The sequence below is a fragment of the Populus alba genome, chromosome 3 (assembly GCF_005239225.2).
Source record: "Populus alba chromosome 3, ASM523922v2, whole genome shotgun sequence".
NCBI lineage: Eukaryota > Viridiplantae > Streptophyta > Magnoliopsida > Malpighiales > Salicaceae > Populus > Populus alba.
In genome coordinates this window covers 4840896-4906737 of record NC_133286.1, presented here as the reverse complement: position 1 = coordinate 4906737, position 65842 = coordinate 4840896, and the positions used below count along the sequence as shown (strand labels likewise).

General features: G+C 32.5%; 5 protein-coding genes across 11 annotated transcripts; 2 read left to right on the top strand and 3 right to left on the bottom strand.

The window, feature by feature from the left end:
• Nucleotides 1-4668: 4668 nt before the first annotated feature.
• On the top strand, nucleotides 4669-10292 carry LOC118037870 (zinc finger BED domain-containing protein DAYSLEEPER). 4 transcript variants are annotated; one of them, XM_073408201.1, is made up of 4 exons: nucleotides 4669-4821; nucleotides 4961-5015; nucleotides 6434-6518; nucleotides 7356-10292. In XM_073408201.1, exons 3-4 carry the CDS (start codon nucleotides 6509-6511, stop codon nucleotides 10019-10021), a joined length of 2676 nt encoding a protein of 891 aa, XP_073264302.1. In that variant the 5' UTR covers nucleotides 4669-4821; nucleotides 4961-5015; nucleotides 6434-6508; the 3' UTR covers nucleotides 10022-10292. The 4 variants fall into 4 exon arrangements, with proteins under 4 accessions (XP_073264302.1, XP_034899909.1, XP_073264303.1 ...); XM_073408202.1 differs by having other exon boundaries at nucleotides 4671-4865; XM_035044018.2 differs by lacking the exon at nucleotides 6434-6518.
• A 22180-nt stretch (nucleotides 10293-32472) lies between these two features.
• Nucleotides 32473-35276, top strand: LOC118037869 (putative pentatricopeptide repeat-containing protein At3g15930). The gene has a single exon (XM_035044016.2). It carries the CDS (start codon nucleotides 32656-32658, stop codon nucleotides 34888-34890), a length of 2235 nt encoding a protein of 744 aa, XP_034899907.1. The 5' UTR covers nucleotides 32473-32655; the 3' UTR covers nucleotides 34891-35276.
• A 14295-nt stretch (nucleotides 35277-49571) lies between these two features.
• On the bottom strand, nucleotides 49572-52768 carry LOC118037868 (protein FAR1-RELATED SEQUENCE 6). Its single transcript, XM_035044015.2, has 2 exons — nucleotides 52502-52768; nucleotides 49572-51945 (listed from the first exon to the last, which is right to left on the bottom strand). The coding sequence occupies exon 2, from the start codon at nucleotides 51943-51945 to the stop codon at nucleotides 49972-49974; it is 1974 nt and encodes a 657-aa protein (XP_034899906.1). The 5' UTR covers nucleotides 52502-52768; the 3' UTR covers nucleotides 49572-49971.
• A 1757-nt stretch (nucleotides 52769-54525) lies between these two features.
• Nucleotides 54526-58837, bottom strand: LOC118037867 (protein FAR1-RELATED SEQUENCE 8). The gene is made up of 2 exons (XM_035044014.2): nucleotides 58613-58837; nucleotides 54526-56996 (listed from the first exon to the last, which is right to left on the bottom strand). The coding sequence occupies exons 1-2, from the start codon at nucleotides 58619-58621 to the stop codon at nucleotides 54807-54809; spliced, it is 2199 nt and encodes a 732-aa protein (XP_034899905.1). The 5' UTR covers nucleotides 58622-58837; the 3' UTR covers nucleotides 54526-54806.
• Nucleotides 58838-59498: 661 nt separating this feature from the next.
• On the bottom strand, nucleotides 59499-64522 carry LOC118037866 (formamidopyrimidine-DNA glycosylase). 4 transcript variants are annotated; one of them, XM_073408260.1, is made up of 10 exons: nucleotides 64008-64512; nucleotides 63633-63684; nucleotides 63447-63504; nucleotides 62985-63053; nucleotides 62750-62875; nucleotides 61763-61813; nucleotides 61025-61102; nucleotides 60662-60923; nucleotides 60327-60361; nucleotides 59499-60176 (listed from the first exon to the last, which is right to left on the bottom strand). In XM_073408260.1, the coding sequence occupies exons 1-10, from the start codon at nucleotides 64234-64236 to the stop codon at nucleotides 59751-59753; spliced, it is 1386 nt and encodes a 461-aa protein (XP_073264361.1). In that variant the 5' UTR covers nucleotides 64237-64512; the 3' UTR covers nucleotides 59499-59750. The 4 variants fall into 4 exon arrangements, with proteins under 4 accessions (XP_073264361.1, XP_034899902.1, XP_034899901.1 ...); XM_035044011.2 differs by having other exon boundaries at nucleotides 60824-60923; nucleotides 64008-64510; XM_035044010.2 differs by having other exon boundaries at nucleotides 60662-60764; nucleotides 64008-64507.
• Between the last annotated feature and the right edge of the window lie 1320 nt (nucleotides 64523-65842).

The following is a 65842-nucleotide window of genomic DNA, read 5'->3' as shown; positions in this document are numbered from 1 at the left end:
TCGCAAAGCTAAACGGGCTCTAACTAACACTCCCCGAACAATGAACCCCACGTCCTAAAGCTGGCTGGGCTGAGGATTGGATCCAAAAACCCAGCGAAAAACTGAACGAGTGGCAAAATCCCGTGAAAGAAATTAACGCTCAAAATTCCCATGCATTAATTTCCACTCCCCTCTTTATGGTGAACCCTTAATTAGCCTTTTCTCCACGCCCCAACCTGTCCTTTTGCCACTACAGTGCTGTTTGAGATTGTGACTGGAATGTTTTTTATTTGAAAGATTTTGATTTTAAAATTATTTTGATGTGTTGGTATTAAAAATAAAATTTTAAAAATGATAATAAAAAATATTATTTTAATATATTTCTAAATAAAAAATATTATATTTTTTATTATACTATCGTACATACAATAGATCTCTCACCTCTGTCATCAAATCCCTCTAATTAAGCCCAAACACAAACTACTTTCTCCGTAATATACTTGCTACAAAAAATGGCATCATTTTTCTTTCTACAGCCATTCCACTACTACTGGTATTCATTAAAAAAAACAAAGCAAAAGAATATAAAGCAATTATTGTTCATTCACACTTATGGATTATAATAATAATTTATAATGTATTTTTAAATTATTTTTTTAAATTATGTTGACATACATTCATTTCACTGTGTATTACATTTCTTTTCTTCTTCTTCTTCTTTTTTTTTAAAATTTTTTTTATTTATATTATCTTTCAATATTAATATTAAAGTGATTGAGAATTAGATTTTGTAATTTATTTATTTTTATTCTGTTTTTTTATATGATTAAAGTGGTTCACGAGTTTGGTAGGGTATTTTTTTTTATTTTTTCTTATCTATTTTATTTTTCAATATAAAATGATTGAGAATTAGCTTTTATAATTTATTTATTTTTATTATGTTAACATGATTAAAGTGATTCACGAGTTTGGTAAGGTGATTTTTTATTCTTTTTAATTGAACTTAATTTTATTATCATTTATTTTTTTTCCCTCTTGAATAGTTAAAAAGATAATTTTTTTAAAAAACTCATGTTATTAAACTTGCAGTCAACTTTCTCATTGCTTGAATGTTCCACTGATTTACTACAACGACCTTTATATTTATTTAAAATGACATGAAATATAGGCATCTTAAAGAAGATAGAAATGGACCTATCTCATATTAATAGTTTATTAAAAAGATTAATATATATTTGTTAAAAAAAAGCTTTTCGATTAAAATCTTTTCATTGGAATGTTGAGCAAAAATAATTCTAGAAATATTTCCAATAAAAATTCTTGATTTTTTTCTCAAATCTTAAATAAAATAAATATCAAACCAACACAAATCACATTGCTAAATAAACAAGTCAATGACTAACATAATTTTGACAATGTTAATAAATAAAAAAGATACCACAATTCTTAGTTTTAATATTTCAAAAGATATCACCATACAAATCATGCAATAAGAAGTTTGAACTTCAAAAATAAGCTTTCAACAATTGCGTTAATAAGTTTGTGGCAATTACATAAATATTGATTCTAATTTTTATGCATAACTTGAACACTTCAATAATATATTATCAACCTATCTTTTTTTTTTTTTCCAACCATTTAAAGAATAACTCTTTCCAATATCCAAAAGATATTCTAATAATATTAGAATGATTTACGAGCTATTGAACTACTTTAAAAAGATTTGATGCCTTCGATTCCAATTTTCTCATAGCTTCAATTATCTTGGTCGGCTTCCAAACTTGATGGTTTGTGTTGATAATAGCTTATGTAATATTATTCATTGCATAGGTCATCATTTTAAATTATAAGGATAATCACTTGTCATTGGTGCTTTTCATTTTGTATATTTCAAAGATTAAGTTACAAACAATGATGGAGTAAATGATAATGGACATTGTGTTCTTTGTATTGATGAAGCACTTTCACAATCATAGGGATAAAATTTCTTTAAATAAATCTCATTACTTGCTTGCATCTCATCAATACCATCAATATCCATCTCCCTTCTCTTTTCCCCTATCTTTAAACATATTTTATAGCACTTTTGACTTGAGCTCTAGTTGTTATATCTTTCTCATTTAATTATTATATCTAGCGCATTTAACTTTTTCAAGAATATCTAAGTGATGAAGAGGCTTTCCTCAAATAAACTTTAGCTAAGGATTGACTTTGTAACAATTAATAAATAAATAAAACAAACAAACAAATGATCAAAGCTTTGATAACCAAATAATCACAAGTTTGAAACTCTCTACCACCGTTATATTTAATAAAATTAAGCACAAGTTAGTATGAACATATGCATGCTTTAAGCTTAAATGACTTTCACTTGAGGGAGGTGTGTTAGAGATGACGTTTTGATAATGATGATGATGATGATGACAACTAAATCATAATATTCAGTTAAGTTATGTTATTAGAATTTTTTTTTTTTTTTTTTGTATTTTACCTTCTCTTGCTAAGAAAATACTTCTGTTTATTTCAAAATACTTCAATTAGTATACAGTTAACACCCTATTAAGAAAGAAGAAGGGTGATTTTACATAAAATTAATGCCCTAATGAAAAAAATAGATCCAATAATAAGCCAACTTTATTCAATTTTTTAACCTTAGAACAATTAAAAAATATGGTAAAATAACATAGCTAAAAAAATATTTAGAGAAATAATACAGTTTCACGATTCACTATCATCATCTATGACTTATATGTTGCATTCAACATCTATGACTCTCGAGTTGCAGATGATAATAGGAACTTGTTCAAAAAATATATGTAGGATAGTTTTTTCCGCTCTCTAATTCCTTAAGAAAAAAAACTAACTTCACAATTCACAACCCAACTTTAAAATTTAGAAACATAATTTATAATTCATCATCTAGCCAACATAATTAAAAGATCAACAAACATCACAATGTATCCGAACTAACAATTAACAATTAATAATTAAAAACAATGGTTCACATAACATTTTATTAAATTTAAACTAAATGCATAATTCTTATAACATTAAATCATATAATCTAACTACATTTAAAAATCATCCTGGATGAGCCTGGAGTGCTTTAGCATATTCCTCCTATTAATGCTCGCAAACCCAAACATTGAATTTACATTTTCATCATTATAGATGGGTATACCAACATACCGAGTTGGACTAACCTCATTTTGTGTCATCCTCCAAGTAATTTCAACTTTAATTTCAAATATATTCCAACTAAGTCAATCACATAACATTCTAGATAGTTTGTTAAGAGACATATCTAATATAGCATTTAAGAACTTAGTACTTTCTCCATTGTAAATGATATCATTGTTGTTATTGACAATAATACCAATATATAAGCATAGTTTTCTAATATTACTAAATATTTTGTCAAACAACATAACAAATCCCAAGCTATAATTTATATTATAGGAGGTTAATCAAAGTACATGATTTATCAACAAAACCTAACTGATAACCTAACCAAAGAAAACCCATGAATAATAAAACTATCAACCCAATTGATGAATTTTATAGCCAAATAACATATTTATACCTAATTCAACTAAATCCCTAATTTAACTTAAAAAACACGAACTCTAACCCTAATTCATAATCAACAACAACAATAACAACAACATAAAATCATCAATTTTCTTTTAAAATAACAAAATTAACAATTCAAATCAATGTATTTTATAGCTAAGTAGCCTAATTAAAAAAACCATGATTTTTTAAATCACTAATTTTAAACCTTAATATTTTCAAGATAAATAATTAACACAAATTATATCAAATTGATAAAGAGGAAGTGTGTAATATACCTCGAAGTGTTAAATGTAGATGATAATGATCTTTAGTGACTGTAACAACTGAATATTTAGTGAAAGACATGCGGGTGGAGAGAGAGAGAAATTACATTATAGTGGAGAGAGAAGGCGTGGTCTCATAATGAAAGTGAAATTGTTTTAAGGTAAAGGGGATAAGAGAGAAATGATTCTTGGTGATGGCGGGGACATGGGATGGGTATTGATTGTGTGGAGAAAAGAGAAATAAAAAGAGAAAAGAGAAAAAATATAGATTTGAGAATTTAAAATAGTTTGAAGTCACTATTGTTATTGCGTCTTAAAAGTCACTATTATTGAATACAATACATTTTTCGTATATGATAATAGCAACTTGTGAAATTATCTAGATATTTTTTTGCTATATTATTTTTTTATGTTTTTTTGTCCCTTTCTCTCTTTTATTTAGTTAAAATAATGGAATGAATTATGACTTATCCCTAAATTTTTAATGAAATATTTAGTAAATCCCTTTATTTTAAAAAATAAATATCAAGCTACTAATTTTCTTATTTGATTGTAACCTAGCTTTATTTTCGTTTTTCATTATAACTAAAATTGTTTCTATCATATCTTTTTTTTTTTGTAATTCAATTTTCTGATTTTACCTATTGAAGACAAAATCATAAGTGCTTTCAAAAACATTAATTTAGAAATTTTAAAAGAAATTAATAGGAAATTTTGATTGAGGTGCGAAGTTATGATTTTAAAGAAAAGGGACTAACATTAAAAATAATGAAAAATATAGGGACTAAACTGTTATCTACTCTGTAATAATAATAATAATAATAATAAGTAGAAGAGGCCCTCAGCAGACTCGGAATCTGTTTAGGCCATAGCCTACCCCCCTTGTGAAGAAGGTCCAATTTAGGGTTTTGTTTGGTTCTTCTATTTCTTCCTTTTCTTTTCTAATTTCAAAGCTCCAAACTTTCAAAAGAAAGCTCTAAACTTTTGCTTTGCAGCTCGTCAAGTAAGCCTCAAAGCCCATCATCATCATCATCTTCTTCTTCCTCCGTAATTTTTCTTTTTTGGATTTTTTATTTTTAAAATCAACTAATTTAAAAAAAAAATCAAGAAATTTAATTTTGTTTTTCTTCTTCTTCTTGCAGGGTGGTAGTTTCTTTTCCTGAATTGTCTCCCTTCAGTTCAGATCTGTCAGTCAAGGTAAGAAGAACTTGCTGTTGTTACTTCGTTTCTGCTTGTTTTCTTTGACCTGTATGGGTTTTGTTTGGTGGGTTTGTCGTAAAAAACTTTCTTACTGTTTGTTTCAGTGTGGTGGGTTAAGGTTGTTCTGCTTGTTGGGTTTGATTCATAGTCCTGCCTCTGCTGTTTCTTTCTTCTCACTTCATCAGTTCTTTTTCGGCTAGGGTCAGGGTTAGGGCTTTTTTGTGGTTGTAGAGTTATGATATAGCTCATTTGGTGTAATTCTTTTGAGTAAATTCCTAGGAGCTTTCACTCTATACTGGTTGATGGTTGTCCCATGTCAAACTGTGACAAATGCAATCCTCACCAATTTTTCGAACCATTGCCTGTGAACATGCCTATTTCAACGTTCCCGTATGTTTGGTGTTTCTTGCTGGCGTAGACATTTTAGTTTACCAGTCAGGCATCTATTATTTGAAAGTCTGTCATATGGGAGATTATCGAACTTTCTTTAATGCACTTGAACGCTCTTATTCTGCATGTTTATATTGGACTGGATGCTAAATAGTTAGTTCTAAGAGCTCCATGATAGGTGTTGTCAAGAGGCGCTGAGATGCTCGTGAGCACCTGGTCAATATATCTGTTAGTTTTCCCTGTTTTGACCTATTTGCCCACATTCTTTATATCCACCACCACAAATAATTTAAGGGTATAGTTGTATAGGAGATGATAATCATGAAATGCATATGAGGGCCTCGAGTGAAGGAGATGAAAGCATGGATGATAATGTGTTGGAAGATGATATTTAAGCTTAACTATTTTAATCTATTTGCTCTTCTAAGTTGTCTTATTTTGTTTTTAAGGGTGAATAGTATAACTTTTTGTAACTATGTTCAAATATTTTGAGTTTCAGTTTGATTTTCTAATCTTAATTTTTAACATATATATATATATATATTTGTGATTTATATATTATAATATTATACATATATTTTAATTGAATTTATAGCATAGCGCCTTGTTTTATTGAGGTGAGCACTTCGGCAAGCGCATGGCGCTTTGGATGTTTGACATCCTTGATGCCTTAGGATGCCTTTTGCTTTTGACAACACTTTCCATGATTAGTGTTTATAATTGAAGGTGATCAATTGATTCTGATTTGAACTTTTTACCATTATTGATGTTCCTTTTTGTTGCTCAAAGTTGTAAAAATCCATTGATTGTATGAGAGTTTACTTGGGGTATTGCAAGCTTATTTTCTGTGCCAACATCTTTTGTTTGATATCTTTCTGAAGTTTTGAGAGGAATCCTCTTTACTTTGCTTCTTCTTAACTTGTAAGGTGCCACCACTTCATTATGAGTGCAACATTTGTCCTCTTGCCTAAAGAAGCTACTATTACTTTCATTACTTGCTACCTTCTTTTTAACAATGTTCAAAGTAGTACACATCAGTGTTGTCAAAGGTGAAAGGCGCCAAGCCTGTAAAATGCTCGAGGCGCTAGGCGCACACCTTAATGAACCAAGGTGATATGCTATAAATAAAAAAATATATATGTATAATATTATATTATATTATATAAATCTAAAATATATATCTTTCCAATTAAGATAGATCATTATAAAATCAAAAGAAAATATAAAATGCAATAACATAGTCATATAAAGTTACATTTTTCACCTTTAAAACAAAATAAGATAATTTAAATAGTAAATAGACAAATAGATTAAAAAGCAAACTTAAATATCATCATCAACATCATCCATTAATTTCAAAAACATCTTCATCCTTGCGTTCCTGTACTGTGCTTGTGTTATTGTTCTTTGACTTCTGTTCAATGCAAAGTGTGTTTGGTGTTTCTCTTCAAGTGTCCTTCCTTGATTGCATGTCTCCCACTTTAATGATTTTTTTATTCTTTTTTACCCTAATCTTTGTTTTTTACAAAAATACCCCTAAGTTGTTTCTTGTGGTAAATTAAAAAAATGGACAAATAGGTCAAATTATAAATTAGTTAAAATAAAAAGAAAAACTCAACAAAAAAATTAGTATTTCAATCAGGCGCTTGCTTTAACGCCGGGTGCCCACTCATGAGGCGCCTGCCTAGGCGGCACTTCATTAAAATTCATCGCTAGAGGCTAATAAAAGTGTTGTGGCCTTGCCTCGCTTGGGCGAGCGTCTCAGTGCCTTTTGACAACATTGGTACACATTCCTTGCACACTATTTAAATGCTATTTTTTATTTTTTTATCGTTGAGTTTGAAATTTGTTATGATTATTCTGCACAAAAATGAAATTTATAGTTCTCCATCGTTGTCTTATTTGTTTTTTCACGCCATCTAATTCCTGCAATTTATGCTACTGCAGGATCAAGCCTTGTCATGGAAGTAGAAGACCCCATGAGTCCCACTATGGCGATTATCCCTGTGACGCCAACAAATAACAATGGGCCACCCACTTCTGAGGATCAGCCTAATAAACGGAGAAGAAAGAAGTCTATTGTCTGGGAACACTTCACAATTGAAACTGTTGGAGCTGGTTGTATGAGAGCATGCTGTAAACAGTGCAAGAAATCATTTGCATATATTACTGGTACAAAGCTTGCAGGAACCAGCCACCTCAAACGACATATTGCCCTGGGGATCTGCCCTGTAAGCCGTCAGAAAAATGAATCATCACCGTATCCACCAGGCTTGAAAACAGGCCCTCCTAAGAAACGTTTCCGAGCATCTCCTGGATTCTCCGCCATTCCCTTGGATCAGGACCGCTGCAACCATGAGATAGCTAAGATGATCATACAGCATGATTATCCACTCCACATAGTGGAACATCCTGCTTTCATTGATTTTGTCCGGACTCTTCAACCTCATTACAATATGGTGAATTTTAACACCATTCAAGGTGAATGTGTGGCTGTGTACCTGAGGGAGAAGCAAAGCCTTTTAAACCTTATCGGTGGAATTCCTGGACGAGTCAATCTCACATTGTATTTGGGGACTTCAAATCTAGATATCGGATATGCTTTCTTAACAGGTCACTTCGTTGATGGTGATTGGAATTTACAGCAACGGATCCTTAATGTTGTGACATTACCTTTCTATGATTCTGATTATGCCTTCAATGAAGCAATTGTGTCTTGCCTATCTGATTGGCAATTGGAGAGCAAGTTATTTACTCTTACCCTTGATCAATCCTTCTCAAATGAGACCATAATTGGAAATCTAAGAGGACTTCTTTCTGTCAAGAACCCATTTGTGCTCCATGGTCAATTACTGAAAGGGAATTGCTATGCTCGTGTATTAAGTCATCTTGCACAAGATGCACTCAGTGCTACAGGGGATATTGTCATGAGAATCCGTGAAAGTGTGAAGTATGTGAAAACTTCAGAAGCTCATGACGAGAAGTTCACTGAACTAAGGCAACAACTTCAAGTCCCTAGCACAAAAGACCTCATTATTGATGATCAAACTAAATGGAATACAACTTACCAAATGCTGGAGGCTGCCTGTGAATTGAAAGAAGTATTTGCTTGCTTAGATACTTCTGACCCTGTTTACAAGATAAACCCATCAATCGATGATTGGCAGAAGGCGGATATTCTCTGCACATACTTGAAGCTTTTATATGATGCAGCTAACATTTTGACAGGCCCATCATACCCTCCTGCCCATGTATTTTACCATGAAGTGTACAAAATCCAGTTGGAGCTGACAAGTGCAGCCATGAGCCATGACCCCTTTGTCAGAAACCTGACCAAACCCTTGAAAGAAAAGTTTGATCAATATTGGAAGGATTGCTTCCTTATTTTGGCAATTGCAGTAGTCATGGATCCAAGGTTTAAGATGAAGCTTCTTGAATTTAGCTTCCCGAAGGTCTTTGGTGAGGATGCTGGTATGTGGATCAAGAGTGTTGATGATGGTATTCATGAACTCTTGGTAGGCTATCTTACACCAAATTTTCATCTACCAGCAACAGATGTGGAAGAAGGGCATGTCAGCATTCCTCAATCAGACAATCTTCAAGAAATTGAAGTAGCACCTGCTCCGGAGGAACACTTTCAAAGACTACCTGCCCAAGAAGTACTTCATCAAGTGGTACACCCTGACAAAGCAACTCCTCAAGAAGTGTCTCTTCAAGATGGGCACCAACAAGAGGTATCCCTTCATGAGTCGCTCCTTCAAGAAGTGCCCTTACAGGTAGTGACCCCTCAAGAGATGCATGCTGAAGAAGTACCTTCCCAAGAAGTATCATCTCATGAGATATACACTGAAGTGCCCTCCCAGGAACCACTCTCCCATGAAATGCATCCTCAAGAAGCAACTCCTCATGAGTCGCATACTGAACAAGTGCCTTCTCAAGAGATGCAAAGTGAAGAAGTTCCCTCCCAAGAAGTACGCTCGCAAGAGATGAACAATGAAGAAATACACCCTCAAGACATTCACACTGAAGAAGTTCTCTCCCAAGAAGTATCTGCTCAAGAGATTTGCTCTGAAGAAGTTCCATCCCAAGAAGTATCCATTCAAGAGATGCAGACAGAAGAAGCGTTGCCTCAAGCGATGCAGACAGAAGATTTGATGCAGACAGAAGATTTGCCACCGCAAGAGATGCAACTCCAAGTAATCTGTCAAGGGATGCAGCCTCAAGAATTGCACACTCAAGATCTACCTATGCTTTCTATTGGAGATGGGCTTTCAGATTTTGATATATACATCTCTGAGATTACAAGTGGGCAACATTTCAAGTCAGAATTGGATCAGTATCTAGAGGAGTCGCTTCTGCCTCGTGTGCATGAGTTTGATGTGTTAGGTTGGTGGAAACTAAACAGACTGAAGTATCCAACACTTTCCAAGATGGCTGTTGATATTTTATCGATACCAGTGTCTACTGTTACTTCTGATTCTGTGTTTGACACTGAAAACAAAAGGATAGATAGCTACAGGAGTTCACTGCGTCCTGTGACACTTGAAGCCCTTGTATGCGCCAAGGATTGGCTCCAGCATGGATCATCATTGTTGTCATCACCATCACTGTAGGTTTCTAACGCACCTGTGAAGAAAGATTTTAGGTATCTTGTAGGAACCTGTTTTGCCCTTAAACAGTGTAGGTTTAGGCTTATGCTATTGCTCTTCTTTTTCTTTTTTTTCTCCTGCCATATAAGATGTTTGATTAGGATTTGTTCTGCTTCTTGGTTTTCAGTGATTACTTCGGATTAGTGCCTTTTGTCATTCATGTCGCATTGTGCTAAGCTTTGATAGCACATGCTAATATCAATATGCAGGCTTCAGTTTCCTTTCTTGTTGTCAATTCATCATGTATTTTAAAAATGAAAAAGAATCAAAATTAGCATTTTATTCTCTTCTTTATTGTGGCTTTAATTCGATGATATAAACCTGTCCCACTGAATTATGGTGTAAAGCCTGCAAATATCACCGGGTGGTTCCTTGAATAGCTGTTTGTCTGCAATATCTTCTAATGGCTCACGGAGATGATGCAAGGAGCGCTAGCTAGTTTTTTAATATTGGTATTTATTCAACATATTTTTGCAAGTTTTATTTTTGCTACTACTATGAGAAAATTGATCAACATATTGGAGTAGTCTCCATTAGGGTATTTGGTAAACAGAGATCAAGTTAACAGAATCAGTGAAGTCTCCAATGTATTATTTTATTAGGTAGTTTTTTTATTACTATTTTAAAATAGAAAAAACAAAAATAAAAGAGACATATTTCCTTGTAATTTCTATTTTTAAAAATACATTAAATTTATTATAAAACTGTTTTAAAGATAAATTTATTGTATATTTTTTATTCATGTTTCTCGAAGTTTATGTTTTTTTATTGTTTTTTTTTTTTTTTTTTTTTTCATGAGATACTAATTAAACACAAGTTAAATCTAATAGATATATTATAAAATGTTAAGAAAAACCATTATCCCAATAAAAAAACTTAAAATTAGAATTGAAAACCTAAAAAAGAAGTCTGCTATCAATTACACAAATTGGAGTTTGTCCATCTTTGACTCCTTGAATCATGCTTTCTAGTAGGTATTGGTTCGTACTCCTTCTTCCTTGATCAATTAATTATTATTATTATTATTATTTCTAGTAGTGCTCTTTTTTTTTTCATCCATATATTTTTTTAATTTTTCCCATACATGACCAAATTAATAACCAATTTAAGTAAGTTTATTAAGAGAGGCAGAATTGAAAGATAAAGGATAAAAATGAAAAAAAAAACAGATATAATAAATGGCAATTTTAAAATTCAAACAAAACATTTATTTTGATTCTCTTACTTCAAAATAAAATTTTTTTTGATCTCTCAATATTTAAAAAATTCAATTATGATTTAAAACTTTATTTTTTTTATTTCTTAGTTCCTAGTTTGAGAGATGAAAGAGAGAGATTAGCTGAATTTAGATTGTAAAGAAAATCTCAATTGACACATATTCCAACCATGAAAAACGATGATTTTTGTGTCAAGAATTCCATTCAGTAAGAATAGTTCCATCTATGTGTTTTTTGTCCTTCTTATCGTTGAAATGGTAGATTTGAGTTCAAAAAGGTTATTGTTATTAATTTTTTTATTTCGAGTTGATTTTGAATTTTGGGCTATTTTTTGGATAATTTGAGGCCATGAATGAGTTTGTCAAGGTGTGTAAGGTGTTTTCTAGGTGTTTTAGGTTAAAATTTGGTTGAAAATTAAGTTTCTCTTAGCGAAAAAACCACAACTTGAATTTTCGACAAAACTCCGGTCTCCCAAAACTAGGCTTCACTTACTCTTTTTTTTTTTTTTTTAAAATAAAGGTTGAATGACAAGAAAAAAAAATCAACCAAGATGCATGAGCCTGAGCCTCTTTTTTTGTTCTTTTATATTTTTCGTTTAATTTCATCCTTCAATGTTGGCTTGTTATTGAATTTTTTATTGGCTATTTTTTTTTTAAATTTAAATATGTTTTTTTATATAAAAAAATGTGTTGTTTTTTAATAGAACATTATTTACTTTTTAATTGGTTTACGAATAAGATTTCAACTTTTTTTTTTTCTCTAGATATTAATAGGCATTCTTTCTATGTAGCTTCACTTAATTTTTTTTCTTTAATTTTATTCAATTGTTTTTCTCTACATGTCTTTTTGTTGTTGTTATTATTATTATTATTATTATTATTATAACATTGGTTTTAAGAAATAGAGTTTTTAAATACAATAGAGTCTCTAACATGTGGTTCGAGATCAAATATCTACATTGACATCCATATCTATCTCTCAATATCGTTTTGTTTTTACTTAGTTCTCACATAAAATGATAATATTCTTTTTTCAAATATGTGGAACCTTGCATAATATTCTTCATTTTGATTTTATTCAATCGCTTTTGTGTGTACATCTATTTCTATTATAATTTGATTAAATACAATTTAATTCTAATAAAAAAAGTTATTAAACACAACCGAGTACATGACCTGTGTTGTCGTTATTGGTTTTTCTATCTCTTAATCTATATCTATCTCTTGATTTTTTTCCAGTTTAGTCTATTATCATTATTGGTTTTTCTTTTATTTTGGTACAAATAATTCTTGATTTATTTAATTAAATGCATGTAGAAGTTTTATAATTTATGATTAGGATTTTTATGTCAATAACACATTGGAAAAGCTTGTATATTTTTTTTTTTTGCTGAAAACAAATATTGGTCCTGTGATAAAGCGCAAGTCAAAAAGCTAGTTAAATATGATTCTAGTAATTTTGAATCAATTAATTATTAGTATTAATAAAAAAAACTAAAATAGCTTAGTGAATCCCTGTAGATTGTGTCTAAAATCACTGTGGATGCATTGTTTACGTTTTAAATTTGTTCTAGGCTTCCAGCAATAAGTTTTGGCTAGTTTTCTTTCACTGTTTTTTCATTTGTTTTGTTGGGTACGTGGCGGCCTCCCAACCATATATCTTCCTATCTTTTTTTGACACGTTACAACTTTCCCATTTTGTTTTCTTTTTTTGGCACAAATGCACCAAAGAACGCCTCACAAACAAACCAAATAACACATTCACAGTTCCAGATCCATTTCAATGGACTAAAAAAGCAGTTCTTATCGCTTGAAGGTCTGTGTTTGTGTGGTTTTCTCACGCAAAGTTGGAATTCCTAGATATCTATTCCCTGTTGGTTTGTTGGTGTGAGATTATAGTTTTTAAGCTGTTAGTTCTCGGCTGTGTGTGCTTCTATGGGTTTGGGTGTGGCTTTAAGGTTGTGTTGGCTGTTGGCTCTATCTAGGAGGAACATCGTCTTGGTTTCAAGGAAAACATTGTTATTTTGAGTTGATTCACTGTAGCTTCAAACAATGTTTCTCATGGGAAGTTTGTTCAATTTCACCAAATGTTTTGTTGAATTCTTTTATTATTTTTATGTGTTGTTTGTTGGTGTGTTTTCTTTTGCTTTAGAGAACAGAAACATGGCCACTAACCCAGAAAATCTAGCTGGATTTTAGGAGTTCTTTCTTCTGGATTGTATGTGTTCTCATTATGCTAAATTAAATGCAATGCCCACTGGGTTAAATTTGGTCGAGAGAGCATGTGAGTTCATTTGTGATTAGTAATTTGGTCAGATTTTGTTTATTGTTGCAGTGATTCAATAACTAGTTTTAGTTTTTTTTTTTTTTAAATTAATTTAATTTTTGGTTTGCTTTTTACGGAATGTCACTTAACGGTGAAGCTTTGTTTATTGTGCAACTTGGCATGGATTAAAAGGCTCTTTGTAGTTCTTTTTTATACATGACTAGTCTGCGTCCATTTCTTTGTGCTAGTGCATTTTCTTTTTCAGGAATTAAGGTGTTGACATGCATTAAGATGTCTCAGTTGAGGTAGTTGAGAGTAGGTTGGTTTCAGCATACTGATGAAAGGAGAAGAGGAGCACGGTTTTAAGCTGTTTCAGCTAACAAGCATTTAATGCATGTTGAGGTTGGCATGTTGCTGCCAATGTGTTGTACAGTTTTTTTCTTGAGCGGGAAATGTGGAATTAAAGTGAGGGGGCTGATTTGTTAGTTTAGTTGTTGGTGATGGGTTGTCTTGTTGGAATTTTTTTAGGAACTCTATTTAATGTCTTGGTTTAGCAATCACTTTTGTTTTTGTTTTTGTTTTTTTTTTATGACATCCAGTTGCTTGCTTTTTATCATGTTGGTAGGCATGTATTTACCTTTTTTCCTATAGAGATATATACTGCTTTACGCTCTGCTAGGACTGAGGTCAGTTTTTTGAGATCATTCTATGCTTTTTTTTCCTCGGCTTTAGTTTCAAATCAATTTGGGTTGCAAGTTTTCAACTTGGTAGAGAGAGGGTTGTTTAGACTTCTCAATGCTTATTTCCAACTTTTTCCTTTCATGTGAAAGCTAATTTTTTTTGCTTTTATTGAACGATCATTTGTAGCATTGTTTGTTGTCCTTTTTTTGTTGTTAGTATTGTAGTTAAAGTTCAAGTTGTTTTGTTCCCTATTAAAAAAATTGTTATTTGATATGAAGCATTTGAGGTTGATTGGTGCTTGAGATATGAGAAAAACAATTTGTTTGCGGCTTTTTTCATCTGGATTTTAGGTGCTCATTTGGCTGATAAGTGGATTTATGCATCTGAAAATGTTTGTTTTACAGGTTGCTTTATCTTTTATGGACCTTCTCAAAATCTGTAATCGTGTAGGCCATTGGTTTTGCTATCCACTTTTAAGGAATGTTTAACAAGGTATTTTCATGCCTTTTTTTTTTTATTAGACATTGTTCTGATTTTTAGTTGTTTCATTCTTTCTTTCAAGCTATTTTCTACTAAATCTGTTTAAATATCTTTGTTATTGTTGAAGAAGCTTAAGTTGAACTAATCAATGCTTATTCTTTGTTTGCATGACAGCTTGAGATTGGGGTGTTGTTTTACTTTGCTTTGTTGGAAAATATATACTTGCTGATATATGTGTTTTTTTTTTAAGGATGTTGCTTGAACTCATGCTTAGTGATATATGTTTTTTTTTTTTTTTTTAAAAAGCTAATTGAACTTATGTTAGAGGTTATTTAAAGAGATACATTTCGAAATGAAAGATGCTTAAGAATAAGAAATAACAGTATGTTGAAGATTTTTCCATTTGGGTGTTAATTGCTAGGTTAATTAATGAAATAATTCAGGCAATCAAGGTTATTATTTCTATGCTTGAAAACAAAGAATTAAATTATTTATTGGTTTGACATGGTCATTTAAGGTGCTACATGTTGAATGAAGAATTTTTGACAAGTTTATTTTTCCTTGGCCTTTGAATTAAATTATATATAATTAGCAATTGAATTATTACTTTAAATTTCAGTGCATATGATTTGTGCCTGAAATTATAGCGAACTTTTTTATTTTATTGTACAAGTTATTCTTTCATGTTATTTTATATTACACAAGCTTTCAGCACACACCTGCCACACATCCTTCTTTTTTTTTACATAATTTATTTTATTATCTTTACATTACAGGAGAACTAGCAATTTCTCTACTAATAACTTGGATTTGGATTTTTACAGCAAGAAAATGATTGTTGCCTCTATAATTTTGATATAATTTGCAAACAATAATGTCCTTTAAGTGCTCAATAATCTGACAACTTATTTGCACTTCTGATGTTGTTTATAACTTTGTCCATATTATCAAACATTTGATACTAGACTTGACTTCAATTTTCTTAATCATTACCTGGCAATCTCTTCTTTTCCACCGATATTATTTTCATTCTAGTAAAAAAATTGCATCTCCATACACGTAACTTAAAATCTCCCGCAGCAAAGCGTAGGCAGTCAATCTAGTAAAAACTAAAAGAGATGGTGTTTTACTATGCTTCATATCACAAAACACTATTCATTGCAATAGATTTTTTTTTTGGCCTTTAGTTTTTAAATCTATGTTTTAATTGTCATTAGAGATCGAGCTTCATGATTTGTTGTGGTTTGATTTTTATGTGGTTATCCTAGTCTCATGATCTATGTTCGTGAGTTTAACAGCTTAATCCGATTGACTTAGATTTTTTTTTCAATTTCATCCTTCAACATTAGTAATTAGACTTCATGATTTTTTTGTGTTTATTTTCTATTAGATTATCTTGATCTCTAAAATTGTTTAATGAAAAAAAATGCATATTTTTTCTTTTTAATTCAAAAAATCCAAAAAAAAAAAAAAATTAGAAATTCAAAATCTAAAAATAATTTTGGGACATAAAAAGATAAGCTTTTGAGTCGCAACAAACCAAAATTCCAATAGAATATCCAAATTTAAACATTATGCTAAGATAGGATGAATAAAGACTTAATAGAAAGAAAATTGAGGCTGAAATCCAAACTTGACCAAAATTAGAAGAATTAATTAAGTTTAAGGACTTATTTATAATAGGGGTTAATTGATTTATTTAAGGACTTAATTGAAAAAAAAAAGTTTGAAAGTCAATTTGGCAAAAATTAGAAGAATTAAGTATGTTTAAGGACTTAATTAAATATCTAGTGAGTTTTGTGGGTTCAATCAAGGACCCAATCGATGAAAAATCAAGTTTAGAGGCCTAATTCAGGTTAATTTGCTATAATTGAATGAAAAGGGACTCAATTAAAACTTTGAAGAGACAAATTGGTGCATTCAGGGGTTCAATTAAAAGAAATTTAAAGATTGGAGGTTCATTGAGGCTCAAATGATGAATTTAATAACCAAGGACCAAAGTGCAAATGGCGCGTGAGTTCATGAACTAAAATTAATCAAACAAGAGGTCAATTTGTAAGAAATTGAAAGTTTGATGATTGATAGTGGTCAAATTACATAATCTAGAATCCAAGGACTAATTTGTAAAAGACACTCAAATTAAATGATTTAAATCAAGGTTTACAGGGGTGCAATTGCAAAAATTAAGAAGTTTTAAAGGTCAATTGCAAAAATCAAGTTTTCAAGCACATATGCTGAAGTTGGAAAAAATGGACCAAAATGAAAATTTCAAAATTCCTAATTAAAAACCATAATTTCTAGGGTTTAAACAAACAAGATGTCACTCATTTTTATTGAAGAAACTGAATGACACGTCGTACCATCCTTGTTTATTATCTTTTTTAGTAGACACAAGCTGATTGAGATGTCACTTTTAGGTGAATGAATGTGGCATCCTCGACGACCTTGGAGGCTCTAATTGACTAAGAAATATCTCCTCTATAAGGATGAATTACTCCCATCAAATGTTTACATCCCATTAATTTCAATGATGTTGACAACATCTTATCCACAGTTATCCTCCCCTGCATTGACAGATGCAGGTTAATTGGGGACCGATCTTAAAAATGAATGGGGAGTTCTAGACCTTCAAATCAAATAAGGTTTATTTCTAATGGTAGATATACATCCCCTTTACATGATTCATGTATTCCTATGACATATTTATGTCCTATTTGTCATGATGATCTCACCAAAATAGCATATTTAGTCAACCATGATTGAAGAAAAAAATTTCATGTTTGAGCAAACTTCATGGCTGCCTTCTCTTGATAGGTTTGCCTTATGTTGTGCAAAGCCATGGTTTTGCAACCTCTTGGTTTTGGGGCTTACCTATAAAAGAAAGTGATTTTAAAGGTGATGCGAACTTCTTGATCATGTGGTTAAGCAATCTTTAACAAAGTAGATAACAACCCATAAATTTAAAAATTAGGTTTGATAGAATTTTGACCTAGATGTAATCATGTACCTAAGAACCAAATGTATTGAAAAAAGACTTGGACTTAGAGTTAACTTTGTACCTAAGAACCAAAGGTATTGAAAGAAGCTAGTTAATCTTTGATAAGTCAGTGTATAATTTTTGTCTATGCAAATAAAGGTTGTTTTGCCACATACAAAAAAAAAAAAAAAACTCACTTTTATTCTTTAACTTTTTGTTGAAATTTATAGCTAAAAAAACATAATATAGTCTCATCTAACTAACCTTAATAAACCCCTTTTGGGTTGCAAGCTAATGGTTCTAAACTAGCAATCAACTAACATAAGTTTAGTAATGAATAAACCCCTAAATAATGTCTAATAGGCTAGAACAAATCCAAATTAGAAATAATGATTCAAAATCAAATAAATAAATAAAAACAAAGTCTTCATGCTGAAATTCCTCCATGTAGCTTGAAACTCTAATTTACGCATATTCTTGGCAGATTTTTAATCTTGAATTCAAACACGTCGTTATCTTTTGTTTGGATGAATTATTTGGCGTACCATATATGGTTGGAAAGCTAGAGATATATAGTTTTCAGAAAAACTTCAAACATAGCAAAGTTCCACCTATAGCTCCAAAGATGTCCCAAACAGTACACAAAGGTCTAGTTTGACAAACATTACAAGATTTTTCTAGTAACTTTGACCATTTGAAATAATATGTTTTTGAACCCATTTGACTTGAAAAGTTACTGAAATATAGTTCCATGCGTCTAGTATCTCCTTGTAAAATTCAACTTGTTCCAATGTAAGGTTTGATAGATATGTTTGATCTTACAAAACTGGTCAACAAACATTTTAATGTCAAATAACTCGGTCCATATCATCCTCCCATTTGTTAAAAAGATTCGATCTTGAATCTATATCATAGAAAACATCTTCTAAGGTCAACCAATTAGTACCAAGCCAAAGAATAACATTATTATCAAAACTAAAAAGAACCTTGTTAGCAAAGAAGGTCCTTTTAATATACAAGCTTTTCTTTTCACCATTTTTTTCTTTTTAAATTCAATTGCTTCTCATATATTTGCTTAGGTGTCAAAGATACATGAGTTATAGGTCTTCCATTCATTTCAAAGAAATACTTATTTGTCACTCCATCATGAATAACTCTCCCATCATATTGCCATGGTCTATTAAGCAATAAGTGACCAGCTTGAATTGACACGACATCATATAATACCTCATCACAATATTTACTAATAGAAAAAAACAATCAAAACTTACTTATTCATTTTCACTTCACCACCATTATTCAACCACTGTAATTTATAAGGCATGAGATGTTGAGTAATATGCAAGTTCAACTTTCTCACCAATTTAGTATTAGCTACACTAGGGCAATTACACCCATCTATAAATAAGCTATACACCTTATTATGGTGTGTGTTTTTATATTATAGCTACATGAAGTCAAAATTGCCATCTCCTTCCAATTACCAATTTAGAGGGAGCATGCCACTGTTTAATCAGTTACGGGGAGACTAATTTATTAACCTCAAACTATATTCCTATCACATTGCTTAAAGTTTGGAGTTTTTTTTTATCAACTCGATGCCTCCCTGGCATTGCATAATGAAATTTGGTTTGCGTTCATTTGGCAACAAGTATAAAATGATATTGTTGTTGCCCACTTTTCATATTAAAAACCAAATTAAAATGGTTTCATATCAAGGATGAGCCACCGTATTAGTTTATTATGTTCATGAAAGCATATCTTTACTTATTTTTCACTTTGAAATTTACATGCCATGTGCAGCACCCTCTCTTTCTCTGTTTCAGCAGTTTGGTACCAGTTAGTTCTTGGTGATGATATTTCGGTCGTCATTTGCAAGGTATCTAGCTATGAACAAATGTCTAAACTTTTTGAAAAGGCTGCATATGCGATGGTTTATTTTTTGGGACAGTTGTGAAGAAGCATCGCTTCCTTCTGCAGCATTCCATCTCCAAACAGTCTATTTATGTTAACTACATGTATACTTAACTTTTCTGTTATGTTTTGAATTGATTACATACATGTATCTTGCCAAGATTTTCATGCGGGTAGAGTAGAAATTTCGATGTTAAAATGATGTTGGAAGGTGGAAACTCATTACTCTCTATTTGCAGGACATGACGATTTTTCCTCTCTCTCTTTTTTTTGTTAAGGTGAGTATCCATATCAGGTTGCACGCAACTCGATTAATCCTTATTTATTCCTGTCTTGGTCATACTTGTTGTGCTGTAGACTTGGACATGTCTAGACTTTCTGTTTTCTGTCTTGAATAAACTCTAAATAAATATTATTTTTCATTACCATAATAATAATTTAAGCTGCTTAAATTAATTTTATGGTATGTTTTGTAATCCTACTTTGATGATACCTGCCCCAAGCTCAAAGATCTTTATGTTCAATTAGATTTATTTGTTTGGATAGTATAACACAGAGCGGCCGGCTTAGCCAAAGACCAAGATTATCTAAATCCACTAGTTTAGTGAAAATAATGTCTTTTAACTTCTGTTGAACTGTTCGAGATCTGCTAATGATTAATTTAACTTTTCATTACGGGGACAATTGCTTAGAATCTTTATATTTCATCCCCAACTCTAGAAAAACATCTTGATTTCAATTTTCCTTTACCACCATGTATATTTAATCAATAATAATTCCTGAGAGATATTATTACTCCAGATACTTTACTCATTGATCTTATCCCCCTTCATTTGTTATTTATATGTAGACTCCGATGGAGGAAAGTATTTGACCAATGCTTGTCCAAGAAAATTTAAAGGCTTTAGATTGTCTCGTTGCGGGAGGGGGGCTACCTTTTAAGATGAGTGTTTGAGGTATATACTATATTCATTTTATATACTAGGCTCATATATATAAATGGATATATAAAATATTATTGCCGATACTTAACTAAGTTATTAAGGTTCTTATAGTAATAAGGAGTTCACAAGCAGTTTTTACTCTTTACCTGCTAATAGTGGTTGAAACTTCACCTCTCACCCAAAAGTTAGGTTTAAGTACTCTTTCTATTCATCATGATGCTTTTTGTTCTGAGTTGCTCAAACAATGTCTATGTTAGATTGATGTTCCTTTACATTTTATAATTTAATTCTTATATGAGATTTGCAACAATTTAAGCAAGTTTTTTGCTCGTTACTTTTATATTGCTTGAAAGCCAAATCATATACCTTTTAATGCTACCAGTTGTATGCTTAAAAAGTGTGTTTTTTTTTTTTTTTCCAATTATCCCATAATTAAAAGCAATGTGCGTTTTCAAAATTAGCTCGCTGCAATGCACGGGTAACCTATCTAGTATATAACTAAAACTCACATCCCATTATACCATGTCTCAAATATATACCAAAACCACAAAGTCACTCTTCCTACTATGATGTGATGTCGCATTATTAGAAAGAAACTAAAACAGGTAGGTTTTTCATTATAGCAAACGTGTAGCAAAAAATTTATTTTTTTACAATTTTTCTTAAGTTTTGGGTTAATTTGAAATTGAACTTCATAACTTATTTTGATTTACTTTATATGATGTCCTTATCATGATCTTATGATCCAGGTCATGAATTCGACATGTTAATCTAAATTGACACGAATCATCCAATATTTTGTCATTTTAATATATATATTTTTAAAAAGAATACCATCTTGAATTTGTTTTGAGTATAACTATGTTTTTACTTGTCAGCCGAATCACTTTGAAACCCATTAAGTTGATCGATTCAACCCCTCATTATTTAATTTTTTTTCTTAAAAAAATATTACCAACATTTGAATATTTTCTTTATACATTAAAAAAAATAATTTGAACAATATCATAATATGTACCAATGATCTTATAATTTACCTAAAAGTGGCTATTCCCTAGTATCATTATTGTACTTCCCAGGGAAAAAAAATGAAGAGCAAAATAACACTACGAGATTTCACAGTTTTATCGACAAACCGAATCCGTCGGTATAAGATTCGGGCTTTGTTGGTCAATTTTTTACCGACTAAATCACCGATGAAATGTGTCCATCAACATGTCTTTCATCGGTAATTCCCCATTCCATTGCTAAGATTATCAAAAAAAAAATTCACCAATGGCTTTACAGATATAAAATGCGAGCAAAAAAAAAAGTTTATCAAATTTTTAGAATAAATAATATAAAATTATATAAATTAATAGTAAAAAAACCAATTTTGCAAATAAAATTGTATTAAACATCAAAAATATAAAAATAAAGTTAAACAATATTCATCTAAATATTCATAACAAATTTAATGTCTTTCCAAAAAAAATAAAAATTTAAACTAGAATAATGGCGGAGTGGGAGGAGGAGGAGGAGGGGGTGGAGGCTGGTCGTTCCCGGGATGAAACGACCAAAAAGGAGGCGAACATGTATCATTACCCATCTTTGATCTAATGTCCATGATCATTTGGTGGAGGTGTTGATAATCTGCCGAGAGTTGAGTGTATTGTTGTTTTAAGACCATGAACTCTTCAAACTGGGTGCTCGATACTGATCGTGGTGCTGGAGAGCTCGTACACCTGATTTTTAAAAGGTCCATCGGACGATCTTACCTCCATTCACTAATCCGGATTGAAATCTGGATGGGTCGAAGGATCGTCCCCATATCTCTCCCTTAACTGACTATTATAGGTCTCTTGAAAATGAAAAAAGAGATTATCATATTCAATTCAAGAAAAATAATAACTTACAAAATAAAATAGTTGAATGAATATACTGTTGCACCCCTTTTTGGCGGTCTTCACTCCGCACATGCATCTCCATAAACATCTCCATTGGGGTCAACTAACGTCCAAGAGATGTAGCTTGTAAGAAAACAAATTAATTAACGATATATTTCATTTAAATTAATCTTACCATCTGTTTCGCATGTGCAGCAAACGGAACAAAGCTGCCGATGTGCGTTGTCACCGAACCATGAATTTGCCGGTTCCGATTGCCAGCACAGGACTATGAGCGTCATGTGAACTGCTCAAACATCATGTGATCAATATATTGCGGCCATATATCTCCCGGGATGTATGGTGGTTTGAAATCCCTCCAAACCACCACGTTGTTCCAGCCTTGGAGATTGTTATCTCTCGCATATTTTTTGGCTTTTTTTATGATTCATACAAAAAATCACGCAACCTACTTCCATAGTGAAAAATTAGATTTTAAAACATACTTTTTTAAAAAAACACAATATCGTATTGTTTTCGATGTTACCTAGTTGCCGCGTGATTTTCCCACACCCTCCTCACAATATTGTCAAGCGCGTTGTCCCACTTAAATTTGTGTTGTGTATAAATAATTTATTAAAAATAAGCTGGAAATTAGAAATTAACACTAACCTCAAATTTGCCAAACCATGCATCGGTATAAGGTCTTCATTCAGGATGTCTGGAAACCTGACTTCATTGAAATAATATAATCTTCATCGATGATTTAAACACCGATGATATTACTCGGGTGACGTCAATGTTTGTGAACCTGAAAATAAAATAAATTATGAAATATTGATTAGTTGTTCATAAATTATGTTATAATTAAAAAAAATAAAATCGAAAACAAACTTACATTGAAAGGTCATCCTTCCAATATGCCTCGTACTTGCAGGTGAATTGATTCCGTTATGAAGGCACACCGCCTCTGCAATGTGAAATCGCGCTGGAAGAGGCAGCATTGCAAGTCGGTGCAAGTGCCTCTTCTTGATCAGCACCTAAGGACATGTCATCCTTACTGCTAGAAGAACTAGCTGCGACCATATGTGAGCAACGAGCTGTTGATTTCGCTCTATGAATCTATATAATTTTATTCGAATAATTACATAATTAAATTTGATTATTAAAAAAATATTCGGTAGCACCTTCCCTATACTAGGGATTACCCAAAATTTTCAAACATACAAATATTGACAATAGCCACAACCAATTGACCCCATTCAAAAATCTTATATATAACCTAACATCTATAGAAATAACAATTAAAATTAATGAAAATAATTAAACACATATCATGCAATAATAGAGTAAAATTAAGATAAAATAATTAAATTTAATCCTACATATTCAATTACTAATTACAAGGTAAATTCCGCAAATTCAACAAAGTATTCAATAAATATCGAAATACAAACAATAAAATATATTGAACAAATTTTTTTTTAAAAAACTATAGACTTTAGGAATGAAAAATTCTTACATTAATAATGTGTGTAGTTCAAGACTTTATCTACATTATAAAAACACACCAAAACAAAAAACACAACAAAAACACAACAATAACTAAAACAAAGAAAAAATAAAATCATTAAGCATATTAAATGGAAATACATACCTTTTAATTTGCTAAAGATAGAACTAGAACTAGACATTACAAGCAACAAACAACACTTTTGAAGCAAATAAGAGAAAAAAAATAATGAAAATGAGAGCTATTAAACCAAGCAGATAAAAATGAATTGAAGGGGCAGTCACTGAGATTTATAGCATAGTTTTCCTAACGGACTCATCGACGGACATTTAAATAGTATGAATTTTAATTATTCCTTCTATGATGTTTTGAAAATCCGTCAGTAAATTTTGAATTTCACACCAAAATTTTTTAATTACCCTCCATATTTTTCGTAGTATGTCAGTAAGTCGGCAAGTGTACGTGCTCAAAGATGCATTAATACCCGTCCTTTGGAATTCACATTGTCTGTCGGTGATTGTTAACGGTCGACAAAGGCTGATGGACTCTATCTGTCTGTAGAGTTGTCGGTGATAGTGGTATTTCCAGTAAATATTTTTACAACTCTCTGTAAAATACCGACGAAATGTATCTATTTATAGAGTCATCGATGATTGTGGCATTTCCAGTAAATATATTTGCAACTCTCTGTGAAATGCCCTTGAACTATATCCGTCAGTATAGATGTTGGTGATAGTGGCATTTCCAATAAATATTTATGCAACTCTTTGTGAAATGCCGACAAGCATGTAATCGATCGGTATAGACGTCGGTGATCGTGAATTGTGCATGAAAGATTATGTTTGTATTGCCTATTTACTTTCCTGCAAACACTTATAAAATAAATATTTCGTGTTACAATCATACATATATTTTACTATTAGATTGTGTCGGACCTTCTCGCTTTCAAGGTAGATGAATTAAAATATCATCCATAATATATATTACATTATAAATAAAAAAATGCTTTACACTTTTAATGATTCTGATAGTTAGTCAGAATTTTCTTCTTCTTCATCGTCAATTGAATAGTCATCAACTTCATCGCAATCTTCAATATGGATATCATCATCATCATCTCTATCGATATTTGCATGTCTGCTAGAGCTCAAAACAACATTCAACTTCTCTGCGTCAACATTAACAAGACTATTATTGAAAACATAAAAATTTGAATTTTCTTCCAAGTCAATTAAAGAAGCAACTCATATGGTTCAACTAACTCACTAACTTGAAAGACTTCATCTTGCACACTTGTGTCTTTGTTCTCATCCTGAACAACCTCGACACGACCCCTAAGTTTCATTTTTAAAATGGATAACAAATCAACTCTTGATCGATCCTTTATAAAGGAAGGGGTGTATGTGTAATAAACTTATTGACATTGCTTTGCGAAAACAAATACATCATTTACGTTGTGAAGTCTAGCTTTTGAGCTGATTTCAACCAGACTATAGTGAGGATCTACTCGGATTCCTCTGTCAGCGATGTCATACCAATAGCATTTGAATAAAAACACTTTATTCTGCTTATTATGATATTGCAATTCGATGACCTCTTCTAATTTACCACAGTAGTCAACTTTAAACTCACTATAAGTTAATCCCTTAACATAAACACCGCTGTTGTATGTCTTTCTTCCATGCCTGTATTCTTCAGTATGAAACATATATCCATTGACAAAATACCCGTTGTAGCATTTAACTTTTCTTGCAGGGCTCAAGCTTAGTGAAGACAATGAAATAGCAACACTCTTTCCCATTTGATAAACCTTGTATATCATGTACAATAATGAACAGTAAACGAGAATTTTTTAATGACATACAGTAACTTTGCAAGAGATAATCAGTTTGTGATAGTACTTACATGTGTTCTAAACAACGTGGAAAATTTTTCATCTTGTAATTGAAAGATTTGGGATTCAGTTAGCCGTGAGTTATTGGACAGTAAATATTGTCGATGTTGCCATCAAGGTTGTTCCAAATTATATGAGTTAATGATATTACAATTTATAAATAGTACATATACTTACCGAATAAAATGTCTCAGCTCATCACAGTTAAATAGAACATAATTGTGTGTTTATTTTAACTCTATTTCAGACAAATATCTTCCCATTACGATATTTTTAGGTGTGGGTTGTCCAGGAATGGATAATATTGACAAGTTCCCATTGAAAGACACTTCACCACCATCATTATGTAGTGGAACATGATTGATTCTCATTCTTAAATGAGGTTCGAAATAGTACAAGATAAATATTGAGATCTCCTCAACAATATATGCCTCACATATCGAAGCCTCAACATGCGTCTTGTATTTAACCTTTTTCTTAAGATTGAACAAGTACTTGCATTGAATTAATCAAATATTTTCAATTAAGAAAAACAAAGAAAATACTTTTATATATGAATTACATTGCGACTGTAATATCTAACCGTTCGAATTGATACATCCATCTATACTGGACCGGTCCTCCAACTTTTGCCTCGAACGGTAAATATATAGGGAGATGCTCTATTGAGTAAAAAAATGATAGAGTGAATATCATCTCAAGTTTGTATAGTGTCTTAATTATATTTGTTTCAAGCCTTTTAATGTGATCAACATTTAACTTGATGGAGCATATATCTCTAAAGAAATAATTGATCTCATATCCCTTTTGGCAATAAATCACGATAACCTAATGGAATGAGTGTTTCCATAAACACGTGACAGTTATGAATCATTATTCCATATAATCTGCATTCCTCCATAATAACCAACCTTGATATGTTCGAGGCATGTCCATCGAGAAAACGCAGACTCTTAAGCCATTTGTAAACTAGTAGTTGTGCATTTTTCTCTAATACAAAGCTTGCCCTTGGCTTTGCGACCCGTGACCCATTACAAACCTTTTTATTAAGATTGAACAAGTACTTGCATTGAATTAATCAAATATTTTCAATTAAGAAAAACAAAGAAAATACTTTTATATATGAATTACATTTCAACTGTAATATCTAATCATTTTAATGGATACATCCATCTATACTGGACCGGTCCTTTAACTTTTATCTCGAACGGTAAATGTATGGGGAGATGCTCCATTGAGTAAAAAAAATGATGGAGGGAATATCATCTCAAGTTTGTATAGTGTCTCGATGATATTTGTTTCAAGCCTCTCAATGTGATCAACATTTAACTTGCTGGAGCATATATCTCTAAGGAAATAAATGATCTCATATCCCTTTTGGCAACAAATCACGATAACCTAAGGGAATGAGTGTTTGCATAAACATGTGGTAGTTAGACTCTTTATTCCATACAATCTGCATTCCTCTATATTAACCAACTTTGATATGTTTGAGGTATGTCCATCCGGAAAATGCAGACTCTTAAGCCATTTATAGACTAGTAGTTGTGCATTTTTCTCTAACACGAAGCTTGCCCTTGGTTTTGTGACTCGTAACCCATTATAAACCAACTCTATATTTTTATGGTTACAGAACAAAGTTATATCCAATCTAGCCTTGATGCTTTCCTTTGTCTTCCCCTTAACATCCATGATGATGTTGAAAATGTTCTAAAACACATTCTTTTCTATATGCATGATGTCAATGTTATGACGAAGAAGATTGGTCTTCTAATAAGGAAGCTCCTAAAAAATACTTTGCTTTATCCAATTGTGGGTCAAACCAAAAACAGGAAATTTCTGCTTACCTGATTGGAGACCAAACACATTGTCACCGTACTCTGACATAACATCATGCAATTCTTCACCAGAAAGACACGGGGGTGCAACATCCTTTTCAACTCTGCCAACAAAGAAATCCTTTTTGTTCTTTCTGTACCTATAAATTGGTGGCAAGAAACGATGGTGACAGTAAAAAAAAGAGGTTTTACCTCCATTTGTTAGCATGAATGCCTTTTCCATGCAATATGGATATGCTAGTTTTCCATGTGTGCTTCAACTAGAAACCATTCCATAAGCTGAAAAATTATTGATAGTTCACATCAAAGTCGCCCTCATAACAAAATTATGTTTCCTCAATATATATCATAAGTCACAGCTTTGGAGGACCACAACTGCGTCAACTCATCAATCAACAGTCGAAGACAAACATCTATATTCCAGCCTGAGCTGCTTCGATCGGGTATGATAGTAGATAAAAACATGAACTCCGGCCTTATACACATCTTTGGTGGCAAGTTATAAACCTTGAGTATGACCAACCAACAAGAATAAGGACCAACAAATGATCTGAATGGGTTGAATATATATGTACACAACCTAAGGCACATGTTTCTTGATTTAGCTGAAAAGTGAGGATGCATACTATTAAAGTGTTTCCATGCTTCGTCGTTAGAAGGATGCACCATCACCCCATCAACCGCATCATGTGATTGGTGTCATGTCATGCTTAGTAGTCCTTGGTGACATGAATAACCTCTGCAGTCTAGGTGTGATTGGGAAATATCTAAGTTTTTTATATGCCATGAGAGTCTTTCCCCTGCCAGTTTTGGGTTGGTAACGCGAATGCTGATACGACCAAAAGATTGATGTCTTATCCCAAGTGCAGGAGTGTCGAAGTAATAAATAACCCGGCGAGACCGGGGTCGAACCACAGGGAGGTTAACTATATAAATTATAAATAATGATGATGATGATGATGATGATGTAAAGAGGACTTTGAAATGTAAAATTAATGTGAAGATTAAACAAGGATAAAATAATTGTCAAGGTTAGAGGATCCACTAATAGTATTAGAAATAAGTATAGTATAAACTCTTTTTATTAATCAACTGGAAACCACACATAAAAGAGGTTCCAATCGCATGATTTATCCTTAATAGTTCATTATAAATTTTTAACATGATCATATTAATTATCTTATTTTAGTAACACCATACTTTTAAATATTGTCAGGAATTCATGATGCTAACTTATGTTAACAACAAATCAAGTTCTTTTTTCTTTTTTTTTAGTTTAACGTGGGTGTCCGGGCCAGCTTGCACGCACCTCGACTAATCCCACGGGCCCTGAAGTTAACGACCATGTAAGCCTCCAGTGGCCATCATATGAGCAACCTAGGGCTCGAACCTGAGACCACAGAGGGAGCAAACCTCTTGGTCCCAAGCTCTTACCACTAGGCCACCACCTAGATGGTTAACAAATGAAGTTCCTTTCATAGCACAAGTGGAGGTTATACTATACGGTTGGCTATGAAAGTACCAAGCATTTATTGTACCAAGTGTTATACAACATAAATTTAGATTAACCATTTAACAAGCAAGGTATTAAGAATTAGTAAAATAAAAAGATAAGACATGTTAATTACAAATTTTCTTGGATATAAACATTAAAGTCCATGTTGAGTTTATATTATACCTATTCTAACACCATTAATGAAACCTTTTCACATTGACATAATAAACTCAGCTAAACATAATGAAGAAAAGAAACATAAATAAACAACATAAGAACATAAGTATAGTAAATGAAATGAAAAACATAAACAAGAGATTAAGAAAAATATAACATGAAATAAAACTTAAACATTACAAAAATATAAACAAAAAAATAAAAAACATGATCTTTATTTGAACAACCAAGATGCCTAAATACATGGCAAATGCCTCCTTTTATAGGCCAAAATTTTAAACGATTGATTTGATGACTAATTGTTGAGTGGGTGGCCAACTCTTGACTTGGTGAAAATCCTTATCTTCTTGTCTGAACAAAACGTCATTGTTAACATTAGAATTGGAACCAACTGTACACATGAAAGTTCTAGAAAATTGTCTTATCTTTCCAGAAAAAAAAAAAATTGAGGCCCTTTGGACTTCTAGAACTCTATATATGGGCTGAACACTGAACAATGTCTGGGATGCAAGACAGATTCGAACTTCTCTGTTGTTGCTATAATTTAGACTTTGAAACGGCATTTTTAAATCTTGGACTCCGGATGAAAGTTGTAGGCCTATGTCTTATCTTTCCATCCATATAAAGCAGATCTAAATTCGACATCTACAGTTCCAGATATGACCCAATTACTGAACAATGTTCCAGTTTGGATTGAACCAATATCTCTTTTCTATATTTGGCCATCTCTTTGTCTTTTCAATTTCAGTATTTAAACTCATCAATCAATCCTTTTATTTATGTGATAGGCCTGCATTTAAGATGAACATTTACCATAAATTAAAGGTATCTTATATTATTAGATATGTTATTATAAAACATGCTTTAGTTAAGGAGTTATTGATACTTCAAGTGCAAAATGATGATATATAACCTTGATAAAAATGCACTTTTAAGTACTAATGCTTTAGTTAAGGCACATGTTAATTTTCTGGTATCCTAAATTAAAGGGTTTCATCATGGACTTTGCAACATAGTTCTCTTTCAGCCTATTTCTCTTTAGGTAAAATGCTTCTCGCCCATTCGATAATTTAGTCATAATCAACCTCACTCAACTCGTGATCTAACTTGATGGTGAACACCTGTGCTAAGATCGATAATTTACTATGGTTCGTGCAGCTATCCCATAATAGTTCGTCAGAATCTTTCAATAGATAAAAAAACCTTGTTGTATCTGCATTAGGTTGTTCTTCTACGAGTGGACATTGACTAACATTACCTTGATTCATTCTCATTGCATCCATAACCATATTCCTGTAAGGATTACTGGTTGTCATTTGTAACTCCATGCATGTTGCTAGCACTAGACGTTTACCCAACCACCCTTTCCCCCATGCTCTTATTATGAACAAATAGTTCTTCGTGTGCATACCAACACATGTGATCCTCCATGAACCATTTGTGTAGAAGATGCATCATTACAACATTTGGATGCATATACTTTTATTTTGACATTTTCTACATGGACACCTAATACTGTCTCTAGTAAAATTTCTAGGAATAAATATTGCAAAATTAATAAATTCCTGAACCCCATTGCAATAATCCATCCTCTACAATTCTTGGGATGAACCTCTATAAAATTATGATGACAACATGTATTAATTAACTATGTTAGGTAAATAAATTTGCAAAAATATTGGTTTACCTTGAGATTATCTCATAAACTAATTAAAACTTCTCATAAATATTCATTATTAATTATCAACATCCATACAAATTTATACATATAAATTTACAAAAATTATAACTCTACAATAACATTGATAAAAATTAAAACGAACCCACTAAATAAGCTATTAATTATTTCACCACAACACATGTAATTCGGTAATTCAACAATTTACAAACAAGTATAATTTTACAAAATTTAAAACAAACTATAACAAGTACTAAATTATACATTCACATTACAAGTTTGTTTGAGAAATAATAATAAAACATGTACATACACTAACAAAATACATATACTAAAAAAACAATAAAATTGACATTTAAATGTTTAAATTAAAAAAGATAGATTTACTTACAAAAAATTATAAAATCCATAATAAATCAGAACACGGATGTTGTGACCACAAAACTTAAAGAAATATGACTTGTGTTGAGAAGATGGGGATTTTTTTGGGGGGTGGTTGTTTGCAGTTTGGGAGGGGAGAGTTGGGATGGGAAAGAACACTACTATAAATTCACTTAAAACCAACGAAATTACAGACGAAATAATTTTATCGGTAACTTGCCGTGATAATTACCGACAGACACTATTTCGTCTATAATGTCGTAGGTCTATACCGACAACATTACAAACGGAATAGATAGAATTTGAAAAAAAAAAATAGTTCAATGATGTGGAAGTTTTTGCGGGCGATTTTATCGATAGTTTCAAACCGAGATCTCCGTACAGTGACATGACCAATTCACCATCAGAATTGCTGACGGAACCACCGACAAAATGAGTCCTTTGGTGATTATATCGGCAAAAGTGATAGTAGTGATAATTTACCTTTTGCGATGGAATCATCTACGGACTCATTATGGTGGCTATTCCATTGGTAAATCTGACGATGAATTATTTTTGGCAATCATAAAAAAAAAAAAAAAAAAAAAAAAAATTATCATATTCAGTTAGTTTTAATATGGTGATTACATAATAATATAAATTTTTTAAAAAAAAGTATTATGTATCTTACATGAAAATAATCATACTAGCAACAAATTATTGATGAAAATTTGATTAAAATAGTTTTTTTATCTTAAAAATTTTAAATAAATTTTGAACATAATTTTAATATATTTATGATCTTTTAAACTTTCAATAACATATAAATTATGATATACTATTTTGATATTTTTGTTTAACAAGTTTTAATAATCATGAATTATTTTTTTAACAGAATCATTGATTCAAGTTATAAAAAACTTTATATTTGCTAAGATAAAAAAAAAATACATTAATAAAAAAAATTTATCTTGATAATTTTTTTTTCAAAAAAATTATATTTTTAAATCTAATAACATTACTAAAAAATTATCCAATATTTTTTTTTACATTTAAAATAGTTTCCTTCCACCCGTATGCGCATTCATACTAGTAATTCTAGATCGAAGGAGCAAATCACAGCAATTTTTTCCAATTTTTTTCAATATATTAAATTTGAAAATAGAATTTTAATATTGATTAAAGCTTAAATAGATTTGAGAATGCAGCTTGTTAAACCAAATACACACTGTACACACAATCACACAGCGGCTGGTTGCTTCCGAGGGAAAAATATCATATAGTTCTTCTTGTTTGTTACATGCCATTTTTACTTGGCTTCGAAATACATCTTCCCTCCACAAAACACCATCTCCATTCTTCATTCCGCAAGAAAATGATTTCCATGGCATGTAGTCAATCATCCCCAGTAACTGAAAACCCTCCACTTTCTCTCTTTGAAACCTGCGAATCCATGTACCATCTCAAGCAAATCCATTCCCGAACAATCAAAACAGGCATTATATGTAACCCCATTATACAAAACAAGATACTTTCTTTCTGCTGCTCGCGCGAATCTGGTGACATGTGTTATGCACGCCAACTGTTTGATACAATTCCTGAACCATCCGTGTTCAGTTGGAACATAATGTTTAAAGGGTATTCTAGGATTGCTAGTCCAAAACTAGGCGTTTCTTTGTATCTTGAAATGTTGGAGAGGAATGTTAAGCCGGATTATTACACGTATCCATTCTTGTTCAAGGGTTTTACGCGTAGTATTGCCTTACAATTTGGGAGGAAGCTGCATTGTCATGTAGTGAAATATGGGCTTGATTCCAATGTCTTTGCTCACAATGCTTTGATAAATATGTATTCTTTGTGTGGATTAATTGATATGGCTCGTGGGATATTTGATATGAGTTGTAAGAGTGATGTTGTCACTTGGAATGCAATGATTTCTGGATATAACAGAATAAAGAAGTATGATGAAGCTAGAAAACTTTTTGACATGATGGAGGAGAAAGGAATTTTACCCTCTTCGGTTACTTGTGTTTCAGTATTATCAGCGTGCTCTAAGTTGAAGGATTTAGAATGTGGCAAGCGGGTGCAGAAGTATATAAGAAACGGTGTAGTCGAGGTTAATTTGAAAGTTGAAAATGCTTTGATTGATATGTATGCAGCATGTGGCGAAATGAATGTCGCACTTGGGATTTTCGAGAATATGAAGAATAGGGACGTGATTTCTTGGACTGCTATTGTTACGGGATTTGTGAATACAGGGCAAGTTGATGCAGCGAGAAAGTACTTTCATAAAATGCCTGAAAGAGACCATGTCTCGTGGACTGCCATGATAGATGGATATCTTCGACTTAATTACTACAAGGAGGCTTTGATGCTTTTCCGTGAGATGCAAACTTCTAAAATAAAACCAGATGAGTTCACCATGGTTAGCATACTTACAGCTTGTGCACAACTTGGGGCGCTAGAGCTAGGAGAATGGATAAGGACTTACATTGATAAAAACAAGGTCAAGAATGATACTTTTGTTGGGAATGCTTTGATAGACATGTACTTCAAATGTGGAAATGTTGAAAAGGCATTAAGCATATTCAATACATTGCCTCAGCGGGACAAATTTACATGGACAGCCATGGTTGTTGGCCTAGCAATTAATGGATGTGGTGAAGAAGCTCTCAATATGTTTTCCCAAATGCTAAAAGCTTCTGTAACACCAGACGAGGTAACTTATGTTGGTGTTCTCTCTGCTTGTACTCATACTGGCATGGTAGATGAAGGAAAAAAGTTTTTTGCCAGCATGACTGCTCGGCATGGAATTGAACCGAATGTAGCACATTATGGGTGCATGGTTGATCTTCTTGGAAAGGCTGGGCATTTAAAAGAAGCTCATGAAATTATTAAGAACATGCCAATGAAACCTAATTCAATTGTCTGGGGAGCTCTTCTGGGTGCCTGTAGAATTCATAAAGATGCAGAAATGGCTGAAAGGGCCGTAGAGCAGATTCTTGAGTTAGAACCCAATAATGGAGCTGTTTATGTTCTGCAGTGTAATATATATGCAGCTTGCAATAAATGGGATAAATTGCGTGAATTGCGACGAGTGATGATGGATAGAGGAATCAAGAAAACCCCAGGTTGCAGCTTGATTGAGATGAATGGTATTGTCCATGAGTTTGTTGCCGGTGACCAGTCACATCCTCAAACAAAAGAAATATATGGGAAGTTAAACAAAATGACTAGTGACTTGAAAATTGCTGGGTACTCACCTAATACTTCAGAGGTCTTCCTTGATATTGCAGAGGAGGATAAAGAGAATGCAGTTTACCGGCACAGCGAGAAGTTGGCCATTGCATTTGGGCTCATCAACTCAGGTCCTGGGGTCACGATCAGAATTGTGAAGAATCTCAGAATGTGTATAGATTGTCACCATGTGGCAAAGTTGGTGTCAAAAGTGTATGATAGGGACGTTATTGTCAGGGATAGAACTCGTTTTCATCATTTCAGGCAAGGCTCCTGTTCATGTAAAGATTATTGGTGAGTTGATAAGTGGTAGATTGTTAGTTTTCTCTCTCTCTCTCTCTCTCTCTCAAAAGCATCTAATACCAGAGAGATCAAACTGGATTATTTTTTTGGTTGCCGAAAGCAATTTTTGTCGGTTGCATAACCTCATACTGTTGTAAGCACTTTCACTCAGCTTAGACTTGAAATAAACAAGAGCTTGCTAGTATTGGCTGCTATGGAAGCGTTCAAATCCACTGACCAAAACCCAGTTTCGATCCTTCAGTGCTAATGTCATTCTGAAACAAGTATTGTTTCTTCTCAAAAAAGAATTGAAATTGGCCTATCTACTAGAAATAACCATGATCTGAATACGAGCAAATTAAACCGCAGCCAACTAAGTCTGTACACTCTGTCCATTAAAAGCTCAAAGAGAAGAATTATGCCTGATCTTACAAAAGTTCATAACCTGTACGAAGAAGTTTTGTAAGAGCACATAGCACTGCTGTCTCTACTTCTCATTGTCAATTATCAGGATAGAAAAAAGTGTAGTGTTACAGATGGAAATAGATCATATGTTTGAGAGATTTTGAAAAGAAAAGGAGAGGAGAAAGAATCTAGAGGAACTGACTCTCATTTGATTGTTTAAAATGAGCGTTTACTGCACACAGGAGGATTCAGTAGCAATTATACATGAAAGATTCAGCCAAAATGTAAACCTAATTTGTCAACAACTTAACAGCTTCTTTTTGCTAATTCTGCTAACTCATGTTAATACTCGTCAAAACATCAGCAGCTCTGCTTGTCATCAAGATCAATTGCCATTCATCCCCTTTACTTGAGATTGACCTGCAAGATAAAATGATTCACCGTACAGAGTTCAAAGTCTGTCTTCAAATCCAATTTGCCACTTTTGCGTTAACAAAGCAAACGCAGTCGAAATCCAATGAACTATTTCTAGAATAGGATCATTTCTGCCGATCCAACTCCTCAATCAGAATAAAAAAAAAACTTAACCATCCTACTCCAAATCCATAAACATACAAAGATATGAAGTAACCTTTAGCTCGAACAAGGGTCAAGCACAGGGAAACCTGCAATGCAGACTGATAGATTTTTCAAGCAAGCACCCTGCGGAGCAATCCCATAGAAAGCACAATCTGGCTTGGCTAAGTGAGACATACACCGGATACTCTTAGAAAAATGCCTCACACTCACCTGAACAAGAGTCCAAGGTAAATCCTGGGCTGCTACAGTTTGTAATTCAAAAAAAAATGAGAGCCCTAGACAAAGACAGGCTATGAGATGGACCTATAACACTTTAGTTTCAAACATATTGGACAGAAATTTCCATTTAACAGAAAGACTAATTTTGATTGTTAATCTAATTTAGATACTTCTAGTTTGTTGTCTCCCAGTATGCTGCGGGTTGAATTAATTTAAAAAAAAAACATACAAAAGAAATATTTAAGCATTGTTAACATTTTTCTAGTTAAAAAAATAATTAAAATCATGTAGAGGTTAATCCAATGTGACCCGATGATGTAAATCTTTTCATCACGTGGTCAAGCAACCACTAACAAAGTAGACAACAACCAAAAAAGTTGAAAATCAGGTATGATAGAATAATGATCCAAATGTAACCACGTATCTAAGAACCGAATATATTGGAAAAAAACTTGAATCTAAAGATAACCTTGTATCTAAGAACTTTGAGTATGTGAATAACTTTACAAAGCTAGTTAATTTTGATAAATCAATATACGATATTTATCCCTGTAAAGAAATGTTGTTTTGCCATAAACAAACAAAAATAAAACTCACATTTATTGTTCAACTTGCTGCCTAAATTTACAACTCAAAAAAACATAATATAGTTTACTCTAATAACCTTAATGGATCCCTTTTAGGGTTACAAGTTAATGTGCTTAAACTAGTAATCAACTAACATAAGTCTAATATAAAATAAATCCCTAAACAATGTCTAAAGGGCCAGAGCAAACCCAAATTAAAAAATAATTATACATCATGAAATAAACAAACAAATAAAATAGGATAATAAAAACAAAGTCTTCATGCTAAAATTCTTGCATGTAGCCCGAATCTCTAATTTCTGATCATTCTTGGTAGATTTCAGTTATGACTTCAAATGCACCGTTCTCTCCCGTCTGAATAAATTATTGGGCCTATCATATATGGTTAGAAAACTTGAGATGTCTAGTTTTCATTTCAAATTGAATAGAAAAAACATTCCATATGTAGCTCCATATATGTCCCAAAAAATACATGAAGGTCTAGTCTTGCAAATTTGAATAGACTTATTTAGTAACTTCGACCATTTAAACTAATATGCTCCTCCTAAACTATATTTGACCTAAGAAGTTACCATAATGTATTTTCATATGTCTAGTATTTCACTATAAAATCTCAGCTTAATCTGATATATGGTTAAAGAGATATTTTTTATCTTGCAAAACTAGTTAGTAGACAGTTGAAGGCCAAATTCAAACCTGAATTGGTTCGTATCATCCTCTTTTTCTTTAAAAAGATTTGACAAAGAATCTGTATCATGGAAAACATCTTTTAAGGTCAACATATCAATAGAAAATAAAAAAAATAACATCATCATCAAAATAAAAAAGAACATTGTTAGCAAATAAGGTCTATCTGATATACAAGCTCTCTTTTTCAACTATCTTCTCTTTTTTTAATTTCATTTGCTCCTCATATATTTGCTTAGGTGTTAAAGATACAAGAGTTATAGGTCTTCTACTCATCTCAAAAAAATACCTATTTGTCACTCCATCATACATAACTCTCATATCATATTGTCATGGTCTACTAAGCAACAAGTGATTAGTTTGCATGGCACAACATCACATGACATCTCATCATAATATTTACCAATAGAAAAGGCAACCAAAACCTATCTATTCACTTTCATTTCACCACAATCATTAAACCATTGTAATTAATAAGGTATTGGTAGTGTGCAAGTTTAACTTTCTTACTAATTCAGTACTAGCTACATTAGTGCAACTACTGCCATTTATAACTAAGCTACATTAGGTCCCTCTAATATACAAACTCTCCTTTTCAACCATCCTAACATTAAATTGTCTTTGCTTAGGTCTATTTTGAACTTTACTATGCTCATTAACATGTTTCCTTTCTAACCTATCAAACCTACCTTTGAATTCATTAGCCACCTTATCCATTAGTTGATTCATAATATGTACCTGAGATATAATTTCATTGTCTCCTCTCTGTGGTGTCATACTATTACTTGCCTTTGATATCTTCTAATCTGAGAATTGGTTAGTTGATAAGAAACATATAAATTCCTCACTCATCCTCTCACATGTTTATACTTCTCTCATGTTTCACTTAAATATAGATTTTTCACTCAAATACACTCTCTATATCTTTTTTTCGTCAAATCTTGTAGAAATAATTACAACACCAAATATAACAAGCAAAGACAAAATTATGATTATAATTTCACGAGTAATAAGTGAATTTGTATGAAAAATGGACATGTTTGAAAATGCGAAAGAAAAAATATGCAAAGGTTATAAAAAAATTTAAATGACAACTAAGTATTTCAATTATAATGTTATTATACTTTTATAATTGAAAAATAACATAAGTAAAACAAGTTTGAATTACTAACGCGAATTAGACCTGTTACGACGAGTTCCAATCCTGAATTTAGTTCCTACAACAAACGAACTCCAAATGATCTTAAATTTGATACGGGTGCGATTAGAACCTTAGAACCCATTATATAAAATTTTATAAGTCTCTAAATTTATTGGACCTGAAATTCCCTTCTGATACGAATCTGACCTGCTACGACAAGTTTTTATGACGACCTTGGTTACTATAGCAAATGATCTCCAAATGAGCTCAAAATTTATATGGGATGTTATTATTACTCCTATAACCAATATTTAAATTTTTAGATTTTGATTAATTAGATTGGTCCAAATTCAAATTCTTATTTGTTTGTGTATTATGGTAGATTCAACTAAAGTGACTTTTGAATGTTCCTTTTCTTCTTATTATTCTTTTTAACTCTTTATTCTACTTATATATTCTAAGACAACAAAAAACTAAAATAACATCTCTTTTCTTCTTCTTTTTTAACTAACCCTAGGCACAAAAATAATAAGCTCTAGACGCGAAATAATAAAAAATTGAACCAAAAACAACTAAAGCCAACTAACAAGAAAAAAATAAAGGATATAACCTGATTTTAAAACCTAGGTTTGATACCAACTGATGCAGACCTCTTGATCATGTGGTTAAGAAACCATAAACAAAATAGATAACAACTTGGAAAGTTAAAAATCAAGTTTTATAAAACCATGTCCTAGAGGTAATGATGTACCTAATAATCAAAGGTATTGGAAAAAGTTTTGGACCGAGAGATGACCTTATATCTAAGAACCTCAAGCATGCAAATGGCACCACGAGGCTAGTTAATCTTCAATAAGTCAGTATAAGATTCTTGTCCCTTTAAAGAAAGGTTATTTTGCCACATAAAAAACTCACATTTATTCTTCAATTTACCGTTAAAATTTGCAATTCAAGAAAACATAATAAAATCTCTTCTAACTAACACTAATAAACCCCTATTAGGTTGCAAGCTAATGCGTCTAAACTAGTAATAACTAGTTTAAATATGATAAATAAAAAAAAATCTTCATGCTAAAATTCTTTCATATGGCCCCAATCTTCAATTTTCTCACATTCTTAGCAAATTTTATTCCTGGCTTCAAATATGTTGCTCTCTCTCATCAGGATAAATTACTAAGCCTACCATTTATGGTTTGAAAGCTTAAGATGTATAGTTTTCATCCTAATTTGAATCACTAAAAATTCCACTTATAGCTCCAGATATGTTCTAAATAGTGCATGAAGGTCTAGTCTAGAAGATTTGATCACAAGATTCATCTAATAACTTTTACCATCTGAAATAATATGTTCCCAAACTCCATTTAACCTAAACATTTACCACAATATAGTTCCATGTTTATAATATCTCCTTATAAAATTGTAGTTCAATCCAATGTATGATTTGAGAGATATTTTTAATTTTGAAAAACCGATCATGACATCTTAAGGTCAAATTCGGACTTAACTTGATTCATATCACTTGATCCTCTTGATGGGTCTAAAGGCAACCTAGATGAACGGTAAAAAGTAGTTTGATTCATAAAAATTTAAACAACTTTTTTTTAAAAAAAATAATATTAAAACGGAAATACATTGGATCGATCCAACCCAACCCAAGTTAACCTCTTAAATCCGCGACCTGGATCATAAGACCATGATATTGAAGAAAATTAACAAAAAAATATAAAACTCAATTTCCAATCAACTCAATATTGAAAAATAAAAATAAAAACAAATAATTAAAAAAATAACACGAGTTAACCTGTAAACTTGTGAACTAAGTCATGAGATCGAGATAACCTCATAGAGAGTAAACAAAAATTAATTTGGGTCAACCCATGTTAATCTGCAAAACCCACAACCAATGTCATGAAACTACGATAACCATATATAAATCAAATTAAAACAAATTATGAAGCCCAATTATTGAAAACCCATTGTTAATGGTTAAAATCTTTAAAAAAATCTAAAAAGGGACACAATAAAAAGATCTGAGTCTACCCGAGTTAACCCATAAAACACGTGACTTGAGTCATATGTTAGATAACCAAAAAAAAAAAACCAAAATACATTATAAAGCCTAATTCATAATTAACTCCATGTTGAAAGATGAAATTAAAAAATACTAATTAAAAAAGACAAAAAAAAAACTTGAGTCAATTAGGTCAACCAACCAAACTCGTGACTTAAGTCATAAGACCAAGATAACCTCATAGAAAGCAAACCAAAATAAATTATGAAGCATAATTCTTAATCAACCTAATGTTGAAGAATGAAATTGAAAAAATATCAATTAAAAAAGACAAAAAACACTCTAGTCAACCTGCCAAACACGTGATATGAGTTATGGGACCAAGCTAACCATGTATAAAGAAAACAACAATAAATTATGAAGACCAATCTCCAATAAACAAAATGTTGAAGTATAACATTAGAGAAAAAAATACATATTTAAAGAAAAAACACAAAGGCAAACACAAAAAAAAAAAAAAAAAAACCTATTGAAATAAATAGTGTTTTGTGAGGTGATGCACAACAAAAGCACTACCTCTTTTAGTTTATACTATAATTTAGATTGAATAATTTGTTTAAGTACCAATACAATATATGCCTTGGTACATTTTTCCTTTTTTGTACATTTGAGCTACAAGGTTTTCTTAAGCTTACAACTTTACACACAAGCACACATATACAGAGAAGTAAAAAAATTATACATAATTTTTTGTTTAAAAAAAATTACCCTATTGGTTAGTCCTTTATAGTATGAAGCTTGTTTAAGATTTCACCCAAGCTTGTTGCATAGCTTATATGATTTATGCAAGGATTAAACAATCAAATTCAGATTTTAGTGTAATGTTTTTAACTGTCCAGTTTTGCGCTAACAAACATAACTCTCAATGTGACTGTTGAATTGGACCAAAATTTTCAATAGGTATTTTTATATATTGATTGAAATTTTTAGGTCAGTCAGATTTTAAAAAGGCTTTAATTAACTACAAGAGCTTTTTTTAAAAGGCATTGCAAGTATGGATGTTATGTCCTACAACACTAGCTTGGTATTTATAAGTGAGGTATGACTTATACCAGTTGAAAAATGGTGGTTATAGAGGCATGAGTAATACCAGAGCTACATGTCTTATGCTCATTTAAGGGTAATGGTAACGGGGGTGGTTGTTCTTGAATTCTTTGGTAATTGTTTTCTGGTATGTTCTCGGTTTTATTATTGACTTGGTTGGTTTGAGTCTCGGGTTTCTTGGTTAGAAATAAAGAGTTAAAATTGATGTGTTGGCAATCTAGGATGAAGAGGATGGAGTGTTATAGTTCAGGAAGTGGTTTGGTTTACTTCTGTAACCACCCTCGATATGATCGATATCTTTTTTCTTCCCTCGAAAGCTTTTTTCCTTAGTGGGCATGGAAATTCTTCACTCTTTATCCCTTGCTCTATACATTCAGCCACAGTCACAACATTAATGAATTGTTGTGATGAACTACCCATTATGTGCTTGTAGTATGATGCTTTTAGCGTATTGGCAAATAAGGTAACCATCTTTTATTTAAAAGTGGAGGATGTATCTATGTAGTTAGATCCCTCCATCTTTAAGCATACTCTCTCATGCATTTTTTTTGTCCCTATTCTCTAGATGAGACAAACTGGTTCTATTATGGAAAATATCTTTATTGTACTCATATTGCTTGATGAAAGTGTCCCTAAGATCTTTGAATCTTTGGGTTATCTAGTGTTATGTATCAGTTTAGCGCTGCTCCACTCAAATTGTTCTAAAAGAAGTGCATTAACAGTTTTTCATTGTGCACTACCTCTACCATTTTGTTACAATAAGACTTGAGTGGGTGATAGGGCATTAGACTCTGGTGTATTTGATGAAATTATTAACATGGAACTTCTTTGGTACAACCATGTTTGGGACCAGACAAATTTCCACGACTTGAACAGGATCGTACAAATAGACTCATTCGATAGCTCTTATTCTGGCTTCCAATGCTTGCATCTTATCCTGATCAATATCATTATATGAATTTTTTTTTTCTTTTGAGATTCAATAATGAGTGTATCTACAACTGCATGATTTTTTTCGCATGAGATTCACCAGTGAGTGTATCTACAACTGCAGGGCCAATGCTGGCATTGTTGTTTGCACAAATGTTGCATTATATTAAGGTTCTTAACCCTGTTTGCCAATCCTTTCCTTGGGCTGATTTGTTGTTTGATTCTAAAAAAAAGTGGCAAGCCGATTGGACAAGCTTTCACTAGAAGTATTTCTAAGCATTTTCTCAAGCAAGCTAGTCATGTTAGCTATGCTAACCTTTAGGGAACCTAACTCTTCTTGGAAATGGGCATCATAGTGAGCGAGTTCTTTATCTTTCATATTTCTTTGTTGAAGTCGAGTGTTATAAACTCTACTTATAGAATAAGACTTTTATATATCTCTTCTCATTCCCAAATAACACACCTCTATTGGGTATATTTATGATAAAAACTAAAACCTTACTCAAATATACTCTTCATAGTTACCAATATTATTGTAGATCATTGAGGCCTTCACTCGCAGCTCATTTACCTTCTTTATTCTTTTTTTTTTTATCAAATGTAAGAAATATATAAATTAAAAATAGAGTTAGAGAACCAGCGAGGTACAAAATATTTACATAAGGAATAAAAAAAGAACAGGCTCCCTTGAACAACCATAAATGTGAAATATGCGTAAGAGAACAGGCTCCCTTGCACAACCATACATTTAAAAAGATACTGATAGCAGCAGATCCTGCTTAACAAGCACAGGGAACAACCTCCCTGGTACAGAAACATTCAACTGGACAAAATATAGATCCACATATAAATCAACTTCTATCAGAACTCTAGCAAACAAAACCCGAGACATGGAATTTGTTGGAGCATTACTGCGGATGGGTTTGCCAATGATACTGTTAATCTTTGACAAACAAGCTTGTGACCAACATTCCAAAAGAAGGTTGGGAAATCTCACCCAAACTGATTCAAATGATAGGTTTGGTTTATAAAAAAAAAAAGGAGTCATTGGTTTTAAAACCAGTAGCTGACCTTTGACAGTGTATGGACCTCTGTTCAAGACATGCAACATATGCTCTTCTGTTGAAAATCGAAAGATTAACCAGCACGAATCATGAAGATGCAGGTTGACATATCATTTCCATACATGAGCCATAAATTTTCCAATCATGGTATATCTAGGAGGTTTACCAAAATAGTAACCAATCAAGCATTGTTTTCAGATATCCTTAAGTTCACCAAAATCCTCGGATCACAGAGAACAAGAATCAAGGTTACTAGAGGATAAAACATACTTAAGGTCAGGGCCTTTAGCTACAAGTAGCATAGAAATCTTAGGTTGATCATCATCAATAATGGACAAAAAGATTCCTGGTGGAAGGGAGGAGGTGAGTGTCGTTGTCATAAGCAAAGCGCCCTTAAAGCCACCAAGAGCCATCCTAGTAGAGGGAGGCGTGACCACCGTTGTGGCCTTTGACGACCCAGCACCTGTCAAATCCTTTGGGTTTCCATCAGCCATAATGTCTTGACATCTACCTAGTCCAGCAGAAGTGGTTAACATGACATTGGTGGTTGCTGAGGAGATTAGGGTTTTAGGCAGCAAGGTCACCGCTTTAGAATCTGGTATTAAGGAAGTAGAAGATGGAGAGTCAGGATAAGCCAACCCAATAGTCAGGACATCTTATGAAGATGGGGGTGAATCACTTTAAAGAGGTCAAGAGCAACAATGTCCAGCAAGGAAGCCCCGTGTTGTGGGGCGAGGATCATCAAATTGGGCATCGCGACGCATCATCAGTTTCTTTTTAGATTTCCCCATGATTCAGACAAGAGAGACCCTTAATAATCAGACAGTAGGTAGAGAAGAAGATGTTGTATAATGGGGAAGGAACAATCGAACACCAGCGAATGCTAGTGAGTTTTCTCTCACTACAACCGGAGCCTCTCTCTTTAACCCAATTGATTTTGACTGACTGACTAAGAGCTCTTTTGTTTGTCTGCTTATTCTTGTAGTGGAACAAAGTGTTGTATTGAAGCAACACATTGTTTCTTGTAGCTAGTGACTCATTGTTCTTATCCAATATCTGAATTGTCCTCTCTGGCTGTTGAATTTGGTTACTACCCCTCTTAAGTTCTTCTCGTTCAATGTTAAGCTTAGCTATCTTCGCATTTAGTTGTACATCAAAGTGATCAATGTGATCTTACCACTCCTTGAATTTTTATCTCAACTCCCTCAACTCTTCTTTAGATTCTAGGTATTGCTCTTTTAGTTTCTTCATATCCTCCTCTTGAAACTCTAAATTAAACTGGACTATAGAGACTCAATCTCTCAAAGCATTTGCTCTATTTTGATACTCTCTTATGTTTGACTCGACTACCTTTCTTACTTCTCTCTCATCATTAGCTTGGGTCTTGAATTAAGCTCTTAAGCTTCTTTCTTACTTAATACTAAGATTAGCCAATCTATTCATTTCTTTTTCAGTCTCCAACCTCATTTTGTTTTGATCCATTTCTTTTTTAAAAGAAGTTATCAATCCTTTGCCAACATGTCTCTTATCCTTATAATCATTTTTTACAATTGCCAATTTCTTTTTCAACATCACATGCTTGTTTATTAGATCATAATACTTGGTCACTTTTTTCTTCAACTGCTCTTGGATCCTTTACACAATTTCCTCAGACTTCATGACCATCTCTCAATCATTATTTTCCCGATTTATTTTTTGCATTAATATGGTCATTCATTCATCCGTCTCTCTCAACTACTAGTTTAGGAAGGCCTTCATCTTTTTTTTCTTAAAATAGCTGGTTTTCTAAGAATTTTTACTGACTCTTGTTGTTACTTAAGTCAATTCTCAACTTATTCAACTTATCTTGCAGCTCTTGTTCGTTGTTGATCCTTTTTCTCTTGGGTTCTCTAGTAACAAATGACCTTGTTTTTCTAACTACTATTTGGCTTTGCATTGCAGTGCTTCCAAGTACCTCGAATTATCCATAGCTTCTCAATACTATTTAATTAGGGCTAATTGAGGATTCCTCTTCCCATATGACTTAAAATGAGAGTTTGTATGTGAAGAAAAAGTTTATTCAGAATATTTTAGTTGCTAACAAGACTATTAAGGGTTTGATGGTGATCCTTTATTTTGGGTTAAAGGTGGTTTATGACCTTTAAATGGTGTTCTTCATGTTTCAAATTCAAGGACGAATCCTCTTGTAAGTAAAGGGAATGATATGATCCATGCAAGGGTTAAACAAATATATTTGGATTTTAGCATAATATTTTATGTTGTTCGGTTTTGAACTTACAAGCATACATCAAAACCCGACTATTGGACATGGCTAAAATTTTATCAAAAGTTTCAAAAGGTATTGTTCTATACTGAGTTAAAATTTCAAGCTTTTTAGAGTTAAGAAATGCATCACGATATGTTGTATGATATTGTTGTATGAATTGTTTTATGTGTTGCCTTTTGACTTGTAGACTTCTTATTTGAAAATGATTTTTTTCCTAATAATACAAGGATATTTAACAGCTAATTTTTCTAATTCTACAAGAATCTTTAGTGAATAACAATATAGTTTTTAAATGTGAAAAAAAATCCTTATTTATCCTAACTATTCAAGGAAATGAGGGTTGGAGTAATTACTTTATTTATTTTAGACTATTTAAGCTTGTTTCATGAAGAATTATATTTATTATTTGGGTTTTGTGTTATTTTTATTATTTTGAACTTGTTTTAGTTTCAATTTGGACTTTAACTTTAATTTGGATTCATGACAACTCATTAGTCATTATTTAGGGTTTATTAAGTGTTTTGGGCTTTAGTTTATTTTGGATTTTGTTTTGAGCCTTGGATCAATTATTCATTAGGGTTATTTAGGAGGGCTATATATGTTTTTCATGGCTATAAAATTTTGACAGCCTTTTATTATTGAATAATTCAGGTTTTTGCTTTGTGCAAATCACATTCTTTGTTAGAATAAAAATCAACAACTAACTTATTAAGGTATAACTGATCTTATAGTATCTTAGCATATTTTGAGTTCTTGTTTTGCTACAAACAATGAGTCCAAATTCTTTATAATATATTTAATTCTTAGATCCATGGTTATTTTTATATCAAGGTTTCTTTCCAAACCTGAATTTTGGCTTATATCCACGGTTTCACACCAATAGCTTCGTAACAATCTTGTGATTTCCTTCCTTCCTCTACAGCCTGCACATAGCATTTGAACAAATGGTCGTACCTGTGAAATGGACTATTAGTATCAATACGATCGTGTGAGAATATATCGCGGCGGGATCGCCTCCAAGCCATTTTGGTTAAGAACATTTAATGCATGCCTACATAAATAGACAATCCACAAGCACAAAGAACATACCTAGACAATCGACAATATATGTCATCACCTGCCCATCAACAGAAGCTTGTCTTGTTCTAAAGATTTTGTTTGTGTACAATTTTGACAGCTGCAGCTCCAAGTAACATCCTGGTTTTAGCGTAAAACATGAATTCCTCAAATCCATATCATCCAAGGATTCAAGCCGATGATTTTCCCGTAGAGCTTTGATCATAATTGTCCCAAATTACTATGAGAGAAGTATGGCTATCCAGATGTTCTTCAAGAAATTAAGGATGGCAGTCTCATTTTAGTGCAGCAGTAACATTCCTGCCAGTGCCTGTTCCAAATAAGCTGGAACCCACCTTTTCCTGTCTTCGTGTAATGCTTGGATCCATCTATGATCCCTAATTCCATGAAGCTGTGTCATCTCTTCCCAAGCAGCTTCAAATTCCTCAGGCTCGAGGAAGTAGTGAGCTGCTCTATTCAATGATACTTGAGTTGCTTCAAAATAAAACAATTCTCCCATAGTTTCTGGAATTCCTTGCATGATACGTGACAAAATAAAACAATGAGAAGTTCTTGGGAAACATCAGCAATAGCAGCTTGCAAGGTTCTACATTGGTCGGTGATGGTAGCTTGCGGAGGACGTCCTAACATGCAAGTAAGCCATGCCCTCTACAGCCATGCATATGATTCAGTGGTTTCACCGGCGAGCATACCGCAGCCCAAGAGGATAGCATGGTGGTTTTCTGCAATAAATGCCACCAGTGGTGCTTCAAATTTGTATGTCAAGCACACAGTGTCGGTTGCAATTACATCACAGAAATAAGCTTCAAATCTCTCGTGTATCCTTTCTCGTTAAGATCTACCACGTAAAAGAAGTTGGGATCTGTAACTGGAAGAGAGGTTTGAAGAGTAGAGGAGTTCTTATTAAAATAAATCATTATTTCTTATATATATGTATGTATATGGTCGTGAAATTAAAATAAAATAAATGAGGGGCCAATATGAAAATATTGTAAGGAGCAGCTTAAGGTTGAAATACAGAGAACCTTAATTCAGTCCCCAACTTGTATACACATTCTCAATTACATTCTAAACTTACATTCTTATCACTTAGGCCCCACATATTTCTTTTATTTCTCAATTGAGTCCTTTTGTTAGTTTCTATTAATATTTTATAATTAATGGGATTTTTTTTAACTACATCTAATGCACATATTCTATGCAATAGAACGGCATCATTTTAAATAAAGATTGATAGGAAAATTAATGAATATTAATAGGACTTGCTTGAGAGTTTTCTATAACAATTGGTACCAAATTGGTAAACATGATACATTTGTGATCCAATTTAGACGAGTACATAGGGTGGGGACTAAATTGAGGTATTTCTACAATAAACCAAATAGAGTTACAACTAAAATAAGTGAAAATACAATGCCAAATTCACTAAAATTAAATCAATAAAAAATAGATTATACATATAGTTCATTGTTTTAGATGTTGAATTAGTAAATGCAACGAAAATCTAAAGTAGGAAAAGGAAGAAAAAATAAAATATAAAACATTAAGGAAAAAAATAAATGAGATTTCTTTGTTTAGTTTAGGTATTTTCCTATAAAAAAAAAAGTGAAGTGAAAGTTTCATTACTTCAGAATATATAGTATATAGGTTGAGAAAAAACTAATTAAATCTCACTATTTTGAAACCATGCATGAGTCACTTATAAACAGAAATGTTAAAGGCTTGGAAGGGTTATAATTCAGGTTAAGATGTTATCAATATTTTTTCATTAGTTTTATATAAAATAAATTTGTAATTCTCAATTGAGCTATTAAAAAATTCTAAAAATTTATGTGAAGCCTTTTAATATGATGTTTTAACTTGGATTAAAATTTTAGAATTTTTGGAGAAATTTAGAAATTTGATGAAAAATCATAATTTGACAAGTTTACGTTATTAGGCGTAATTTTCAATTCGATCATCAGATTGAGCTGAAATTTTATGAGGAATCTTAAAATATATTGAATAAAATTTGGTTAAAATTTTAGGATAAACGGAGCTTGTTAGTGCTAATGAAAAAAAAAGACCATCAAATAAAAGCAAAACTACTGATCAAGGGTAAAATGATTATTTGACATTAAAAAATAAAACAAATCAACTCTCTTTTTTTATATATGTTGTCGACTGGGCAGAAGCAAAATAGAAAAAGAAAAAAAAGAAAAGGTGAGAGAATAACCTTATAAATTTACAAAGTCCAACTTATAAAACACTAATCTAATGAAGAATCAAGTGAAGAAAGGAGGAATTAAGAGAGGAAAAAAAATTAATTACTTTGTTTTTCAATTAACATGAAATTGTTATTTTATCTCGGTTAAGAGGTTGTTATAATATCGATTCAAGTTTGATTGTAGATGAATTATATTCCATAAAACATCTAAGGATGTAACTTCAATAGCAGGCTTATTTTTACTTTCATTTTAATTTTATGTGCTTTCAAATTTAGTTTTTAATATTTTAGGTAAGTGTATTTGAATTAAAATTTTATTGTTAATTTCAAAAATTCATGTACATAAGTTAATAATTAATCTTAAAAATAAATTATATATTTATTTAATAGTCCAAGATAGAAAACATTCCTGGCTACGCCATTGCTTATAAATAAAATGTTAATTAGCTTATGATGTAAATACCTTACAGGTTGCTAGAGACTTTACTAGTTAGGTTGAAGCAAAGATGGGAGATGAAGAAATTGTGTATTTTACACTCTACAAAATAACAGGTACAAGCCAACCCTCAGCAAAATGGAGACTGAAATTATTTAATCAGCCATCACCTAGCTACCCTATGGTTCCAATGCAGTAGATAACGGCAACAAGAATTTGGAGACTCTGCTCCTCTTATTGTTTTTGTATAGAGAGATGCTCACCCAACTCAGAATCCCTAGTCTTGCAATTGCAAGTCCAACAGTTCAATCTTGCCACCCTACCACAGCCCTACAAGACTGCAATTATATTTACAGAGAATTTGCAGCAGCTTCCTATGGCGGGATTATGCTTGCTTTTCTTCTACCTCACGAACCCTATTTAGCGACTCTTCAAAAGCTTCTAGTGCGACACTGTAATGTTCAAGAGAAATCACCCCTTCCTCCACAACTTGTAAAGCACTTCTATACAATTGACTAAACCATTGCATATGATCGGTAGAATCAACATCATTGGAACTATGGTCTGGAATATACAAGCGCTTGTAATCCTTTTTCCATCGTTGCAGTATATACTTACATGGGATCTCCTCTACTCCATTGAAGTTAAGCACACACAATGCATGGCGGCATAAGTACCCATAGAAGTTGAAGCAACTGCAGATGCAACGAACCTCTCCTGCACTTCTGTTGTATAAAACCTCAAAGTCTCTAATTTCCCTCCTATTACTCTCACCCAGAACACGCTCTTTGACCAAAAATATGATGTTTGGCCCGTCAACGTGTATCTGTGTGGTGCTAAAACAGGAATACATTTCTTCCACCTCAAATTGGAACTTCTTGAATATTTCCTTGCTGTACAGCTTCGACAGCTGCAACTCAAATGAACACCTGGTTTTCAAAACGGGGCCTATGCTTCTGGACTCAATATCTGCAATAGTTTCTTCCTTGTGCTTTTTTTGTAATGCTAGTTCATACTTGTCCAGAAATTCTTTTAAAGGAGTTTGTTTATGCACGTATCTCTCAAAAAATGGATTTAGGATCTCACCTGGCCGTGCAGCAGACATTCCAGCAAAAACTGTGTCTTTTAAATAAACAGGAGCCCACCGAACACGATCTTCATATAATGACTGAAGCCAATCATGATCACCAACTCCAAATCGCTGGACCATAAATCCCCATGCTACTTCAAAATCAATCACTTTCAAAGTTTCATAAACTGCTTTCATAAACGCTTTTTTTATAGCATCATAGTGGCGCAATCCTCCCAGTTTTTCTGGTACTCTTTTCATGATATGCGACAATCCAAAACAATGATGAGCTCTTGGAAACACCTCTGCTATTGCGGTTTGCAAAGTTCTACACCTGTCTGTAATAATAGTTTGTGGACTGCAACTTGACATACATGTAATCCATGCCTTGAACAACCAAATATAAGATTCCGTTGTCTCGCCCGCAAGTAGGCCGCAGCCCAGTAAAACAGACTGGCTATGTTGATTCGTTCCAACAAATGCCACCAGTGGGATCTCAAATTTACTTGACAAATACGTGTTGTCAATATAAACAACATCACCAAAGTAACCACAAGAAGCCCTTGACCTAGCATCAACCCAAAACACATTTCTCAGATGCCCCTCATCATTGAGATCCATCAAATAAAAGAAGTTTGGATTCGTCAACTGCATCCGACAAAAGTAGTTATAAATAGCCTGTGCATCACCCCTTTTAAGGTTCAGTTGATCAGGAAGTTCAGAAAAATTCATAACATCTCTTGCCTTCAGACTTGAGTTCCCATTACCTTCTGAATCTATGACAAGTGCTCGATACAACTTAATGGTACGTCCCTCAGCATCTGAACTTGAAAGGGACTTCCTTTTGTTTCCAGTACTCACCTTCTTAACAGGTCTGTATATCTTAGCCCCTAACGAGTGGTTGTGTTCAAGCATGACCTCTAACACCCTCCACCTCTTGGAGTCCGCCAACCTCATTCTTACCATTGCAGGACAACCAGTTCTTGTTTCCTTTCTTAAACGATTAACATCTTTAATTCTTTTAAAACCCTGACTACTGCAACAAAGCACTGCACCATATTTCTCCCGACTATTTCGCTTGAACCACGAGTTCTTCACTCTAACACGAAATCCCACTTCCTTGGCATAACAGTTGTAATAATTGTAAGCATCATCATAAGACTCAAACTCCATCCCAACCGCAGGAGCAACAAATTCCTTCTTTTCTTCAGTCCCATCATCCAAGTCTTTTTCCTTCTCATTCAATTCACCATTAGTCAATCGCTCATTGCTACACCCTGCTTCAGCCATCTATTATATCACCAAAAATAACATGATGAAATATTTAGGCTCCAATCAATTACTTGTGGGAAAATTTAAAATTTTTCCAAGAAACAGAAAACTAAAGAAAATGCATTTACTAACTAAAAATGAAAATGTATGTTTCTTGAAAATTCTCCATTTTTTAAGAAAATTGAAAAACACCATCCCTTGCTTCCTCTAATATTTTATGCTAAAGAGTCCCTTGTTTTTTTTTTTTTTGTATTTAATAAAAATGTTTCCTTAGTTTTTACAAAAAAAAAAAAAAAAATCTGCGGGTAAACACGACCTAAATAATCGAATTTGTTAAATTTTGGTAAAATCCTAGGAACCGAAAGACTCAACCTAATCAAAAGTGAATTTCACCGAAACAAAGGAAATCTGTTTCTTTATTTGTTTAGAATATTTTTCTTTTGTGTGTGTGGATATATATTACACTTCCGGAACCGAAACAAATGGGATCGGGTATATTAAAACAAACCCTAATAGATGAAAGAATAAGCATAAATTGAAAGCAAAAGAACTGGGGAATTATGAAAGCACTTACCAGCTGGGAACACGGGCTGATAATCCGGTGACCTGAGAAAATCGCAGGGGCGACTGTGACTGTGATATGTAAGGGTTTTTGGTTGCTGAAAGCGAGAGAGCTGGACGGGTGAATTTAGAATTTCCGTATTTTAGATCGTTTCCGGCTGGTTTGCTCCGGGTGTTATCAAGTCAGCCGCTGCGGTTGCGCCCCATCTCTGATAGCAAATAGGGAAGACGTCCCTTCTACCACACTATTGGTGACAGAAGACTTTTTTTAATTATTATTATTATTATTATTATACAAGCTAGTCGGCCGCTGTGGTGCGCAGGATAAATTTATTAAATTTAATGACTTTACCTATTAAAATTTTAGTAAATTTAGTCATTTTACATAAATAATTATTATATTAATTAGTAATATACTAAAAGGCTGGGTAAACTACTATAGCTCTCACACGTCTTTTATTTATTTTATTATTAATATATTATATTAATATAATTATTCTATTATATTATATTATATTATAACATATATTAACTGTTTTTTTTTTGTTTTTAATAATTTTTTTTGTTTAAATTGGTTTATTAATGTTAATTTTTTTTACTTAGATATCAGACTTCTATGACATAAATCCCGGGTTTGATGGTTTAACCTGGTTTAACGGGTTAACCCGGAATTTTTTTTTCTTTTTAATTAATTTTTTTCGTTTAGTTTAGTTTGTTAATGTTAAATTTCTTTCTATTTAATTATGACTTTCATAATACGTATCTCAAGTTTGACGGGTTAACTTAGTTAATTATAGGTAAACTCGTCAATTTTTTTTTTATTTAATTATCAAACTGAAAAATATAATTAATGTCTATTCACATATAAATTTTTTATCAAATATAATCCTTCTTGTCTTCAATTTTTTTATTATTATTTATGTATTGATTGATTCATTTTACTTTATATTTTGTTTAATATTGGTTTGTCCATCCCTCGTAACATTACCAATTTAATTTATATGCCCAGAGATATATTATTATCAGAACATATGTGATGCAACATTATTGATAGAACCACATTTTGAATGTTATTTAATAGGATTCACATCACATTAAATTTCTTAGCGTTTAAGATGAAAGGGGAAAAAGATTGAGAATGCATCATCTTTAGTATTTAAACTTCATCGTGCTTTCACAATTGAATATTAGAAATCTACAAAAATAGCACAGTCGAACTATTTTTATTTTTTATTTTTTTATTTTTATCTTTGGCTGATCTAAATTCTATAAGGAAAAAAAAAATTCGTTACCAATATATTTTGAAGGATTTAAATTATGGTTTATAGACCTTTTTCAAAATATTTTTTACTTAAAAATATATTAAAATAATATTTTTTATTTATTAAAAGTTATTTTTAAAATCAACGCATCAAAATGATCTAAAAATAATAAAAAATATTAATTTGAAGTAAAGAAAAAAATAAAAATAAAAATTTAATTTTTTTAAAAATACTTTTAAAACACAAAAACAAAAAAGAATAATTACTCCGGTCCTAAAATAACCTTTAATTGTAAGCTCTTTACATGAAAAGAGAAAGATACACCACATACAAACACATGTTAATAAGAACATTTAGATTTTTTTTTATTGATTCTAATTGCTTATGGTTTTTATTAGATTAAAAACCTAGGAAATTATTAGATTATATATATACACACAAACACATGTTAATAAGAAATGGGTAAATTATACTAGGAAATTATTATTTTAATAGAATGATATAATTACTTTTCTTACAATAAATAATTTTATTACTATATTTGAAGAGCTACCTATGTTACACAATCCTAATAACTTAATATGCTCTTTACCAACTCAATCTTTGATTAGCATTATAATTTATTTATTTTACATTTATCAATACATAATTCTCGGTTATTAATTCCAAGCATAACCTTTTCAATTTGCAATTAAAATCTTTCTTAACAAATAAAATAAAAAATAGTCAGCTAAATAAAGGCACGTGACTAGTCTAATCTATTTCTTACAGTCTATTAAAGAACATGAAGAGGTATTTTATAAAATTTGATGCTCTTAAGATTTAACTAAAAGAAAGAAAAACATCAAAGAAGGATATTCCATTGTCCACTTGTTCCTTGCTTAATCAATGTCAAAGCATTTTGCCTTACTAAAGACATTTTCCTATTTTTTTTACTGGGATTTCTGCCGCAGCACATGCTCTAACCAGGGGAAAATACTCTCTGCATGCACTGCCAAAACACACATTTAAGAGCATGCCACAGCAGAAGTGAGGAAACACCACAAAGATTATACATTATAAATGCTTCTCGGCTACAAGACGGACCTTATTCAGTGATTCTTTAAATGCTTGCCAAGCAACCATATACCGATCTTGAGAGATCATACCTTCTTCAACAACTTGCATTGCTTGTCTGTACAAATGATCAAACCACTGAACTGGGTTTGCAATATCTACATTATTGGATCCACTATCCGGTACATAAAAGCGCTTCAAATCCTTCCTCCACCGTGCCAAGATATACAGTGGAGGGATCTCCTCCACCCCGTTGTAATTCAGAATGCACAGTGCATGCCGGCACAAGTAACCTTTGAAGTTGAAGCAACTACAGAGACAACGAACTTCTGCTCCCCTTTTATCATACATAACCTCGAAGTTCTTAATATCCCTCGAATTTTCTTCGCCCTGGCGTTCTTTGATCACGTAAGTAACAAGAGGCCCACTGGCATGAACTTGAGTTATGCCAAAACAAGAGGACATCATCACAACCTCATCTTGAAATCTCCTGAATATTTCGTTTGTATACACTCTGGAAAGCTGTAACTCATAAAAGCTACCTGTCCTCAAAATGGGGCTGGAATTCCTCGACTCAAAATCATCAAGAGCTTCTTTCTGGTACTTCTTTTGTAGAACTAGTTCATTCATGTCAAAAAACTCTTTCAGCGTAGTTTGTTGATTCACATAACCATTGAAGAATTGGGTGGACTCATCTTTTAGAAAAGTAGATATTCCAGCAAAAGAAGTATCTTTGGAGTAAACCGGGACCCATCTCTCTCGATCTTCATAGCATGTTCGAAGCCACTCGTTATCTGCAATTCCAAAACGCTGGATCATATCTTCCCAAGCCATTTCAAATTCATCTACCTTAAGAGAGTCATGGATAGTCATGTTCAGCGTCCTCTGAAACCCTTCATAGTCCTGCAGCGTGCCCAGATTATCAAGAATCTTGTGTGCAACACGTGGCAAACAAAAACGATGGTGAGCACGAGGGAAAACCTCCGCAATTGCACTTTGCATGGCCTTGCATTGGTCAGTAATGATAGTTTGTGGAGGGCGACCCAACATGCATGTAAGCCATGCTCTAAACAGCCATATATATGTTTCAAATGTCTCATCCACAAGCAAACCACAACCAAGTAGAATAGACTGCCCATGCTGATTTACCCCAACAAATGCAAAGAGTGGAATTTCATATTTGTTCAATAAGCATGTTGTGTCAAATATAACTACGTCACTGAAATAACCATATGCAGCCCTAGACCTATAATGTATCCAAAACACATTCCTCAAAAACCCCTCATCGTTGAGATCCATCAAGTAGAAAAAGTTTGGATTTGTAAGCTGAACCTGACAAAAATAATTATGAATGATCTGTGCATCTCCTTTTTTAAGCTTCAAGCGCTTTGACCTGTCGACATGCTGGCTACTTTCTCCTTCATATGAGTTAGTGCTTCCATAGCCCAGTGGGTCTACAGCAGCTGTTCGATACAATTTGATTGTCCGTACTTCTACATCAACAGTGGGCTCCACCTTTCTTTTAGCCCCTGCATCCATCTTTTTGTGGGACTTCGAATTTTGTGCTCTCTCAGGATCAAATAAATGGTTGTGCTCAAGCTTGACTTCATCCACCCTCCACCTATTAGATTCCACTAGCCTCAACCTTAGCATGGCTAGACAACCAGTTCTCGTTTCCTTTCTACGACTGTGCACTTCTTTACTAGTCTTAAAACCCTCACAGTTGCAGCAGAGCACCGCACCACGTTTCTCCTTGCTGTTGCGTTTTGTCCACGAGGACTTGACCCTGATAGCAAATCCCAAATCTTTAGCATAGCAATTATAATAATTATAGGCATCATCATATGATTCAAACTCCATCCCCACAAAAGGTGGTGGATAATCCTTCCCTAGGAAGTCACCATTTCGAACATCTTCTACTGTAGCATCGTCTCTGTTGTTTTCAAGGACATGATATTCAATATCAAACAGTTGCTCACAATTGTCCTCCAGGTCATTGCCTTCAGGCAGGTCATGCCCTTCATTCTCAAGGTTTTTGTCTTCTAGTTCAAGGTGGTTGTTTTCTATCCCAAGGTCATTGTCTTCTATCCCAGGGTCATCACCCTCAATTTCAAGGTCGTTGCTATCAAATTCAAGATCATCACCTTCTTCCTCAAGTATCTGCTCGCTGTTCTGGGAAACTTCTTCTATCTGCAATGTTAAATGAACAACCAATATCAGCAACTTTAGCACAAGCAAGCAACAAATAGCAAAGTTCCTTGCAGTTTTGTCATTGAAAGAAATCATTTGATTTTTTACCAAAATCATTCAATTGGTAGTTAGTTGTTGGGTAATGTTCAATCTGGAACTCAAATCAAACTTGCAACGACATCTTTGCACGCTAACTTAGAGGTCAAACTTCTTTACAACATAACAAAAAAGCTTTGCTGAACAAATGGAGACAAGCGGATGACCAGTCTGTCAAAATGATCATGATTGACATGAACTAGAACAGCATATTTCTATAGCATTATTAAATTAGAACACGGTGCTGGTCTGTGAAAGGTGATTCAGGTGCACACCGAATGAATCAATCCAGAAGAACAGGAACAATTTTGACCAAGCAAAAACCACCCAAAGGCTTGTCAGAGTGGAAAAGGAGATTCAGATTTCCATGTCTTTTGGTGTAGAGTAAAAGTGTCATGCCCTGGTTTAACGCTTTAATTTTTAAGTTATGGGTGATTTTGGGAACCGTGGCAGAAATGTAATTCGTGGATACCCCAGTTTAATGCAGGAGTCCTAGCAAAATGAAGGTCTTTAACTAGTATTTAGATCCACGTCTAATTTGAATTTCAGCTTCTTAGTCTTTATTAAATCGTTATCATTCAGCTCTTTTTCCCTAAGCAGTGTAATTAATTAATTTAGTCCGCACAGAAGTCCTAGCCCTAGTATACAGTCTTAGTCATCAGTAAAAATACAGATGCAATGCCTTGCATTATGAGAGCAGTCTAAAATTAAGAGATTTGGAAACATATTTTGGTGCTGGTACCGAGTTTACTCCTTGCTCTTTTACCTTATTTTCTAACTTAATCTTCTACCTTCTCCTACAACCATTCAGATCTCAATTCACACACTCCTCAAATCAGACTTTTCATCACTAATTCCAAGTATTCACAATTATGCCCACGCCAAATCCTAACTCTAATTCCCAGTTACGCCACCATGAATTGAGTTTTTAATTCTCTATCCTACATCACCGTAAATTAATTCCATGCACTTCACTAATCCCGGACTCCTAGAAGCTGTAGCATTAAAAAGAGCAACTCTCACCTAAGGTCATATTCGAAGATTATGTTAAGGGAATCATTAATGTAGAGGACTTATTCATGTTAAACAAGCTTGTGACTGGATTCCTAAAACGCACGTAACTGATAACCACAATTCTGTTCTTGTGTATTGGCTTTGAATTAGTTAGTTGCAAGAGGCCATTCTTATACTTTCTCGTATTAACGGAGAATTCCATCTTTTCAAAAAATCAAGACTTAATCTTCACTTTATTGATCATAAGAACTCACTACATCACTTTCTCCAGTCACCAAGCGCATTAGGGAGGCAAAATGAAACAAGACTAAAACATAATCTCAAAATTCTCCAAAACTGGAAAATCCCATCATTGTTTGTAGCTAAATACAGTTAATTATGTGATGAATAATAGACAAACAGGCCCAAGAGAACAAAAAGAAAAAGAAAAAACGTTGCATAAGACTATATACGAAGAAAAAAACAGACTTTGAACCCAACAAATTAAACGAAGAAGAGAGACCGACCTCAATCATTGCCACACCACTTTCTACAGCATAAGCATACCCATTTGATCAGATTCAGCAGCGAAACCCTACACCCTTTTCTTGTAGAGATGATGGTATCTGGTAAATACAAGCCAGTCTGCTCCAATTCTTGGTTGAGTTGAAAGGGATTTTGTTTGTTTTTACTTTCACCTCGTTTGAGTTTGAGGGGATGGCAACGAGTTAACTACAAAAATAGTAGCTATAGTTTAGTGAGGCAAGCAAATTAATCCCTAAAGTATTATATATAATATTTGTTTCACGCTACTTGTGTTTTTGAGCTAGAAAGTCAACTAAACACAATGACATGCTTTCGAAGACAATTAATTTTTTTTTCTTACCAATAATAAATTATTTATAATGATGTTTTCTTAATATAATTATTTATAGGTGATAATCTCCTATTGAGGTGTACACATTAAATATTATTTCACATAAAAATAAGATATTAAATTCCTGAAAAATATAGTTCAACTAATTAGATTTTAAATTTGCTCTAAAATTATCAGTTCAAGTTTTCACAAACATCAAGGTTATTAGAGGCTTATATAATCGTTAATTTCAGGATCCGTAAAGATTAATCGAGTTATATGCAAGCTAGATTAAGATATCCACATTAAAAAAAAAAAAAAAAAAAACCCTAAAGCTTAACAAGAATTTTTTTCTAGATACTAATTCATGTTGCCACACCCTGTACTGCAACATCAAACATGAGACATAGTTCTAAAGGAGCTGAATAGCAATTGCTATTTATCTTTTTTCCTAGTAACTGAAAACACAAGTAACTGAGTTGTGGTGGTTGCTAAATTTATCTCTTTTTCCTTCTTTATTTTTTTTTTTCAAGAGCAGGCATTTCTTAAAATCACAATTTGTTTGCTAATTTAAAAATTCTTTCATTTAATCCATTCAAATAAAATTTACATCTTCCAGAGGCAGAGAACACTGGTTGTACGATTAATAGAAACCGCTGGCATTAGCAGAAAGACAGCACCTTGAACAAGACAGACAAATTCATTTCACTGTCATTACAAGCAAAAACAAGATGCCCTGCCACCTTTCTATACTTCCAAAATTAGGGCTCAGGCTTCGGTAGCACCATGTGATATCTCACAACAGCAATCTACTTCACTTTCTTCCTTGGTTTGTTAGTATTTTGATTGTTAGCCAATTTCTTGGGTGCTTTACCAACCATGACTTGTTTTCTACTGGTCACTCTTCTAGGTTTTTTCTTCTGGTCGTCGTCGTCGTCGTCGGTGGCGGCTGGAGCACCCTCATCTTCTTCACTGTCAGTATCACTTGCTTTGGATTTTCTTTTTGCTGAAGGCTTTTTCCCAGGACTTTTAGGCCTCAACTCTCTCTTTGATTTGGCCTTTCTTGCAATTTTTTCTTCCTCGGAAGCTTGTTCACTGCCACCATCTTCATTGTTGTCATTGTCATCATCGTCCCCATCTCTTTTTTTCTTTGAAGTTCTTGCTTTTGGTTTTCCCACTGCTTTCCCAGCTTGGTTTCCATTTAGCTTCTGTAACCCCGGTACATAGGCCGTTGTCTAAAACCCAGAATACAAGCCCATAAAAATCAACTACGTATTTTTTCAATGGTTAAAAGTATGCATACACATGATAATATGAACACTCATATTCATCTGCCTAGTAAAGCCAATAAAGAAATATCACAAGCTCGCTTTTAAAAGACATACCCTACCACCAGCAACAATAAAATCAATCTCCTTCCCTGCCACAATGAAGAAGTTTTATCAATGTTCGTGTGAAGGAAACTAAAACAACTTAAGAAAAGGATAGGCAGGCCTTTGAGAATCAAAACAAAAGGGACTGGAAGTCAGGATGTCAGATCTAAAAGTTATTTTAACTCTTCAACCAAGTCACTTCTATCTTCATATCTTTGGCACGCACTAACAGCAGGTAGTGATATATGTATGGTGGGATAGAGAAAAGGAAGCCACTGTTAGAAGGGGGGCAACAATCAACTAAATGTCATGCTACAAGAAATAATATGGAGGGTAGGGAAGCAAACCATCAATGAAATTCTTCTTAGACTTCTTTTCCCTAGAATGAAAAATCCAATTGTTTGGGAACTGACTACTATCTGCCCCAACTTCTACTGCTTTTTCAATCACCTGTAAAAAGAATTTTTTTTTTTTATCAAAAGGATTACTATATATCAAAAGTATCTTACCATTAACTTTTCCAGGTTTCTTTCCCCATCGAAAATGAAACAACCATTCAAGAGGAAAGCGGTCACAGTCAGCATCAACTTCAACCGCATACTGAACAACCTACACATGTTTTTCTCTACTTCTCCATGAAAATTGCATGTTTAACAATTCAGGTTTAATTGGTTGCTTACAAGAATTGCAAATCAAAACAGATTTCCTACCTCCTTGATGCACTTGTGTAAAGTTGCGGAGCTTTCTCTGGATAAGCTGGAAGCAATCTGCAGTGGATGAATTCTAGCCTGTGCAAGAAAAATAACAATCATCAAAGTCCACATCAGGCAGGAGATACAAGGAAGGTCAGCCAGGTCATCAAATGAAGATATTGTTGAATGTCAAGTAAATACAGTAACTACAGATCCCAAGAAACAAATATGACCAGCAGAAGAAGCCTAATATTCTCTATTATAATATAGGCCATTGTGTTCTTTCTGTTAAAGCACATTTTACACTACATTTAACTTGAGCCAAGCACTCCCTAAGCTAGATTGTGAGTCAGTCTTCAGCAACAAAATAAACCATTTTAAGCAGGCCCTCAATTGCTGTCCCTCTACTTCTTAAGAATGAATACATTATACTTACATTTTAGCTGTATGCACTCATCCAATTAAACAATCATCAGTTTGCAAAAATTCATCTTTTGAAAAACCCACAATTCCAAAATTCTTTTGATTCATGAAAAGGAGAACACTTTATTAATTTTCTGAATAATATGACAAATAAAAGCTAAAAAAGCAACACTATGAATTCTCTGAGCCTAGGGTATGTCATCATCAAATTAAGAAAAAACAATCATGCATGTATCAAAGTTAAAAGCTTGATTATTGATTATGATGCTTCAATCAAAACACAATTGAATCAAACTGTAATTTGGTACCCATGTTAAAGTGAGGTACACTAACTTGGTATAGCACTTCATCTGCAATCCAGTTACCAATTCCAGATACAAAACCCTGCAAAAAATAAACACAATTAGATTGATTATTTAAAAAAGAATTTTAAAACAAACGTTTCATTTTGTGTTGAAATGTACATTTGAAAGAACAGTCGTATGCAGAAATACTATAACCATGTCAGCAGTTTAGAGCTAAAAATAATCATTTAAAAAGAAAACTTGTAAAGGCACTCGGTTACAACAAATCATAATATTGACCATTTCATGACCATTTACATCTCCAGAACTATAACAAGTAATGATGGGAGGAAACTTTAAAACCTCTTTGCAGTAAAAGAACTTGTCAATCATTCTAGGTATGTGATTAATCCTAGCAGTTATTAAACAATTATTTTTTAGCACTACTTTGCCAACCATATTGTTTTCTAGCGATTAAGTGTTCCTTAAACTGTAGGAGGAACAATAGTACAGGATCAGGATGTTTTGATTTCCTAGTCTTTTAGCTTATGAAACCTGGGCATATCCTTTAAGAATTTAGCACAAGGCCAGGAGCTGAGATAATTACCATTTGCAAGAGGCCAGGAGCTGAGATAACTACCATCCACCATAATGTCGGCATAAAACCATATCCATACTTATTGGCATTGGCTACACCAATCAGATTACAACCACCACTTTTGATGGCCTAAATGTGGTTGAAAAGCCTTTCTCTCCACTAATATTGCTTCTTATCAATCTTGAGCCATCTTTCACTTAAATGGTCACACCGATCTTTTGAATATCATTAAGTAAAGCATACCATGAGTACTACTTGTCTTCATTACTCATATTATTTTCAAAAACAAAAATGAAAGAGGATTGTCAGCCATGCATTTTGAAACTTTTGACCAATAGTTACCCCTAAATCACTCTCCATGCCTCACTTGCTTATTTACACCTTTATGTGTCATGCGCTATCTTAGAAATAGTACAGCAAATTAACATAAATTTTAACCTGATCAAGTAATAGAGCCTTAATTGCAATTTTCTTCTTGCTTAGGGATCCATGAAGTTCATCAACTGTCATCGGCTCCAATAATGCATCAGGGCCCAACTCAGATATCGGGGGCTTAGAAGCTGGCTGCAACAAGCAAAGAAGAAAAGAATATTGTTATGAACAGTTACAAAATACCTACCAAAGCACATAAATATGAAAAGTTCATCCAGAATAACAAATGGTATTTGTGTACATCTTCAAGCAAGCGGACTTTAGCAAATCGCCTCTTGTCAGTGAAAGAAAGCTCCAGACCATCATCTAGCTGCAGAAAGAGTATTGCATGTTGATTAACTGGTAGAAAAAGTACTCAATGCAGGAGACCTCATCACAGATACAAAAATTTCTAAGTTTCATAAAAACCTCTTGTAACTTTGTAAGTTTCTAAACAATACGCATACTTTCATAATTTTATAGAACTTCCATGTTATAACTTGAAACCCTAACTCTTCATTCCAAAAGTTCAAATTAGAAATCTTTTGGATTTTTCTTGCCCTGTTAGTGAATAAATTGAGAGACTTGTTTGCAATTCCACAGTCAATAGAACTCCAAAACTAATAACCAAATGGATCGTGCCTGAATTATGAATTATTTATTCAATAAAACACATGCATAGAAGTGGAAACTATATTAAAATATATAGCGTAGTGATTCATACTTGGACAAAAAACTTTGAATATTTGGAAGGCCACTCATCAGAGTCATTTACTGCAGACCTGCACGCAATTCTCTAATATAATCAACACCGAAAGATCATTTTTACAAGACGAAAACACAAGGATAGAAATAAGTTATCTCAGCTAGCTAGGAGTGTTGCATGTGCATATTACAGGACACAACTCGCCTTTTATATTTGGTAACCGCAACTCCTTTAATATATACAGCACCAGCCATCCCTGAAATGTGATCCTTTATGTTTAGTATGCAAAGCAATGGGATTACGAAAAACAAAGAAATGGTAATCATAATCTTTTTACTTGAAATTGTTATGGTTTTCAAGGAATGAGAACATATAAACAAAAACATATCTTTGCATCGTTTACACACATAAATATCAAATAAAGCCTTTGTTAAAATAACTAAAAAAATAAAATAAACCCACTTTCCTAAAACCCTAAGAAACAGCAGGTAAAGAAAACTCATGTCACAAAAGCTCTCAAGAAATCAGCTTTAAAGTGCATGAAATCAGAAACCCAGTAAAAAGAACATAGTATATTACCGAACTGAAAGGAAGGGAAGGGAGGGGAGTCGAGTTGAAGCCACAAGTTCTTTCCCTTTCTAAGAGCAGAGACAATAGTTTTGCCAACAAGTGCTGCCACAAAATCAGAAGGAGAGACTCCATCGATGACTTTACTGTCGTCGGCAATGATGGCCTTCTTTATCTTCTTCCCTATGCAATGTTCCTCTATCGCCCTTCTCGCCGCCTCTACCTCCGGTAGCTCTGGCATTCTTCTCTTTGCTCGGTCTTTTCGATGTTGGATGAGAATCGAGAAGAGAGCTTTTACTCCTTTTTCTTCTTCCTTTTTGGGATTCTATTTACTATGTATTTAACTTCTTCTTTTTTCGGATTATAGATGGATGAAAATTTATTAGGTATTATTGGAGCCCAGCTCCCTCACTCATGAAAAAACAATGGATTAATTACATGAAGCTATTATAATTTGATTTAAGAAAATAAATTACACTTCGTATTTTATAAATTAGTTAAAATAACTAAAAAAATATATAATAAATTCGCTCTTTTTCAGTTTTTTTTTTTTTTTTTCCTTTCTCTCCTCTCTTTTCATCTTTTTTTTTTTTTCAATCAAAACCCTAAAAGTTTATCAATTAAATCAACGATTCTTCCCTTCTCTCCAGCTCGGTTTTCTTAGACCCATTTTTTTCTTTTTCTTTTTAGTATTTGAAAATGTAATAATAATTATTTTTTAAAATATTTTTTTAAAAATATATTAAAATAATATTTTTTTAATTTTTAAAAAAATTAATTTTTACATCAATACATCAAAAAAATTCAAAAATATTTAAAAAATTTTAAATTTTAAAAAAAAATAATTTCAACTATATTTTCAAACAGTTATTTAGGATCAAAGCAATCAAAAATTCATCATTAATCTAAATTTATCAAAGCTCTATATTAATCTAGAGTCCGTTTGATTTTGCATTTTAAAAAATACTTTTAAAAAAGTTTGAATTTATTTTATTTATTTTACTTCAAATTATTTATATTTTTCAAATTATTTTGACATGTACTGACGTAAATTGGTTTTCAAATTTTTTTAGTTTTTTTATTCCAATATTGATATGAATTGATAGATTTTTTAAAAAATAATTATTTACTTGATTAAAAATAAATAAAATATGAAATATTTCAAAATTAACTCATATATATATATATATATATATATATTACTCGGTTAATATGGATAAAAAATTTCACAATTGATATGCTTTGTTCCATTTATTTATGATGTTCTACTAACTTCTGATTTTTTTTTCTCATTCATTTTGGATATAAATTTTAATTTTAAATGATATTGATATTATTGAAAAAACAAAACAAAAGTTTGGTTATAAATACCATAAAACAACATTTGTTATAACCCTAATCAAACTCAGTTAAGATAAGGTAGTGGCGAGATGTTAAGTTAGACGGAGATCCAAGGGAGCAAATGGGGGCCGTTGTCAGCCCACAGCCCAAAAAATATTACTCATTAGTATTATTATTATAAAAACCTAAATAAAAAAGGCTAGGTGTTTTACTATTGATACTACTATTCATTCATTATTTGCTCTCTTTTTTTTATCCTTTAAGTTTTTTTTTATTAAATTAGCCCTTTGACTTAGATTAATATTGAATGGAGTTCTCGTATCTCAAAAAAAATATCATAACATTATATTAGTGTTTATTTTTATAAAAAATAATTTGAATTTTTTCTTTTTCAAATAATTAAAAACAAAGGAAGTAGAATTGAAATTAAAGAAAAAATCCAAATCTTTTATTTAGGGATGACAATTCAATCCGAGCTAGATAGATATCAACACAGAGGGATGGAT

Excerpts from the sequence above, each read along its gene's own strand:
- LOC118037869 (XM_035044016.2), top strand. The coding sequence starts at position 32,656 with ATGCCATTTTTACTTGGCTTCGAAATACATCTTCCCTCCACAAAACAC.
- LOC118037866 (XM_073408260.1), bottom strand. The coding sequence starts at position 64,236 with ATGCCAGAGCTACCGGAGGTAGAGGCGGCGAGAAGGGCGATAGAGGAA. Across the intron at positions 62,876-62,984 it reads AAGTCCGCTTGCTTGAAGAT|CCAGCTTCTAAGCCCCCGAT; the intron begins GTACACAAATAC and ends TGCTTGTTGCAG. Across the intron at positions 60,924-61,024 it reads TACACAAGTGCATCAAGGAG|GTTGTTCAGTATGCGGTTGA; the intron begins GTAGGAAATCTG and ends AAACATGTGTAG.
- LOC118037868 (XM_035044015.2), bottom strand. The coding sequence starts at position 51,945 with ATGGCTGAAGCAGGGTGTAGCAATGAGCGATTGACTAATGGTGAATTG.